This window comes from Berghia stephanieae, chromosome 7 (genome assembly GCF_034508935.2).
Source record: "Berghia stephanieae isolate SIO BIC M18660-M18661 chromosome 7, UCSD_Bste_1.3, whole genome shotgun sequence".
NCBI lineage: Eukaryota > Metazoa > Mollusca > Gastropoda > Nudibranchia > Aeolidiidae > Berghia > Berghia stephanieae.
This window is the reverse complement of record NC_088366.1, coordinates 5,988,576-6,060,664: the sequence shown is the minus strand read 5'-3', so window position 1 is coordinate 6,060,664 and position 72,089 is coordinate 5,988,576. Positions and strand designations below refer to the sequence as shown.

Here is a 72,089-nt window from a genome sequence, read left to right as displayed (position 1 = left end):
GTATTTTACAAAACACCATCCTAATTTGCTCTTCAAGTTTCAATCTTTTAATCCACTTATTACGCAAGATACAACCAAAGGTCGAAAAAAAATGCCGAAAAAGCGTCCCATATTTTCGCGTTTTTTTCCTCTTTGCGGGTCATCCAAATAAATGACACCTTTGAAACTGCATAACTTGTTTATTTATGAATGGATTTTCAAAATTCAAAAACATTTTTACTCAGTGGAGATAGGGCTTTGATTTTAGACAAAAATTTTCCTCAAAAAGAGAAAAAAACATTTTTCATAGTCATTGCTACTTTAACATTTATAATATGATAAAGAAAATTGTGTTATAACTAGCCATCAATTTGGCGCTATAAATACAATAGCAATGATCAGAGAGAGGTCGATTTCAATCACGTTATTGTTTTTAAACAGCCAACTATTAGTCAACTATGTTTGTCTGAGCTCAGTCGAAGGTGTGTTACAAATTCCATATCAAAAATCTACCGATTAATTCTTTGGATGGAGTCCTTTTCCATCAGGGAGGCAGTCAGATGTGAGCATGTGTTTGTGTGTGCGTGCATGGGGTGGGGGGGGGGGGGAGATTATATGTTTTTCCTATAAAACAAGTCTACATATGACTGTTTCATTAGTTTTCTAAACCATTTGAGTCTCTCTCTCTCTCTCTCTGTGAGACTTTGATAGTGAACTAAGGACAGGCATGGGGATAGACTACTAATGTGAATTTTAGACGCGAGAGACAGGCAGGCACTGAACTCTAAATCTGTTTTAAAATTGTTTTGTGTCATGTGCCATCTTTCCTTTGTTTAGGCTGTGGTATGACCTAGAATTGTCGGAATGGCTGTTAAAACATCTAAAATTAAACAACAGTTGACTCCAGATACGTCAACATCGCTTAAGTGGATTTTCATCCAAGTTGATCTTTTTTTGTCTAGATCCCTCCCCCTCCTTCCTATATATAATACTAGTAAAAAAAAGAAATTCTCCACATGTCGGTGAAGTCGATGTTATTATCACTCATACTCACGATAGAATCACAAATAAACATGCATTTTCATTGAATAAAAAAGCTACTGGTAATTTTTTTTCATTGGATAAGAACACCTACAAACTATTGGCTTAGGCTGATGTGACAAAGGTGCTTTCCTTGACATTCCAAGCATTTTTCCTTGTCCTATTTGACCTTTCGGGTACAAAGCAAAGACCGTACCACTGAGCCACCCTGTCTTTGAAAATAAGGCTGTAAATCATCTAATGTCTTGTCATATGTGTTGTTGTGTTGTCCACCAAGAGAAAATAAACAGTAAAGAAATATTATAAAGCGATTAGATTGATAATCACTATATAAAAAACAATATTTATGTCATAATACTAATGCTGTGTCACTGAGTGTGTAGTACTATTGTTCATCATCTGCAAGCAGCACATGCACACAACATCGATCATTATGTTTGTATTGCATACAATGGAGAGAAAGATAAAGGGAGTAAATGTGACTCGTATATAAGGGAACAACACAAAACAAACGATGTTTCGGCCTTTGGCCTTTTTCAAGTAAACACGAAATATATATATATATATATATATATATATCTGCTGAAGCAGATATAAATATAAAATTATCATAATATACAATACTGTACGAGGTCATTGACCTTGTATTAATTTATCCCTCTCATCCCTAAGGCTAGTTATCAAAGCCTAGAATGTACAGTCATTTTGATGAATTCTACTTAAGTTGATTATCCATCAGCATAAGTCAATTTTTTTTCTTTGGCCCCCTGGACACTCTGACTTATCCGGAGTCAACTGTGTGAATAATGGGCAGATGTTAAGAAATATTAAATCCAAAATACTTAATTTTATAATTTGGATCTTTAATTATTTTATTTTCTAAAAATAAAACCCAGTGGTATTAATTTTTGATTGTTGTTTTATGTGTGTCTTGTCATCCACTTTGGTGAATTCTTTTTAAACAAGAAACAAACGAGTCTGGATACTTAAAGAATCATCGTTTTGATTAAACATCTTCTGCTGCTATGCAGTCTAATAGTATGACACTCGCTTTCGGATCGGAAGGTCCTGGGTTCGAGCCTTGCTCAGCGCATAGTTGAGTCCTTGGAGAAGGCTCTTTACTCACATTCTCTCACTGTACTCAGGTGTAAAATAAGTACCTGCCCGTTAACAGCATTGTCTCTGTCCGAAAAAAAAAAAGTAATATTGCCTAACAGGCGTCATGTCCCATCCTACATGTTAAATGTTGCTGTTGGTCAGAGACCCCTTGTTAAGTGCTTTGAGCATGTTTAGTGGATATTGCGCTATATAAGAGCTAAAGTTCTTAAATTTTATTTTCATCCTAATTTGCCATTTCACTGTCATCGGTAGTCTTCATCCAAATCTTGAATGCCCTGAATGGCTACCATATTTAAAGTTTATATTAATCATCTTCATAACCGCAAACATCACTTATGTAACCACTGACATGGCCACCATGATCACTTACACTTACACAATTTTATAAAAGTATTACAACACTTTCCTTTAATCTGCCAATCATTTTGAATTTCCTCTGTAATTTTTTTATTTTTTTTGTTCGCTTATTAAGGGTTCACTACTCATTGCAACTGACCTCAAGGCAAAAGTGCCCCCACAACAAAACCAGAAGCCACTTCCAGAGCAACAGCAACAGATTCTATCACTTCAGCAACAGGCTCAACCGCTTCAACAACTGCGACTCCGACAAGAGAAACAACTAAACCAGCTACAGCAAATACGCCAGCTTCAGCAGTTGCAGAGACAGGAAAACAATAAAATACAAGTTTAGTGTCTCTGACTCATGAGTCGGAGGTCTGATAGGATCTCAGCCAGAACTTTTTCATTTCAATGGGTCTAACTAAGCCTGCACGATGATAATTGTTGCTTTTCAAGCAAAATTAATTATGATACACGAAAACAATAAAAAACCGAAAAATAAAAATACTTAACTGAAGAATGCATTACACTTGGGTATGATTTCCTTGAATTTGTTTTCTTCGAAGTCATTCGCTTGTCCCAAATGTTTTCCTTATACTTTTTATAAATAACAATGTGAAATTGAATGTAAGCTTCAATTTATTATATGAAAACAGATAAAATGGATGTTTCAGGTTTCCCCTTTATCAACAAAACAGCATGAATAACACTACAGACGAATGAGATAATGTGGTAGTGGCGTTGTTAAGATTCATTTTACCCCATCTAGATGAATCTTAACAACGCCACTACCACATTATCTCATTCGTCTGTAGTGTTTCATTCATCCTCTTTTGTTGATAAAGGGGAAACCTGAAACATCCATTTTATCTGTTTTCATATATTAAATTGAGGCTTACATTCAATTTCGCATTGTTATTTATTTCTTCGAGCTTCGAGCAGCAACATTTACACTTATACTTTTTACAATGTTTTCTGGAATTACAGTCTCCTGTAACTTGTTTTGCAAGTCCTGATAGTTTAGAGGACACTGTCCGTGCTCGAGTGTATAATATTATCTGACCTTTGGATTGCCAGATCTTTATGTCACATCCCAAGTATAAATACATCATTGTCAGCTGAAGCCTTTTGTTATATTTACTGGTTTGCCTTTTCTTTTTTTTTCTTTTTTTTTGAGTCATATACACTTGCAGCTATAAGCATTATATTCAGATTTTGAACTTTTTAAATATTTGTTTCATTTATTTGCTTTTTCTTTTTCTTTTAATTTTCTTTCTCACTGTTAATCCTTTACTTTTTTCCAAGTCAGGAATACATGAGACCAAGTCAGGAATACATGAGATCCTCTTTACATACTAAAGTGATTAATAAACTAAGAATTTATAAATATTAAAATGTTTGTGATATAAACATAAGAGGGGAGGGAGGGGGGGGGGGGGGTCTGTTTTGATTCTTGCACAAGATTTGTCTTTCAAACCTTTTCAATGCTATAATTATGTATAATAGATGTCATGTTCTTTATAATTGTGTGTCATTAAAGAAACGAAAAGAAATGTTAAAGGATTCATGAATGGAAGTCTTGTCTGATATCGCTATGTCTTATGAGATGTGTTGAGTTATAGTTATATCCTCCTTGTCGGATGTTGAGATTTATGACTTAACTCACTCAACCCTAACACTGACTATATCCGTAATTTACCAGGGTTACTTTAACCCCATGCCTATTTATTACATTTCTCTGCGACTTATTATAGGCGTAGTATCAAAGCTAATGTTTTTAGTTTTTACATGTTAATGGTAGTTGAGTAAAACTATCTATGTACATGCTCATTTTTAATACATTTTTCTCCAATTTTGAAAAGTGGCAAAAAGCGGGTGGTTGGATGGGAGCATCACCCTTGAATCATATACCTATGATGTTCGCATGGGTGTACGATCCGATAGTGATGTCGTTTCTTCTTCTCTTTACTAGCCTATCCTGCTTCTTTGGTTTGTGATTGTATTTTTGACAGGGGATATTTTTTTTTTCTGTAAATCTTCTGCCTGTTTGTTCTTGGTTATTTATAATTTAGCTTATGATATCTTTAGGTTATGATTTTGATTTACATTTGTACTATTTTTGTTAGATTGTTTGTTTTTTTGTTTCAGCGGTCTCTCATATAACCGCAATTGTGTTGGAAGAGACCTAAAGCAACAAACAAACAAAAAAAAAAAGTGGCAAAAATCTCTAGGGTTGAGTGAGTTAATGAAAGTTAACGGGGAACAAAATTTTCATCAATTTGACAGAAGTTTCATAACTGACTAACAACTCTTTATTCTTTTCTTTTCAATGCATTCAAACCATGTTAAAAAACAGATAAGATTATTACATTAAGCATAATAAGAATTGTAATATCCCTCACATATCATTATCATCTTTTTACGATGAGAGTTTTACGAATGAAATCATGATCATTTGTTATTTTATGAATAATTTTTGTTGAAGCAAGTCAGTTGATTTTAATCTAGTATAATTTCCGACAATCTGAATTTTTAATAAATAATAATATTTTAATGAGTAAAGTTCTTGTATAAATAACTATTTACAACTCGACGAAGATATTCCATTTTACAATTTTATGATAAAATTGTGCCTTAATGAATGCGTCTTCCAAACAACTGGTGACTTGTCTTGTCACATGAATCGGGTACAGCACTCGATGGATTCTACATGCCAAATTCCAGCACGCACTGCAATATGGCACGCTGGGGCTGGTGACTGAATTTTATGTGGAATATGCACTTTCTCAGGATCCTAAAAGCATGCTATAATCTGAGAATACCGAAATCCAATGCCCATGGGAGGTAACGACTTATTATGTAAAATAAATAAATAAATAATAAATTAAATAAATAAAATTTCCTGTATACATCCCATATGGGGAAATTTCCCAAATTTTTCTCTAGGGTCTATTCCTAGGGAAGACTGGAATAACCCAGACATCAGCCGCAGTGCAGCACTGCAAATAGAGGGCAAAGTGACTTGTTCAAGACCAATAGTGCAGCAGCGAGTGATCGAACTCGGTACCTTCCGGGTAAGAATCAAAGACCATTCCGCTGAGCCACGCCTGTAGATAAATTTCGGTCACCCAGATTTAGCGTGCCATACTACAGAGCATGCTGGAATTCAATGTGAATCTAGTGTGTAATGTATTCTGATTCACCAGGTTACCATATATGTCACTTTTAAGGAAAATTATACACTGCTGAAATATTTTGCTGAGGTGATGTATAGAAATCAAGAGAGCATGAAGAGATTTTTAGGAACTAGGAAAAGTAAAAACAGGATCATAAATGTGCTTTCACTATTTATTATTCATTATTTATTTTCAAAGATTCTATTTCTCTTATCTTTGAACTTCATGAAATTGAATGAATTTTTTTACTTCACAGATCTTGCGCCCTTGCTTTAACCCTCTCCTTACCACCTACAGCAAAATCGTCACACGTGTTATGACACAATATAATACATTTTTTTCTTATTCATATTTATTTTGTACATCACAATGTTCTTTAATTGATTAATAAGAACATAAAGTTGTTTTGTAGAGAGATTGTTTGAGTTTAAAAAATAAATTTTTCTGCTGGGTAAGCCTGCTTTTTTGGGAAAATACTGAAAATGGTCGGTAAGGAGAGGGTTAATATGCAACTATCTACATCTGTCGACGTGAAAATCTCTCTATCATGATGCATTATGTACATCACATCATTCAGTTCAATAGTTTATCCCCTTTTTCATTTAACTATTTTTTATTTTAATGGCTGCCTCGACAGTAAATATTCCAACACATGTTACACTGTTTATCTTTCATACATTCCATTCAGGTGTCCAAAGTTTATGCATGTAATTTTTATTGTGTTCCACAAAGATTCTATAATTTTTATTTCCTACAGAATCCTAATACTCCTACCATTGTGTGAATACATGTAAATTTAGAGATAAACCTCTCCTTACCACCCTGACATTCTATTAAAAGAATACTTATTTACATTAAGAATCTACCAGTTCATCACAAAACTTTAATATTATAAAACATGTAACCAAAGATTCCATATTATTGAGTTACAACCATGCTTTATAATCATTGTGATTTTCGAATTTCATCTTTCCGAGCCACGTCATGCTATCTCTAGCTATCTTATGAACTGATGAAAATGAAATTCAGGGGGGATTTGCTCCTCCCGTGAATGGGAATCCACTCGGTTATCCAGCAATCGTCATCTATACTAAACGTTTTAAATTCTTGTAAGTATTCAATTCAATCAAGGCAAAGGTTACTTCCTGAAATACATTTTATTATTAACCTATCGATCGGGATCGATCTTGGTCCCTTTGTAAAGTGCTTTGAGCACGTTTAGTGGATATTGCACTATATAAAAAGCTCTATTTTCATTTTTTTTTTAATATCCAGGAAATAATTCTCACCACGTGACATTTTGACCCATTATTGCTACCGTCAACTGGGGTGACTTTGCCTCAAGGGGAAACTTTGCTCTATGAATTTGTGATCATTTTGAATCATCTCAGCTTAGTTGCAGTTATTGTACCCGTTAAAAGACTTTAAATCTTTAATCTTTAACAAAGGAAATAATTGCCACAAAACTTAACAATCTCTTATTGGTCCAAAATTCAAGAGGCAAAGTTTCCCCTTTAGGCAAAGTTTCCCCAGTTGACAATACCAGTATTATCTTACTTATATCGCTAATGCTAATACAGCAAATGTGTATTTTTTTAAAAACTCAATGCATGTGATCACCTTATTAATTTTTCAATAAACTGTATGATAATATACACTGTAGTCACAATTAATTGTCTTGGTCTTGATCATTTTCTTCCTAAAATTTGGGTGGGGTCCGTGACCTCCCTGAGTGGGCGGAGATGCCGCTATTGCTGTGGTTTCTATCCCTTTACTTTATATCTGTTATCCAAAAGTGTTGTTGTTGGCTTGGGACACCTTGTTTTTAAGGGTTTTACGGCGCTTGATACACATTTAGGTCATATCAGCGCCAGTAAAAAGAAAGAAAATTGGATATTAAAAACATTGAGATGTACAATTACACGGACTTGAGGAAAAAGTAAGACAAAGGGGAATGATTCGAATAGGGAACAGATGCAGATTCCAAGAGCACACCATCAGTGTACTTAGTTTGAGATCACCTAAAAGTCTCACCCAGACATCAGCACAAGACCCCACTAAGAGGAATACACTCAAATGTTTAAAATCATATGTTAAAAATAACAATAACAGTACATAACAGAGAGATGATTTGCAAGGAAAAAAAATATCATCTCCCAAAACTATAACTACATTTGACTGTTTTCCTCCCAGCCAAGGTCTCCGATCAGGGTCAGGATAAAACCAAGACAAAGACAGAAAGCAATTGGAAAACATGTATAGGGGTATAGAAGACGCAGCAAATACCTCCCTGCCCACTATGGGAGGTCAGTTTGTTGTTTTTTGTTTTTAAGGGTTTTACGGCGCTTGCAACACATTAAGGTTATATCAGCGCCAGTAAAAAGGAAGAAAATGGAATAGTAAAAAGTTCTAGAATTACAATTAAGGCACCCAAGAAAAAGTAAGACATAGGGGAACTAGGAACAAATAGGGATCAGATGTAGATTCCAAGAGCATACCATCAATGTACTTGATATCACCAATAAGTCTCACCCAGACACAAGCACAAGATCCAACAAAGAGGAATACACTCAAATGCTTAACTTTCATTATACATTAAAAATAACAAATTTAATAATACATAACCGAGAGATGATTTACAAGCAAAAAAATATCAGGACTCCGGCCAGGGTCGGGACAAAACCAAGCAATCTCATACCAAGACAAAAACAGAAAGCAATTGGAAAACATGTATAGGGGTATAGAAGACAAGTACCTCCCTGCCCACTACGGGAGGTCAGGAAACCCACCCAGGGGACACCTTGTAAAGCACTCTGAGCACACTTAGTGAATATTGCGATATATTAAAATACCTTTTTTAATTTTCTAGTTGCTTACCTAAAACAAGCTTCTAACCAGTTCTATACCCTGCAAACAACACGTCATGTTGAAAAGTAAAATGTGTTCATATTTATTTTGAGTCCTAGAAAAATTCATTCACTTTCTCTCATCATACTCGGGTGTAAAATGAGTACCTAGCTGTAAACAGCATTGTCTCCGTCGAAAAATCAAACAAAAAATACAATTATAATATCGCACTCATATCAAATGCTTAGATTATAAATTCAAAGCAACAAATATAATAATACATGACAGAGATGATTTATAAGGCAAAAAGTATCATTTCTTTCCACCATGGGAGGTCAAAAGACTCCACCCAATAGGAGCATGATTAGTGGATATTGCAACTGGCATTTTTTTTAATGCAAATTTTTGGAGGTATTTTTTCACCAATGACAAGACAGACTATGCATTAACACCACCATCCCCCCCCCCCCCCCCCCATCCTCCAATTCACGAGCAACATAAAATTGATAAATTGACGTGACTTTCAATTTTTTTAAAAATATCTTCAACTAGAGCATAGCAACACGTAACATAGAATGAGACATGATGCCTGTTAGGCGATATAACGTTTTTTTTTTTTTGGACAGAGACAACACTGTTACCGGCCAGATACTCATTTTACACCCGAGTACGGTGAGAAAATGTGAGTAAAGAGCCTTTCCAAGGGCTTAACTATGCGCTGAGCAAGGCTCGACCCCAGGACCTTCCAATCCGAAAGCGAGTGCCATACCACAAGACCACAAAGCCTCTCTTCAGCACAGAAAATCGATACGATTTCTGAAACTGAAAGGTGAGATTTTATATTCGCTTCAATATACAATAAATGCGCTTTAAGCACTTTTTTGTTTGTTTGTTTGTTGCTTTAGGTCTCTTCCAACACAATTGAGGTTATATGAGAGACCGCTGAAACAAAAAAACAAGCAATCTAACAAAAAATAGTACAAATGTAAATCAAAATCATAACCTAAAGATATCATAACTAAATTATAAATAACCAAGAACAAACAGGCAGAAGATTTACAGAAAAAAAAAATATCCCCTGTCAAAAATACAATCACAAACCAAAGAAGCAGGATAGGCTAGTAAAGAGAAGAAGAAACGACATCACTATCGGATCGTACACCCATGCGAACATCATAGGTATATGATTCAAGGGTGATGCTCCCATCCAACCACCCGCTTAAGCACTTTCAAAGTAGTCCCAAATAGACAGAAACACGAATGAGTAGATGATTTTCAAAACGTACTAACTCCAATTTTCGTCATTCAAAGAAAACTGCAATTTTTTTTCATTTATTTATTGACATAAAGAGGAAAATACTTGTCTTGTGTGCCTCATAGAACAATACCCGAGTATTTTGGAACTCAAATTTTTATCTGGTGATTCTATGGAGTCCAAAAGATAGCTTGAGATTGTTAACTCATTTTCTATCTGGATGTGACTTAGGACGTTTTGAAAGTCACCTACTCACTTATTATTCTTCAGAAAAAAAGGAGGGAGGAAGACAAAATAGAAAATAAATGAAATTTTTAAAATACTAGAATACACTTTCAAAATATTTATTTTGAATCAATGAACAACATTCAACATTTTATGTATCAAAGTGATGAATTTAAAAAAATAAAATTTCAGTCATAACTGCAAATTGTCATACACATTTGTATAAAGACAACAAAACAAAAAATGCATCACTTTTTGAAGTCACAACTCATACAAAAATGAAAATATGAGTAATTTTTTGCAGAGGAAGTATTCATTTCTAAGTAAATTCAGAAATATACGAGTATGTAACATTTACTGATAAAAACCTCAAAACTTCAAGCACATGTGTACGGCTATGTGGTCTTATGGTAAGACGCTCACTTTCGGATCAGAAGGTCCTGGGTTTGAGCCTCGCTCAGCGCATAGTTGAGTCCTTGGAAAAGGCTCTTTACTCACATTCTCTCACTGTAGTCAGGTGTAAAATGAGTACTTGGCCGTTAACAGTGTTGTCTCTGTTGAAAAAAATTGTAATCTCGCTTAAAAGGCATCATGTCTCGTTCTACATGCTAATTGTTGCTCTTGGTCAGGGACCCTTTGTAAAGAGCTTTGAACTTGGAACACGTTTAATGGATATTGCACTATATAAACTTTAATTTTTTGTGGGGATTTTTTTTTTTACTTCTATACCAATTTGTATTTTATTTATAATGGAACATGTGTGCCGTCTAGTCATCTCCTGAGGAATTCTTTATACTCACACCAGAGAGAGAGAGAGAGGTCTTCAACTAGTTCCCCTTTTCTGTAGACAGGTCTAATTGTTTGTAGCAGACGACAAGTTCCTCAAAACGGCCATGTGACAGCGTAAAAACATCACAAGAAGTCTGGGAATGCTAATTGTCAGTACTTCCTTTAAACCGTGTAAACAACAACATTCCGTATTGAGTCGCCTCAACGGGTCAGATAAGATTTTGTAACGAAATTAAGTTCTGAAATGTATCTTAGAAAGTTGAAAGATGCTAGTTTTTGAAACAGAGGTAGGTTTTTTCAAAAACATTTGTCTTTAACGTGAAGGCATGCTCAAGGTGAAGTGGGTTTTAGAAGGCGTTGACTCTTAGAAGACTCGACTCTCTACATGTTTTTCCAGAGTATGGCAGTTGACAGTCAACTCACTCAACCCTAACACCGACTATATCCGTAGTTTACCCAGGTTACTTTTACCCCATGCCTATTTATTACAATTTTTCTGAGACAAATTATAGGCGTAGTATCAAAGCTAATGTTTTTAGGTTTTGTATGTTAAATATAGTTGAATAAAACTATCTATGTACTAGGCGTAGTATCAAAGCTAATGTTTTTTAGGTTTTGTATGTTAAATATAGTTGAATAAAACTATCTATGTACATGCTCATTTTTAATACATTTTTTTTCCAATTTTGAAAAATAGCAAAAATCTCTAGGATTGAGTGAGTTAAAGACATAATGGTTTTCCTCAGAATCTCATACTCCAGCGTTTCAGGACAGAACCACATTAATCCTTATGACGATACAAATTTTTCCTAAAAACCTCAACCCTTTTAGTACCAGGAGAAAGAAACGTGTTGGAATGGTCAGAAATTACAGATCAGAATTGAACTTAACTTTATTGAAACCTGCGCTTACAAGCACAATAAATGAGCAAAAATAATAGAGGATAATGCTGTTTTGTTTTTTAAGGCTTTACAGCACTTGCGACACATTTAGGTCAAATCAGTGCCCATAAAAAAAGAAGATGATTGGATTCAATATTCAAAAGTTAACATAATAAACGTTCCCTTTAAATTGAATAGAAGAATGCACCTCATCGCCCAATAACACATTCACTCTCAATGGAGGATAAGGACAGAAATCTTCAGGGAATGGGACAAATGACATCATGGGACAGAACAGACAGTAAGAGTTGACCTTCTAGGCCCATACAGGAAGGTCAAGGTCAAGTGAGAATTACAAGACATTATTTATACATAAGATGTCAATAATATCAGTTGCTCCTGTTAATCTGGCAAGACACCAGATGGAATGCATGATTTAAATTTAACACATTTTCGCGCCAAACAATGAACAGATTGGTGAACGCTGGATTTTGTCAAGAAAATTTTTGAGTAGCCATTGCCAATAATCGACAGATTACGAATTAAAAAAACAGATAGAAAGCAGAATATCCGATCAGTTTTTGTTTTTAATGTTTGTTTTTTAAGGGTTTTACGGCGCTTGCAACTGCAACACATTTAGGTTATATCAGCGCCAGTAAAAAGGAAGAAAATGGGATAGTAAAAAGTTTTAGAATTACAATTAAAGCATCCAAGAAAAAGTAAGACAAAGGGGAACTGGGAACAAATAGGGATCAGATGTAGATTTCAAGAGCATACCATCAATGTACTTAGTTTGAGATCACCTATAAGTCTCATCCGGACACAAGCACAAAATCCAACAAAGAGGAACACACTCAAATGCTTACATTATATATTTAAAATAACATATATAAGAATACATAACAGAGAGATGATTTACAAGGAAAAAAATATCATTTCCCAAAACAATAACTATGCATTTGACTGCTTCCCTCCCAGCCAGGACTCCGACCAGGGCCAGGACAAAACCAAGTAATCTCAATCCAAGACAAAGACAGAAAGCAAGTTGGAAAACAGATATAAGGGGATAGAAGACACAGTATGTACCTCCCTGCCCACTATGGGAGGTCAGGATCCCCACCCAAACCGATCAGTTGTAAGCAAACAAGTACAAGTTGCCCCATCCCCAACATTTAAATATTGTCAGGGGAGACTTCATAAAATACATTTAAATTTAAGTCTCAAAAAAAAAAAAAATGTAATTAAAAAGTACACATTTTAAATTTTGATAAAATGCAATTTGCAAATATTTATCTTTGGTTAGGTTAATAACAAGTTATAACGAAAAAATGGCATGTCATGTGATACAATTGAAAAGAAATGACTGAACAATGCAAATTAAATCCTTCTTAAAGGGAACACAAATATTGTAATTTCAAATCTCATCTCCCTCACTTCCGATTCTTAACCAGCGGTGCCAACCCTCGCCCATGTAAATGTGTACAATGGATCCTAAATGAGTAAGATTTGGAAAAGTTGCAAACAATACTTCAGAAACAATAATATGCACTGAACCTGAGAACGGGCAATTAGACCATACTAGCAACAATATGTTACAGTGAATGACATAATCAGTCGGATGGTGAAAAGATTTGAACAGAGATATTGCCGTTTAGTTAGAAGGTAACATTTTATCTAAATGAGTTCTTGTCATAAATGATTAAATCAACCCTTATGTCCACCTTCGGGAAATATCAAAGCTTAATTTCATTTCTAAATATTTTTTACAGCTAGTCAAGATGAAAAGTATGAAATTTGAGAATAGTTGCTGGATACCTTTCCCATACATCTGACCATAGCTTCATGAAAAATCACCCAATTTACTTCAAATAAAGATTAAATAAATGCTCTGGGGAGCATATTCTTTTAGAAAACGAAAAAAAACATTTTTTTTAATAAATTAAAAATGCAAATCCAAAACTTTCACCGTCCGACTGATTATGTCATGCACTGACACATATAATCAACATTTAAATTAATGAAAAAGCTTACACTTTATAGATGTTAAATAGATTCAACTTCCAGATCCATATATAAATCTGATATGACCCAGCCAGATAATATTATATTGAACTCATTTCATGAACTTCTGGGCCAAGAAACAGATATTGATATAGTGTTTAAGGACACCAAAAAAGTGTATGAATGCTAAAAATGCTTAAATAATAGATATTTAATTATGTGTACAATCCTCATCAAAATGTGTACAATGAATGAAAATGCATAAAAATATGCATTTTTTTACATAAGGTTGACGCACCACTGCTGAACTCCTTTTTTCAACTGTGTTGTTTGTTTTTGTTTTTAAGGGTTTTACGGCGCTTGCAACACATTTAGGTTATATCAGCGCCAGTAAAAAGGAAGAAACTGGGAAAGTAAAAGGTTCTAGAATTACAATTAAAACACAAAAGAAAAGGTAAGACAAAGGGGAATTGGTTCAAATGTGGAACAGATGTAGATTCCAAGAGCACACCGCCAAAGTACTTAGTTTGAGATCACCTAAAAGTCTCATCCAGACACAAGCACAGGTCCCAACGAAGAGGAATACACTCAAATGTTTACCAATCATATAATATAATATGTAAACTAAACATAATACAATGGATAACAGAGATGATTTACAAGAAAAAAAATATCATCTCCCAAAACTATAACTATACATTCGACTGTTTCCCTCCCAGCAAAGGAACTCCGGCCAAGGCCAGGACAAAACTAAGTAATCTCATTCCAAGACAATGACAGGAAACAATTGGAAAACGGGTATGGGGGGATAGAAGACACAGCATGTACCTCCCTGCCCACTATGGGAGGTCAGGATCCCCACCCAGGAACTGTGTTGTTCTATAATGGTATAAACTTCTCATAACATGATGTCATCATATGACCCGATATTATGTGATTCTCCGTTATGGACGCATTTTTTTAGCTCAATCAAGTACCTCATGGGGCCAATTTTGAAACCACCAATATTTTAAGAATGCCATCGTTGAATAAGGAGTTTAGACACGGACTAGGGAGAATGTGATCACATTACTAGTTTTCCCTATTGGGAATTTTGGGATTTTGAGTAATATAGTGGCAGTGTGGAGCTTAACAAGAACAAGAGATAATTAAAATAAAGGAAAAAAAAAGAAAAAAAATTAAATCTTTAAATAATAATAGTAAAATAAAATAGTTTTTAAAAAATAAGCAACATTTTAAAAATTGGATATTTGACATAAAAACGTTATGTAAAAATAACAAGTGAATGAAATTCTGAGTATATTCTGAAAACAAGAATAACATAAATTGGTTCCATTAGAGAGCAACTTAACAAAATAATTAATAATTCAAGTTAATATGGTTTTAAATCCAACATAAAAATGTTACAAAATTCGAAATTTTTAACAAATAATTTTTAAATTTCAAACGGTTAACAAACATAAATTTGAATCTGAGGCCTTCACTCTCCAGTTCACAAAGATTGAAAAATCGAACAAATTTGTTAGATTTTCCATTAAAATGAACTCGAGAGTCAAGAAGTGTCACCAGACTTCATGAAAACATGCAGATCTGTAGATTCTCTTTCTTGAACAGTCAAGAAAGTGGTGGCAAAACTATTCCTAATAATCAAATGTGACCATCCCTTCATGTCAAGATCCGAATATGAGAAATAGTCTATAAAGAAATGGATGACAAACAAAAATTTAATACAAGCTATCCATCATACCCTTCAAGTGATCAGATCATAAAGGCATTTCTCAATAGTCGTATTCTTCAACAAAAAAAAATGTATATGAGTAATTCTGTGATCACAAACCTGCTATTTCACAAATACTCGGATCAAAGATGCATAAACACACATTTACACACACAACACTCACACACAAATATATTTTCTTGGCAAAAATCGGAAATTCAAATTTCAGAGGAATAACAAAAAAGTCAATCTCTCTGTTAGATTTCTAACTTTTCGCTAACATATTCTTAAAAATAATATTCAAGAGCAGTTACATGGTTCTAGATTGTGTGGCTCAGCAGCAAAGTACTATTATTCATCTGTCAAGCAATATAATGCATGCTCAAAGGCCACATGGGTGACAGTAATCATGTAAAATTTTGATTCCGATGTCGTGTTTTTGTTTTTAAGGGTTTTACGGCGCTTGTAACACATTTAGGTTATATCAGCGCCAGTAAAAAGTAAGAGAATGGGATAGTAAAAAGTTCTAGAATTACAATTAAAACAGCCAAGAGAAAGTAAGACAAAGGGGAACTGGGAACAAATAGGGATCAGATGTAGATTCCAAGAGCATACCAGCAATGTACTTAGTTTGAGATCACCTATAAGTCTCATCCGGACACAAACACAAAATCCAACAAAGAGGAATACACTCAAATGCTTACATTATACATTCAAAATAAAAATAAGAATATATAACAGAGAGATGATTTACAAGGAAAAAAATATCATCTCCCAAAACAATAACTATGCATTTGACTGCTTCCCTCCCAGCTAGGACTCCGGCCAGTGCCTGGACAAAACCTAGTAATCTCATTCCGAGACAAAGACAGAAAGCATGTTGGAAAACATATACGGGGATAGAAGACACAGTATGTACCTCCCTGCCCGCTACGGGAGTCCGATGTCGTGTCCTTGGGTAAGATAAAGATCTGAAAAAGTGTGTATGAAACGTTACCGAACAAAGCAGAACGAAAATTTAAAGGAAGAAAAATAAAAACCATACCAAAAAAATTATCCTGCTTGCTCTGACACCTTGTGCCTGATCCATTATTTGTCACCTTTGACATTTTCAAACATCCTCTCATGTTTTGTGTTTTGCAATGCAAAGAAGGGTTCAGAGCAGAAATGTGAAGAATTATAGGCAGTAAATTGTCCCAACTGTCGTGTAATCTCTGTGGTGTAAATAGTCGCATATCTGACTGGTAAGTAGGAGGTCTGAAGTTTGTTCTCAAATCAAGACAAGCTGATTTTTAAGGATATTTAAATTCATTTTATTTTTCTTTCTCCTCTGTCTAGCACGGTTCCATATACACTTTTCATATCTTTACCTTATACCAGTGCCTGCTCCCAAATTTGTTATTATGAATACACAACGTTATCATGATTGTCAAGATGAGGGTTGAGCAATGTCCATCTACCTTCAACATTAACTATAAATCATATGGATTCTTTGAGGATACTTTCCTTCAAGCATTCATAAAATTATTTAATACCTCATGTAGAGGTCATGCGGCTATGTGGTCTAGTGGTATAACACTCGCTTTCGGATCGGAAGGTCCTGAGTTCGAGCCTTGCTCAGCGCATAGTTGAGTCCTTGGAAAATGCTCTTTACTCACATTCTCTCACCGTACTCAGATGTAAAATGAGTACCTGGCCGTTAACAGCGTTGTCTCTGTCGGAAAAAAAAAATGTATTATCGAGTCGTTCTACATGTTAAATGTTGCTGTTGGTAAGGGACCCCTTGTAAAGCACTTTGATCACATTAAGTGGATATTGCGCGATATAAAAGCTTGTTTTTTTGTGTGTTTTTTTTAAAGACTATAAACCTAAACGTTGTTGTAAAAAATCCAAAGACGTGAATGAAAGTAACTGAGAAATCTACTAATCAAGTCCGAGTGTCACCATCCATAGAGCTCGCCTGACTCTCTATGTCACCACAACTACTGGATGCATCATTTCCTTCTAGATCCATCACCTGTGAATTATAAAATAAAAATGATGATGATGACGATGATGATGATGAGGAGGATAATGTTGATGGTGACAGTAATGAAAAATGATCATAACATCAATTTTTTTTTTAACTGCATAATAATAAATAATAATAATAATAATAATAATATAATAATAATAATAATAATAATAATAATAATAATAATAATAATAATAATAATAATAATAATAGTAATAATAATAATAATAGTAGTAATAATAATAATAATAATAATAATAATAATAATAATAATAATAATAATAATAATAATAATAATAATAATAATAATAATAATAATAATAATAATAATAATAAAAATAATAATAATATTAAGCATATTTCTATAGCGCCTTTCGTTGAATCCTCAAAGCACTTAAAAGTGCATCAACCAAAAATGTATCGTTCCCCTTATCATTGCATGATTTCCATCCTGATAATAAAGACACTTTAAAATGCTTTAGACCAGCTGGGGTGTCATTCAAATTGGTCACAGCCCAATTTCTGAACAACTTTTAGTTTCGTAAAAATATGGATGAAAAATCTGAACCTTAAGGAAAAATCCTAATTTGGCTCTCTAATAAATCTTCAACAATTGAAGATAATGTCAGGATCAAGACAAAGGCTTAACGGGATATCAAAAGTTTTAGATAATATCAAGAGTTAAGATGTGCTGAGAAGAATTTCATAACTAAGTCAGCTGCAAAAAAAGATAATAATAATAACAATGTATTTTATTTATATAGTGCCTGTCCCCTACGTAACATAAAGAAAGAAACATGACGCCTGTCCCCTATGTAACATAAAGAAAGAAACATGACGCCTGTTAGGCGAAAAAACAATTTTTTTCAAACAGAGACAATGCTGTTAGCGGCCAGGTATTCATTTTACACCCGAGTACAGTGAGATAATGTGAGTAAAGAGTCTTTTCCAAGGACTCAACTCTTATACTGCAAAAGACTTATATTTCATAATTCTAATTGTTGTGACTTTTTAAAAAGTCATTAAAATAATTGTATCTGGCTCACAGAAAATGAAAAGGTTGGAAGGGGGGGGGGGAGGAGAAGAGAAGCAGTGTGGAATCGTGGATACTGACCTTTTTTTCCCCCAATCCACTTTCCTATCTTTTGTGAAGTTCATATAATCAATGCTTATCATTTTGTTGACAAGGTTGGAGGTTTACATCTACTACAAACTAATATTTTTAGTTAATCGTTACTGTCCATCGTAAAAGGAAATATTTACCTTGAATAACTTTGTACTTTTGGCTTTTCCTTTCGACGATTTCTTGGATTTCTTTGTAGAAACAGGTTTATCAGTTTGAGGTGTATCTTGAGTTGTTTGTTTCTTTTTGCCTAATTAGTATTAAATAAAATTTTTAAAAATTACAGGTTGCCAATGGAATCCAAGCGAAGTTCAAAGTGAAAAAAAAAAAAGAGATAAATCAGGGGCGTTAAGCATTGAGATCACTGCCTCAAATTTGTGCTTGTCAAAGAAAAAATATTTGTGACCGTCTTAAAATAAAATCATCAAGATCATACACATTGATTACTGTGGGAAATTTTGTAAGAAATTAGGACAGTCCAAAAAATCGGCAAACTTTACCAAAAGAAAAAGTGAGGTGCAACAGGCATTATAACTTATTTTTAAGGGTTTTACATCACTTTCAACACTTGAAGAATGTTTCAGTGCAGCTTTGTGGTAAGACATTTCTTCAGACTGGTAGGTCCCAAGATCGAGTCCCACTCTGAGTGGCGCAAAGTTGTGTCCTTGGCTCTACTCACATTTTCACACCATACTAAGGTGCCAAATGATGTTCCAAGCCAGCTATAGCTTTGTCTCGGTCGAAAAATATTGTAATATTGTCTGGGCATTATGTCTTGGCCATCATATTACTGTTTGCTAGGGACCCTTTTGAGCAGGTTTAGAGGTACTGCTCTATACAAATACTCACATTTCGTTAAAAAGGAAATTGATACAATATTGAAAAGATTCAGATTTAATTAACAAATGGCAAAGAAAATGTAAGAAAAAGGGGACTAGTCCAACAGAGATCAGTAGATCTAAGACCAACAGAAATCCTGTAGCAGTGTCAATGTAGGACTTTGAAAACAAGTAAGTTCTGCACTAGGATCTATTTGTCATCTCTAATGAACTGGTCCTCTTAGTCTTACAATTTCTTATTAATTTTTTTTTTTTTTTTTTTTTTTTTTAAAGTTAATTCCATGTCAGGTTTTTAATTACAATGCTTATTTTGTAACCATCTTAGTTTTAAATAATGAATGAAATTGTGGATCATTCCTCACAAGTGCTTTTGTTACCAAGCCAACGTAAATTGTTTACATTTCAGGGGTTTGAGCCCAAAACATTCTGTGTTCAGCATTTTGTTCTTTTTCACAGCCGTTTTATACTCATTTTTGTTCAATCCTTTGATCTCAAACCCACAATTTTAAATTAATGATCACCTGGTATAAATAGAACAAGGCAGTGATTTTGTACAAAGAAAATGGTGCAGAAGCAGAAATTTAGTAATATAATACAGGTCATTAAAACCAAAGCAAACAATAAGAGAACCTGATGTTATTGTCAATTTCATGTTTGAGAAAAAGACGACTCTTCCACATTTTCAAAGTATAAATATAAATAACTAAATTATAGCAATCTACCAACAAACTTACTTTTTTCCCACAAGTCATAGAGGTCAGATCTATCCAAAAGAGCATCCAGCTCCTGTTTGCTGATGACAAATTTGTCATTTTTCACCTCAGAGGCATGATCTTTGGATTGCAATAAGTCTCTTAACTCTTCAGGGCTGATGGGTTTTTGACGATTTATGAAATTTCCCGACTTGAAGTTACCTACAGGAAAATTGATACAACTTATAATGTTTGTAGTCCAGAATTCTGTAATTCAAACAAATTGCCCGTCAGATTAAGGGGATATATCTGTATTTTACTGAGTGAAAACAAAATAAGTGGTACGAGCCAGAAAATTTTGAAATGTTTGAATTTGAAAAGAACAATCAAACCAAAACTCCATCCCATCACCAAAAATAAATAAAATAAAAAATTCAACCACACAATTGGTTTGCCGACAATCATAAATAAAATATAGGATGAAGAATTTTAAGATTTAATGATCATCTCCGACTAACTGATCCCTAAAAGGTTCCAAATAGTTTTCTGATAGGTCTTTTTCTCATGTTGCCATTTCTGTTTGGAACTCTCTTCCAAGAAAATGCAATAAAGAAACCACTTAAAAGACAATATTAAGACCTAATTCATAAGTAAATAAGACTAAAACCGATTTCCATTATACAGTTAGTTTTTCTTGGTATAAATGTCCCGGGTATGTTTTTTGTGTGTTCCTTTTTGTAATTCTGATATTGATATTGTATTGAAAAGGCGCCTAGAGCTGTTTGTACATGGAATGGGCATGGAATAAATAATTTTCATTATTATTATTATTATTATTATTATTATTATTATTATTATTATTATTATTATCATTATTATTATTATCATCATTATTATTATTATTATTATTACATTAAGAAAGAATTTCTTTTTTTAATGCACAGTAAAAAAGATTTCATTTAACAATAATACTGGTCATTTTGTATGTGTCAAATACCAAACCAATTGCCTCTATTAATTCATATTCACAATTCGAAACATACATTGAAAAGAAAAATAAATAGAAACAAATAGAATCCTCATACCTTTGTGTATTATCATTTTCTCTAACTTCCTCTTATTGGCAGCTCTTTCTATTATCTTCTGGTCAATCGTATTTGCAGTCACAAACCGATATACAATGACTGGTTTAGTTTGGCCAATACGATGACAACGATCCTGGGCTTGGAGGTCACATTGAGGGTTCTGGGTAAAATTTAAATAATTGGATGAACAAAACTACAATTCATCAAAATGCAGAGCTGGCAGATATTTCTTGAAACAGGTGGCACTGAGCCATAAGCAAGGAGCTCCACATATAGAGCATATGTTGCGATGGTTGATGTAAAAAAGATGAATTAAGGTGAGATATTATGACATTTTGGCAGAAGCCATGGAAAGAGTTTTTACAACTACTTTAAAAAGCATGAGTTTATATCCTATTTTAGTTTTAGAAAGTAATGATATAAATCAAAAAGTTGAATTTCTAATTTTTAAAACCCATTTATCAGCAAAAGTTCCTATCGCATAAATTTTGTGGTATGAAAGATTTCTATATGTGCCTATTACTGTGTGTTTGGTGATCGGATTTTGGGCATCTTTTTTTTTTTTTTTAATTGTCTCTTCTTGAAACTGAAAAGATTTTCAGTGGGTGTAAAGTAAAGTGGAAACAATTTTGATTAAATGCAATGGACTTCTTAGAAATACCTTAAGTTTCTAGTGTGGATCACCAATGTCCACATTAATTATCAATATATGGAAACATAGGCTGGTGTGTAGGCATAGGGCCAGTTAGGGCAGTCACAACTCACCCAATCACTGTCATAGATGATGACTGTGTCGGCCCCAGTCAAATTAATACCAAGACCACCGGCCCTTGTACTCAATAGGAAGACAAATTTGTCTGATGCTTTCTCATTGAATGTGTGCATCTAAAAGAAGGAAATATTAGATGAAATAAAGACTAAATTGATGAAGTAAATCAAAGGGATGAATGCACATTTACAACATTGGTTGAGAGAGAGAGAGAGAGAGAGAGAGAGAGAGAGAGAAAGAGAGAGAGAGAGAGAGAGAGAGAGAGAGAGAGAGAGAGAGAGAGAGAGAGAGAGAGAGAGAGAGAAAGAGAGAGAGAGAGAGAGAGAGAGAGAGAGAGAGAGAGAGAGAGAGAGAGAGAACTCCATCCCCAACAAACAAAAGACAAAACAACAACAATAAAATAATACATTTTTAAATACTCTTTAAAGTGGTTGACTGAAAACACAGCTGTGTATTCAGTCCACCGGAACTAAAAATATTAAAAAAGGACCAAATATCGTCGATACTTACCTCAATATTGACCACATTGATACTGAGCATATTATAGGTTAGGCATCATCAAAAATGGGCAGGCATAAAATTTATGGCAATTTGACGGCTTAATAATATCATTTACAGTGTTTAATTTACTCTCGGAAAGTCTTCATGAGAGTTGCTCGAAATCGGGAGCCCGAGATTCTTACCGTGGCTGCTAGATAGCCATTGGCCTGACCGATTTGGCCAAAATTGGCCACACAGAGAATAATGTTGCTATAATTAATTTAAATTTAACATTTATATCTATTTTTCCTAGTCAGTTAGAATTTTTTTTTGTGATTATCAAAACCGATGATTTTTTTCCAAGGAGATCAGAGTTTTGGTATTGTTTGCCCAAGGAAGGTTCTATTTGGCCACTTTTCACATCAATCACTGGCCTCAAGCTAATAATATTAAAGTGAGTAAAAGTAAATAAATAAGAAAAATGTTAAATGTCGTTCAAACTTCTTAAGTCACCAGGAATGGTGTCAACGTGTTGAAGTTGAAAATTAAGACTTTTTTGACTCGTATCCCATTTCTTCCTTTCTACTAGCCCTATCTCTCTCTCTCTCTCTAATCTCTCCCACACCACCCCCACCCTCTCTCTCTTTCTCCCTCTCTCTCTGATGATCCCTCAAACATATCCAAGACCCTATAACTATAAAGTTGTTCTCTTAACATTTTTTTGTTTTATTTTCTTGCTTTTTACTTTTTTATTTTTTAAAAATTTTGTTTGTTTGTTTTTGTTTCGTTTTTCAACCGACTCGTATTGTTACGTACAAGGAAAGCACAAGGCAATAAATTTTGACGTCTCACTGTGTTCTAAATCAAAATAATAATATTAAAAGTGAGTAAAAGTAAATAAATATCAAATATAAAAAATGTTAAATGTCATTCAAACTTTTCAAGTCACTAGGAATGGTGTCAACGTGTTGAAGTTGAAAATTAAGAATTTGTTTGCCAAGGGAGTACCAAAAAAAAATAAAAATAAATGAAAAAAAAAAGGAAAAAAAGAAAATATTATGCCTAGAAAGGAGCTTGAACACCTAACCCACCCCACCCCGGTTAGTTACGCTATGCTAAATCAGCCGGCCACCTCGCCTTCTCGCGCTTAGTCAAACAGTTTAGCCCTTCCGGTGGACTGAATACACAGCTGTGTATTCAGTCCACTGGTGGACTGAAAATTACAGTTCCCTCTTTAAAATAATCTCGACGAGATAGACCCAATTTTAGACCAGTTGGTCCAATAATATATACAGTTTTTCTTGGGCTCTATCCGAGTATTACTGAAAATGTGAATATACAAAAGAAACAGAAATTATTTCATTATGGTATTTTCCTGATAGCCTTAATAGCATCTTTATCTTTCAATGTCTCAAATTGCTCAGAATAGAAGCTTGATATCAGCAAAAAAAAGATTATTCTATGAGATGAATGTAATATAATACCCAGATTGCATAGTTTGATAGCTTTTTTTAAACACGACTTCAATCAGTACTTGTATAAAGGTTATAAAATCCTTGCTGTAGAAATGTGATTTTAACCCTGGCCTGTACTTCATGATGAGGTCCTTCTTGTTTCATCTTTGTGCAACTGTTTACCCAAGTATGAATGGGTAGTCATTTGTGATATATCTCAATGCATTCTTCTGAACTTTTTCATTACTTTAAGTTTAGTTTTTAAGTTCTGAACAACCACGGTCGAGTATTAATCGAACTGAAGTTTTATGACATTTCTCTTTATTGGAATTTACGAGATTGATGTGTTGCATTTGTGAAATTCTAAGAACAGAATCTGTCTTCTTAAACAAATTTATTTTGTATTATCCATTGAAGTTTTGTATTGGGAATAACTATTTTGCATATTAATTTTTTTAAAGACTTTTGTAAACTTATTAGATTTTATACATTTAGTTTTATTTGTGATTCTCAAAATTTAGTAATCTGAATAAAAATTTATTTTCCACATCTTTTCCCATCGTTTTATTCCAACCTTGTTCCTTGGATCTGATGGGAAGTTATTTGATACAGAAATTGGGACAAATGCAAGTTTTGTAGGCCATATGCTCTAAAAGAAGAAAATTGACTTCCCACCAAATCCAAGCACCAGTACTGTATAGTCACCTGGAACAACTACAAAAGACATTTAACTTCTATGTCATGGTACAAGACCGAAGGACTAGAGCTCAGGGGGTCACTGGTTCGGATAAGTAAGTAAGTAAAAGAAAATTGAATAAATAATTTAAAAACCAAAATACTTACATGGTCCCTGCGATCATCCACTGAGGTTGTTCCATCCAAACGGCAAAATTCATACTCTCTGATTTGACAGAAATCTTCAATGAGATCAAGCATTCTTGTCATTTGGCTGAAGATGAGAACCTGGAATGAATAAGAAAATTCTTTTAATATAATGTATTATCATTTGCATGAGTTGACAGCCAAATATCATGCAGCCCGGAAAATCAAAAATATACAAAACCCTGACTTTATTTTGCAGACTACTTAACATCCTTAGGGTACTATGGGCTCTAGATGATTTCATTAACTTGGTTTCACTTGAAGAGAAAACAAAATAAAACAAAAAGAAAAAGGAGAACATAGCTGAATAGAAATGGCACTTAAAATATCGATATGACCTCCACCAATATAATTTGTGATTAGAACAAAATTAAGACATATAAAAGCAAATCACCTTATGCCCTCCCTTCTTGAGTGCCTTTAGCATCTGGTCCAACACTAACATCTTGCCAGATGTTTTCACCACATCTTCAGTGAGGGCCAAATCTCCGGTCTTAGGATCCAGTGGATGCTCCAACAAGTATGGGTGGTTGCAGCACTTCCTCAACTGCATCATCACATTCCGCATCTTGATGGTAACCTGGGATGTTTTTTTCCTGTCATCTGTTATAGACTTCCTGTTTAATGGATCAGAGATGATGATTGTGGGTGTTTTTTAATCAACCAAAAATATGATAGTTAAAAACTGTGTGAATCTAATATTGCGTTTCAATGTTTTGTTTTGTTTGTTTTTAAGGGTTTTACGGCGCTTGCAACACATTAGGGTCATATCAGTGCCCGTAAAAAGGAAGAAAATGGGACAGTTAAATGTTGTAGAATTACAATTAAAGCATCCAAGAATAGGGCAGACAAAGGGGAATTGGTTCAAATATTTTTTTTGTTTGTTTTTTGCTTTAGGTCTCTTCCAACACAATTGAGGTTATATGAGAGACCGCTGAAACAAAAAAACAAGCAATCTAACAAAAATAGTACAAATGTAAATCAAAATCATAACCTAAAGATATCATAAGCTAAATTATAAATAACCAAGAACAAACAGGCAGAAGATTTACAGAAAAAAAAATATCCCCTGTCAAAAATACAATCACAAACCAAAGAAGCAGGATAGGCTAATAAAGAGAAGAAGAAACGACATCACTATCGGATCGTACACCCATGCGAACATCATAGGTATATGATTCAAGGGTGATGCTCCAATCCAACCACCCGCAATTGGTTCAAATAGGGAACAGACGTAGATTCCAAGAGTACACAATCAGCGTACTTAGTTTGAGATCACCTAAAAGTCTCATCCAGACACAAGCACAGGTCCCCACTAAGAGGAATACACTCAAATGTTTACAAATCATATATAATACATAAACAAAACATAATACAGTGCATAACAGAGAGATGATTTACAAGGAAAAAATATCATCTCCCAAAACTAACTATATATTTGACTGTTTCCCTTCCAGCCCGGGTTTCCGGCCAGGGCCAGGACAAAACCAAGTAATCTCATTCCAAGACAAAGACAGAAAGCATGTTGGAAAACAGACATAGGGGGATAGACGACAGTATGTACATCCCTGCACGCTATGGGAGGTCAAGAATGCGTTTCAATGTCTTGCTCTAAAAACACAATGAAAGAGAAGAAATGGATCAAATGGGAGTCAAAGAGTGAAACGATTCTCCCAATATGACTTTTCTTATAACATGAAATATCATTTTTACAGACGTGCATCAAGAAAACCCTTCACTTTACATACATATTTTATATAAAATCTAAAAGTTTAAAAAGAAAAATTGGTTTTAATCTATTTCCTTTGGAAAAAAAAAAAAAAGCCCCTTTAAAAGGCTGTCAAATAAACGAGGTATAAATGATTTAGACAAAGACCCAATGGTGATTGTGTTTTTCTAAAAACATTTCCTCAGATCTGTATAAAACTAATTTTTTGTTTGTAAGAAATACAAAGAGCACTTCAAAGTTAACGTCAACACATGCCAAAAATAACAAAGGTCAAATAGAATGTAAGCTTCAATCTAATTTTTTTTAAAACAGGCAATACAGACGCTTCAGAATTACTCATTGTCAACAAAACATGATCAACATTCACATTATGTCTTGTTAACATGATCAACATTCACATTATGTCTTGTTAACATGATCAACATTCACATTATGTCTTGTTAACATGATCAACATTCACATTATGTCTTGTTAACATGATCAACATTCACATTATGTCTTGTTAACATGATCAACATTCACATTATGTCTTGTTAACATGATCAACATTCACATTATGTCTTGTTAACATGATCAACATTCACATTATGTCTTGTTAACATGATCAACATTCACATTATGTCTTGTTAACATGATCAACATTCACATTATGTCTTGTTAACATGATCAACATTCACATTATGTCTTGTTAACATGATCAACATTCACATTATGTCTTGTTAACATGATCAACATTCACATTATGTCTTGTTAACATGATCAACATTCACATTATGTCTTGTTAACATGATCAACATTCACATTATGTCTTGTTAACATGATCAACATTCACATTATGTCTTGTTAACATGATCAACATTCACATTATGTCTTGTTAACATGATCAACATTCACATTATGTCTTGTTAACATGATCAACATTCACATTATGTCTTGTTAACATGATCAACATTCACATTATGTCTTGTTAACATGATCAACATTCACATTATGTCTTGTTAACATGATCAACATTCACATTATGTCTTGTTAACATGATCAACATTCACATTATGTCTTGTTAACACGATCAACATTCACATTATGTCTTGTTAACATGATCAACATTCACAATATGTCTTGTTAACATGATCAACATTCACATTATGCCTTGTTAACATGATCAACATTCACATTATGTCTTGTTAACATGATCAACATTCACATTATGTCTTGTTAACATGATCAACATTCACATTATGTCTTGTTAACATGATCAACATTCACATTATGTCTTGTTAACATGATCAACATTCACATTATGTCTTGTTAACATGATCAACATTCACATTATGTCTTGTTAACATGATCAACATTCACATTATGTCTTGTTAACATGATCAACATTCACATTATGTCTTGTTAACATGATCAACATTCACATTATGTCTTGTTAACATGATCAACATTCACATTATGTCTTGTTAACATTAGTGCCGCGCTGAGGACCGGACCGAGGACCGGTCCCACGGTCTTTTAGCTGTGAACCGTGGTCCAGTCCCAAAGAGGAAGACCGCCGGCGGTCCTCACTTCTTATCACCTTTCAACGGCCTCGCGCCATACTACTTCCCCAGCGATTCGTTGCCTCGGTCCTTTGCCTATCTTCCACCAATCACCACCCATCCCACTTAATTAATCGCACCCACCCCCCTTTGCCATACACTAAACGACACAGACGACCATAGAGGCAGACGACCACCTCCCTCCACTCCGCAAACCGCCCTTTCGTGTGTGAGATGGGGGGAACAGGAGGCGCACGCCTTGGACGATTCCATTATACGGGGTAAATTTCAAAATTTACTACACCATAATGATCGCAATGACAATGATCTATGATGAAGGCATGACCCCTCTTCTCTAATGGGTTATTGTTTGAAATGTATGTGACTACTAAAGATGTGTGTGTGTGTGTGTGTGTGTGTGTGTGTGTGTCGAACCTAGCAAGTTGCAAGTCTGATTTTTTGTTTTCTTTTGTCCATCTCTTGTCGCCACTCCTTTCTATCGCATTGTTGTCATTTAAAATAATACAATAATATTAAAATTTCGTTTGGTGTTTTAACTAATCAAGTAATATGAGTTTCATTAGTTTCTTCCATCCAAAAAAACCAGTTATAACGTCTGTATTTTTAAAAGGTCCAATAGAATATTTGGGGACCCCGGTAGCTCAGTTGATAGAGCACTCTCTTTATACGCAAAGGGCCAGAGATCGATCCCGGGTGCAGTCGATTTTTTTCTGAATCCCTGTCTACTCAGCAATGAATGGGTAGCTGAGTTTGTTAGATCTGGCGAAAAGTCACCATCGACCCCTCTTATCACCTCATCCACCCCCTCTTATTATAACTTCACGTCTCTCTCTTACTCTTCAATGCTCGCTGCCCTCTAATGTGTGTGTGTGGGGGGGGGGGGGGGGGGGGGGGGTAGGAGTTGCGTGTGTGTATCAACGCCACGAACAACTCGATCAACGCCTTGGGCGATGCCATTATCTCCGTTAATGGGGATAAATTTCAAATTTTATTAAATTATCGAAGTAACAATGAAGTACGGTGAGCAAATAAAGAAGGCATCACCCCTCTTCTCTAATTAGGTTACAATTTGAAATGAGTGTGACTACTCCGTGTGTTTTACTCCTGTAGGCCACGGTTTTCATCGTGTAGCGGTCTTTAACGGTTCAAGAATGAACGGACCGGTCTAGAGACCGGTCCTTGCGGTCTTCATTTCCCAAGGACCGTAGGACCGTGGTCCTTAAGCTTGCCAAGGACCGCCCCGCACTAGTTAACATGATCAACATTCACATTATGTCTTGTTAACATGATCAACATTCACATTATGTCTTGTTAACATGATCAACATTCACATTATGTCTTGTTAACATGATCAACATTCACATTATGTCTTGTTAACATGATCAACATTCACATTATGTCTTGTTAACATGATCAACATTCACATTATGTCTTGTTAACATGATCAACATTCACATTATGTCTTGTTAACATGATCAACATTCACATTATGTCTTGTTAATCAATAAAGCTTCGATTCCATTTGACTATTTTCATTTATTTCTTGGAGCATCAAGCAGCAACGCATTCACATAAGTCAAAAGAAAGATACGATTGTCAAAAGAGAATATGTCTTTAAGCCACCTGCATTGGTAAATGCCCAAGAATAGTAAAATAAGGCAAGTAGTTTAAAATGGAAAAAAAATAGATCCAAAAACAATATATTCATGTGTCTAGTTTTCATATATGCCACAAACACCAAACAAACAACAAAACACACTTTATGAGAATAAAAATCTAGATTTCAAAGGAGAAAAAAAAATTGTAACCCAGAATTGCTTTAAGATACTTAATAGATGTAGTGCAGTTTAATTTGGTCCGACATTAATGATCTCTTTTCAAAAAAAATTTGGTTTATAAATCTGTGTCCCTCAATTCGGACAAGATTTTATAAATCTGAATCTTCCAATTTCCACTAAGATTTGAGTTTATATATCTGAATCTGGAAGAAAAATATTGCAGTAGTAGCTCATCAAAGTGTCTAAAAAGTGTGGACAAAGTCGCTACTTTAACAAAAATTTTAATATGTCTGCCCTCTAATTTAGCAGGAAACAACTGAATAACAGAAAATTGGTTCAAAAGAAAAATGAAAAAAAAAGGAAAAAGGAAAAACCTTTCCCTACCTGGAAGCATTGTTGTCACTCACAGCCATGAACCAACTCTCCAGCTCTTTCTCCTCCTCCTCTACCTTTCTCATTGTGATCCTCTCACTTCCTGTACTCTTCCTCACCCTTTCCTCCTCTCCACTCTCCATCATGGAGCTATAATTAATGATTCGGGATGCTGAACGTCTCTTTGGATGTCCAGCAGCATTCAACTCTACTTTCTCTTCTGGCTTCTCCTTATGACCAGCAAAAAAAAAACAAAAAAAAAAAAACAAAAAAACCAAAACATGATCATCTGATATAGTCATTGTAGGCCAACTATTTGGGTAGCAGGGAAAGAAAATGACAATGCTGATGACTACAATTCTATATTTATCATTAAAGCTGCTCCTCTATGATATTCATCGATGATATTGGCAATTTGTCAAAAAGGAGGAAAGTTTATCGATCCATCAGGCAAACTCAAACAAAGCTATAACATAAAATATTGCATCGAATATGACATTAGTACATCAATTCTTAATAGTGAAGATAAATATATATATTAATTTTTTTTTTTTTTTTTTTAAATTGGAGATGCGACATTGACATTGATACTGGGTCCAAGTCAATCGGTTCCTATAAGAAGAAAACTATTTACATTCTTTCCATCCAGAAAGTTGAAGATGGAGCGATCCACAAGAGCTGAGTAAAAGTCCTTCTGTTCTTTGGTGAGTGGGGCGTACACAAGGACTTCTTTCTTGGGAGGAATGCATAAATCCACATCTGATTTCAGACGGCGAAGCATAAAGGGAGACAAAATCTGGAAATGGGAGGATAGAGACAAAAGATAAATTGTGGGCTGTCGTCATCAAAAATCAACAAGCGGTTCATGTAGTCATTTCTAAACATTAAAATTAACATAACATAACAAGATTAAAGGCTCAATTTAAGATTTTATCCTTTAAATGCCTTTGATATAAAGACTACAAATTGATTTTTCAATAATATGGTCAATAAATCATTATATAAATGAGTAAGAAAACATTACTGGTCATATTGAAATCTTAGATAATACAACTCTCTGTCGATAAAATCTTTAAAATCATCTAGAGGACATACATTCTTTGTTTTGATCCTAATATTATTCCACAAGTGAATATTTCTTATCTGAATAAAAAACTTTTACTATTGGTTACATGGAACAAAAGTATTGCTGATTAATGGAAGGTAGTCGATGCAATTTTAACACCCATTTGAATCTTGATTATAAGAATTTTTCATCAATAACTTTTTGCTTTCATGCTAAATAGCTTACAATGCTTCTTTAATTCACTGAACAGGAAATATCTTTTGTGTTTTATGTGGAATATAACCGACCAAAAATCAAAATAAAACAAATAACATCCAACCTCACATAATTAAATCAGCATGAACATGTCTGCAAAAGTCTATAAAACAATGTCACACAAACTGACTCTCTGGTCTATATCTTCCTCTTATCTTTGGCATTAGCATCAGAAATCCGATAATAGTCTGGAAATTTTATTTATAGAAAATGGTAATTTCATTCTTGAGTCATACCTGATGTAGCATGCTAAGGATGTTCTTTCCTTGTTCCTGCTTGACTATTTGTTCTTCTGATGTCTCACCATCCATACAGTTGGCATCGAACCACATCTCAAAGCTTGAAACAAAGAAAAGACGTTACATTTCTAGTAAAATTTCTAACAAACCTAACATTTCTAGTTATCTAGTGAAGCCATTAACAACATTTACAAGTCAAGTTTTAAATTTTATCCAACTCAAGGATTGCCTCCCTTCTCTTCCCTTTTTTCTTTATCCATCACTTTGCTCCAACATACCAGAATCTTAGGCACAGATTGCTATGTTCACTGAAAGAATTGTATTCACTAGAAATAAGGAACTGCATAAAATTTGATAAAATATGCTGTATTCACTAAAAGAAAATGGTTGTATACATTACAAAGAACTGCATAAAACACAAAGTTTCTGCCTGCTTCTGTACAATTAAAAATAATATATTACCTTCCCCTATCATCAAATATCTCTGGCAACAGGAAATTAAGGAGAGACCACAATTCTGCCATATTGTTTTGGAGGGGTGTGCCAGTTAAAAGCAAACGGTGGGTGGAGTGATACATCCGCAATTCTCTGTGAGAAAATACAGAAATTACAAGAGAAAAATATGATTAATTAAACGTGATGGGCCACACATAAAATTTTATTCCATTTAAATTTTACCCGATCAAGAGAAAGTTCTGTGGAAAAAATTATAACAAAAATAAAACCAAAACAATTCTCCTGTCAACCAACAAGACATTCAGAACTTAAAAGGGATGGGGGTTGGGTGAAGGGAAACAAATGTTTTTGTTTCATTAACTAAAAAACATTAAGAACAGTTTGATCAAATCATGATTTTTGCACTGTAATTATCATCAGAAGCAGATGAGATATTTTTATAATACTATTCAACACAAGTACTGTCACAGGTATTTTTTCAAAAAACTTTTATAATAAAATTAGCAAATCAACAACAACAACAAAAAAAACTACCTGATCAGACGACAGTGTGTGTTTTTGATTCGGTGACCCTCGTCAACAATCAAATATTTCCAATCATTATATGCCAGGTAGCGTCTGTCGATCATGGCAATTTCATACGAAGTGATAACCACAGGCTTCACAAAAACCCCGTCTTGAACTTTGTGCCTGCGGCGAATTTTCTTGGCCAGGAGAGCTCGTTCATCCTTGACACCATGGTAGAGAATGGTAGGTACCTAAGTCAATGCAATTAAAATTGAAACATATGCTTACATTTCTTCATAACTCAAATAAACAAGATATTAAAAAAGGAATAGAATTATTTCTAACCAACATAATAAAAAGAAAGAATTTCTACTATCCATATAATTCAATAAGCTACAATGCCAGAGAGAGAGAGAGAGAGAGAGAGAGAGAGAGAGAGAGAGAGAAAGAGAGAGAGAGAGAGAGAGAGACAGAGAGAGAGAGAGAGAGAGAGAGAGAGAGAGAGAGAGAGAGAGAAAGAGAGAAAGAGAGAGAGAGAAAAAGAGTAAATGAGACCCACCTGATAAGAGCTGAATGAACTCCCCAAAATTGATATGAAGAAAAATACCATTTCAGTTTGTCATGAAACAATCTCCTATCACATTTCAACAAAAATCATTCATAAAAATCAAGTATGGGGAGTATGCTTTAGCATCGAAATCTACTTTTTTTCTTTTCTTTTAAGTTTAGTACATTTGACGAGTTGAATTTTTTATTTTTTAGTGTTGTACATTTTAAGAGTTGGATCACTTAATATCAGATAAAATATCAATAAATTGAAATGATCCTCCTACCTTGGGGGCAAACCTTTGTAATTCAGCCAACCAATTCGGGATTGTAGACAGTGGAGCACATACTAGAAAAGGTCCAGGAATGCCCATTTGAACAAGATGAGCCAACATGGCAACACACTGAACAGTTTTACCCAGCCCCATTTCATCCGCAAGGATTCCGTTTACACCATTCTCGTACAAAATCTGTAAGAAATGATTTAATTTTCATGAGAAACTCTGTTTAAGAGTCACTTGAAATCAGAGGCAAGATTAACTCTCTAGAGTTCACTATGATTGAAATTCGAACAAATTTGTTCAATAATCCATTCAACAGTGCTGATGGTAACAAAAAAGTGAAAAGGAGGAAAATTTGGAACTATTGCCAATTGAAATGATAAATTATCATTGATACTCTAGCTACCTTCTGAAGAGTGAGAAACTGCACCTGTATGTTCCACCTCACATCAACTTTCTCACAGCCAATATATTTTTTTTTTAATTCCAAAATAGTGAATTTCCATGGATCTGAAGAAAACCATCACCACTGATTCATATGAACTCAAGAGAATTCTTGTACCAAATTAAGTGTCCAGTGACAATTTTCAAACCAAAAGCTAAGATGTCATGAAAAATTATTTTTTTTTATAATTTTTTTTTTTTTTTTAAAGTTGCTTCCACACCACAATAATTTGATTTGTGTTTCAAGTGGTTATAAAGTGCTTGTGACTGTTTAGTCATTTCATCACAAGGGAAAACGAACAGTCCTTTGATATAGATTGAGCTTCAAATGCCTGAAGGCATATCAGGGCATATCTTAGTAAGCAGACAAGCAGTCTTGAATTTATGTTCACAGCTCAAGACCTATTCTGGTACTTAAAATATATAATATCTCATCACTTGACCATGCCAAAATACAAGAAAAACCAACAATTCCGAAAGCCATTGTTACTTTTTAGATTAGTTTTAAATTAAAGTTTCACGTCCATGTAAACCGTTGTGTATTTTAGAAAAAAAATATTAAATTTAATCAGGGTTGCCAGTTCAGGAGGCAAAAATTTACTGAACTTTTATGCAAACAAACACACACATAGAACGACCCCATACTGAGTGTTGAACTCCAGTAAAAAAAATACATGACGTACTCACTTTTTTTCTATTTAGCAGGTGATTGAAAATATACTGAGGGTTTATAATATACTGAATTCCGTAAGTATACGGAAAATTGACAACCTTGTATAATGAACGTAAAATGTTATATTAATTGTCCATCCTGCAGTACCTTTAACCAACTGTATCCTTCAACTTGATATGGTCTCAAGACACCACCTTCCATCAGTTTGGGTTGAAGGAGGGGAACTTCCTCACCATTTATGTACCTAGGACCATTGTTATTCTGTTATTTAAACAAAACAAATAAATAAATAAATACATAAATATGAAAATAAATAAAATAAAACGATGTTGGGAAAAAGCATACAAATACTTCCTTCTATAAGCACGCATTACTGACAGTTTAAGAAAAGCAATGATAGAACGTGCTGACCAAGCCAAAAATGTCTTAAAACAATAAATAACGAATTTAAGCAAAACAAAGAATTCAATTGGTAAAATTTTCAGAAGTAGTTTATGGTTAGTCTCCTTCTGTTGACCACTTATCCACCCTTTCTGCAATGGGACTCCTCTCACATGTTTCTAGAACAACCCAAAAGCTGAAGTGTGTGTAAATTTACTGACACATCATTCATGTACTATTTTTGTCTGAAGCTAGCTAATTTCCCTTTAAGCTGTAAATGTTCATACAATTGAATATGAACCTTTACAAATTCCTTTTTTACCAAAAACAAGGCACCTTCCACACCTCATATCACATAGCTTATGCCACAAAGATCTCAAGATAAAACTTTTACCTCATCCAAACCAAAAGTCACAGCTTTTTCCAATAATTCAGGCTCTTCATTTTCACTATCCTCGCAATCTGTCTCAGATTTTTGGGGTTTCATTTCCTCTTCGGACTGAAAAATAATAAAACCGTCTATCAAATCGCCACTAGCTTTAACATGTCGCTTCACAGTTTCTAGAATTTGACATGAAACACTGTTTGCTATCTAAATAAATTCATTAACAAGTTGTGTAAATCGAGGCACCAAGAATCTCAATCCCCTTCCATTGTTTGAAATTGTCTTAAATTTATCTCAATACAATATTGGTATTTCGGCCCAACTGCCCATCACTTTAGTCAATAAACATATTCATTTCAGAGCAGCCCAATTATAGCCCAAATAAAATGTATCATTTCCAACCAATGAAATCCTGTACTCATAGCCAATGAAAACGTTTGATTGGCTAAACCCACTGGGGGTCCTTTTAACTGTTTCCTTCTCTGCAAAATACTCCAAGCAGAAGCCAGTCAAAAGCAAATGGTTCCATTCTTGAACATGAACACAAAGCCAAGGACAAATAATATAAGGGCAAGGGGGGATTAGCAGAGACAGAAGAACCATGGAGCGAGGAGTGGCAAACTTCACCTATGCGGAATTCCAACGAACACATAATTCAATCATCAATCCGGTAGAGTATAAATAAATTTAAGTTTCAATATTTCTGCTTGAAAGAACATGATAATTTTTTTGTGAAATTAAAACCTCGTCTTAAGACATTAAGTCAAGCTTAAAAAAGGTTGTATTATAATATCAGCAGCAAAATTCTCAATTTTCAAGGTTATTACTGAATTATCAAAAACTTACATCACTCTTGACATCACTCTTGCTATCTTCACAAACTGGATTTTCATCAGACAAGAGAGAAGACTTTATTTCCCTCTTTGACCTTTTGGACTGAAGACAGAGATATTTTACATAAATTAGCTATCATAGTCAAAACAGTGGAGTGAGATATATAAGAAAAGACTTCTTTCTACTACCTTGAGCCAAGACTGATGTACACTTATTATGTTATGATTCACAAATTCAAGCTATGATGAGTTAAGGAGAAAGTTCTAAATCCCAAATAAAATTATTTGTTTATTCACCCAATTCTTCTTACCAGTATTAGCAATCCCGTTTTAGGATTCTTCAAAATTGCAGGTCACAAGCGATTTTAAAATTAATATATTATTATTATATATATGCAAAATCAGAATATATCAATTTTTTAAATTTAACAATTCTCCCCCTTTGCAAAAATCAAGCAGACGACCGAGTCAATATTGAACACAGGCATTTTAAACAGATGGTCACAAGCAGCAGTTGGTAAGATTACAAATATCATATAAGTGTCATCATCACTTTCAATTGATGCAAATGTTTTTAAAAAATTTGTTGACAACAATTACTGGATTCGCAATTGACAACTTGTATGATTTAAACTGCCAAAATGGTAGAAAGATCTCAAAATTGGTTACTTTTTATCACTTTGGTCATAAAAAAATAATGAACTGGCGATTTAGTATATTAGAAACAATGAGGAATAATACTAAACAACAATTTATTTTTTTGAATTGTGGCATAACTAAATAAATAAGTTTCTATCATATTTTAATAGAGTTTTGACATTTCCACCCTTGGTAAAACTAAAATCACTAATAAATCCCATCTTAGACAATTTGTATGGTTCTCCTCCATCTTTCTCTTTCTCGTTTGTTGTGAGCCCTGGAATCAATTAAATGAAATTAATTCATTTTGCTGGCAAAGCAATACTCAATTAATGGCCTTAATATTATATGAGTTTGAGCTAAAAATACAATAGTGCCATATTTATAATTGGAACTTGAAACATTGAAACATTATATCATACTACTTTTTAAATTTAATTTAATTTATAAATCAAGCCACAATTTTTTTCAAAGATCTCCTCTGAATCTGGTGATTTGAATTCTAAAAAGGCCCCTGAGTGTACCTCACTGCAACTTTTTTATTCAAAATAATCCAGGGGTAGAATGGTACCATTGTATGATCTATAAATCTTCCACATTGGGTAAGGAGTCTGATATCCACAACCATTACACTGGGTGGCCTAAAGTAAGTCCACTCACTACACCTGATGCCCAAGTTATTACAATATTTGCTAAATTATTACAATCTTGGCTTGGAAAAAACTGTAAAGAGAAATTTCCCCTTTTGAAAAAAATAAGGAGACTTTAATAAATTTTTAAAAAATTCATTTTGTCATGCAAATTGACTAAATTTGATATATTATATAACTTAAAATTATAATTTTAAAGGGAGATAAGCTTAGATACATTATCAGAAAATGGTTCAACTACCAGCAATGAGGAAAAGAAGTCTAATATTACTGATACTAATGAAGGTATTTACAGCAACTGTAACGGTACTTATGCAAATTATTTTCTTTTTTAAAACAACCACCAAGAAAAAAACAAAAAACAATCACAATTCATTATTGTTGTTTATATTTTTAAGGATTTTACGGCGCTTGCAACACATTTAGATAATATCATTGCCAGTAAAAAGGAAGATAACGGGATAGTAATAAGTTCTAGAATTACAATTAAAGCACCTAAGAAAAGGTAAGACTAAGGGGAATGGTTCAAATAGAAAACATGTAGATTCCAGGTGCACACTATCAAATTACTTAGTTTGAGATCACCTAAAAGTCTCATCCAGACACAGGTACAGGTCCCCACTAATAGAAATACACACAAATGTTTACAAATCATAAATATATGTAAACAAAACATAATACAGTGCATAACAGAGAGAAGATTTACAATGAAAAAAATATCATCTCCCAAAACTATAACTATACATTCGACTGTTACCATTACAGCCAAAGATCCCCAGCCAGGGTCAGGACAAAACCAAGTAAAATCATTCCAAGACAATTACAGAAAGCAACTGGAATGGAAAACAGATAAGGGGGATAGCAGACGCAACAAGTACCTCCCTGTCCACTATGGGAGACAGTTCTTTATTAATAATCTATTAAGGGGGGGAGCGACATTAAAAATGATGAATTTTGACCCTGTTTGCTAAAATTAGATTTTGGTGGGATGTTGTCAAGTGACCATTTGTCTGCATAAAAAATTGCATGAGAACTTCATCTTCAGTTTTTTTCGACTCAAAATAACGTATTTTGTGACCCATAGTATGATTAAATCCTGCCCATTTTTAGTTTCAGTGGACTGATTTCGTGAAAGAATATCAAAGAGTCTTTATAACTAAATAAAGGTAAAAACATATCAATGAAAAGTAGAAACTCTCCTCTATCTTCAACAACCAATCACTTTGTTCTTAATTATGTCATGTGGTCACAATCCAATCAGAGAGCGAGAGGAGAGTTTTTCCCTAAACTCATTTACTTTGACTTTTAAATGCGGTTTTCTCAAAACTGCAACTTTCGTCACTGAAAACCTATCCCCTCCCTCAGTTTTTAACCAATCTTCTTCAAACTTTCTACAAATGAGTGTCATACAAATACGCAGGTCCTCTAGGAGCCAGATATTTTTTAAAAGATTTTTTTTTGGAGTAATTTGAAATTATGTAACTTTTTTCAAGGGGAATAATCGAGTAATAACTTTGAACTTAATCTTTAAAGTTTCTAATTTAAAAAAAATCGGGCTTCTAGAGCCTCTTTATTTTCCTTTTTTCTATCTCTGAACAAAATATTATGGCAATCGCTTGATAAACAAAAAAACCTTTGACTTTTTAAGATTTGTTTATTTTCCAATATGGCGTCGTTTCCATAGCAACGGGCAACTTTTTTTTAAAAAAATTATATTCAATCATCCTTCCCAAACATATACATTATGACTGTGCATAGAAGTTTAGGATATTTCATCAAATAAAAAAAAATGACCCTTTAGTGTTGCTCCCCCCCCCCCCCCCCCCCCCCCCCTTAATCCATTGAATGGACAAACAAACAAAAAAGTGTAATAAATGTGCATTAGAATATTCAGGAGGATAAAAAAAAACCCCAACAATTTTACACAAGCCTTTATTCATACCTGTGGTTTTTCAACATCCTTCATTTCCTCCATCTTTGCCTTCCTTTTCACCACTCTTTCCTTCCTCTTCTCCTGTTCTTCCTTCTGCTTTTTCATCCTGTCCACCAGATACTCAGTGTAGAGGGTGCTTTTACTGAGCAGATATTTGAGTCTTTCATATCTCATTTCTGTAGTTTCGTCCACTTCATCAAGCAACTGAAGAAAGTCAATGAAAATGCAATTTTTAAAAAAAGAAAGAAACCTCTGTCTGATACATAACAATAACAATAATAAAAATGAATATTGGAAAATGAGGCACCACACATATACCATATAATATTAAAAACAATCTCTGTGGTGATCGAATCATATTACCATGTTTCTCCATCACTGTCATTTATCAATTTTATTAAAATTCCCTTATAACAATAAAATTTGAAGCTCTTATTGTGAATTTCTGTTATCGGAAATTAGCAACAGACCAACTGGATCAGGAATTTCCCAATGAAATCTGGGAAAATGACAGGGCTGGTGATGGAAAATATCTTTGAATCCCGAATGAGCATAAAATGCTTCAAATTCAATGGCATAAAACTCCATAATTTTCAACTTTTACTGGTGAACCTTTCAAAGGGTGGAAGTTCCTAATCATATCAAGTGAAGTTGTTCAATACATTTCTCAAAAAGAAAAGCATCACATATAAAGTAAACCTACCAACTGATTTTGCTTTTGTCTCTCTTCCTCCTGTATTGTTCCTTCAACCTGCAGCCGTTCTTCTTCTTCCATCATCGTCTTGGTGATAATATTGGCTTGATGAACCTCTGCCAACTCCTTTTAAAATAAATAGATTTACATTAAAATAACTATTTTTAAAACTGACTCTCCTTTTTCCTCTTTACACAAGAAGAATAAAAAATCTTTTGGTTGATATGGATATGGTAATAGGGGCCTATAACTCTATTAATTGACAACAATTGGGCTTTTATATAGCGCAATATCTACTAAACGTGCTCAAAGCACTTTACAAGGGGTCCCTGGCCAACAGCACCATTTCACATATTTAGTATTTAGGATGGGACATGACGTCTGTTAGGCAATATTACAATTTTTTCGGACAGAGGTAATGTTGTTAAGGGTCAGGTACTCATTTTACACCCGAGTACGGTATGAGAATGTAAGTAAAGAGCTTTCTCCAAGGATTCAACTACAAGAGGAGCGAGGCCTACTGATCCGAAAGCGAGTGTCATACCACTAGACCACATGGCCGCTCAGGAAAGTGTTCCTTCAGAACTTGATGCCAAAGATGTATTATAGACATATTTGGAGCTTGCTTTGAGACAAACTATCTTTTGACCTGTATCTCACCACTGTGCCATAACTAATAAAGTAAAAATCCACTTTTATATAATACTATACATTTTTATGTATTCAATGTGCTGTATGCGCTTCAATTTGTATCATTTTATCCTCCCAGCAACTTTGGAAACATTCACATTTCATGGGACCTAGAGTAAAACTTCTATGCCAGGTCTTTTCACATTCCAGCAACCAATATTGTCCAATAATGAATTATGCAACCAGAGTCTGCATATATAGCGGGATAAGCTTAACAAATATGCATTTATATTTTATTATTACTTTCAATAGTGTCATTATTATCATCGTTATAATTATATGAGTCAAAAATCATCGGTTATTCACCTCACCAACTTACTGGAGGAATAAAAAAAATTGAAATGTTTATAAGTATAAGTATAAGTAATATTGTTGGAGAAAGTCGAATGGACTATACCCATTTGTTGCATGTCCAGTTCAACACCCTTTGGTGATGGAGAATGATCAATTATTTATATTATGTAAAACTAAAGAGATTGGAGACTGGCTCACCTTTCGAATTGCTGCACCGAGACATGGCGAAGCTGGTCTGCTACTTGCCGTGTCTGATTCTGTGAGATATACAAATAAAAAGCAAGGCATTACTTCATTGTCAGTCGTTGTGGTTATAACTGGATCAGATTCATAACAAGCACTAATCAGAAACTGACAAGCTACTTTATGCATGAAACTCTGACAACGTGTACCATAGCATGAGTGAAAGCTCAACAAAAATATTAGTTTAGTAAGTTTACTAAAAAGATAAATTCAAATGAAGTTGGGAAAAATGGCTGAAACTTAATTGATCGAAGCTTACAGATGAACAGTTATAGCTGTCTGTCAAGAAAGTATTTATATGTTGACCACACAATATTTACATTGAGCTTGCTTCTGTTCAGGAGAATCCTGATAGCTCAGTTGGTAGAACGCTGGCTTCACACACAAAGGGACCAAGATCGATCCCGGGTGAAGTGGAATTATTTCTGACTCCCCTGTCAAAGCAGCTGGGTCTGTTAGATCTGGCAGAAAGAACTTTGAGACAAACTAGCATTCTATCCAAAGGGTAGCAAGCAAGAGTTTCACGCTATAGAAACCAGGATAAACTCTGGCTCCTTGGCCCAATCGTACTTCTTCATCATCACCAGTCAGTTCTCGACTCATAAACCTTCTAGTGTTCATATTATTTTTGGAGTAGATAATGAAGTCCCTATATGGCCATGTCAATCATGTAGACATCCTTTGAGGATATAAGCCTACCCTTTGATGTCTGCCGTCGCATTTTCGATTTCTATGGTCACTCATGACTCAACTCCGCCCAGATACAATTTCATAGGTCCGTCCATCACCAAATTTCAAACTTTTGTCCTCATGAGTTCTTAAGTTTTTTGATCGAAGAACGATTGGCTATTGATCATCTTGACCCTTCAACAATTGGTCGTTCTAACAACTCACCAACATGAAAAATCAGTTACGCATTTTTAAAACTTTTTTTTTGTGGTCAAAACATGATGGGTGGGAAAAAAAGCGGTTTTCCATATTACGACAGGGTACTCAAAAAGGAGGAAAAATCGGAGCGAATCCGATTTTATTGGGATACTTGGTAGGTATGCAGTACCTACAGCCACCTGCAACCTACTCTGGAAAGATGGAACTATAGCACGTAACAGTACTGCCAGTCCCTTGATCGCCCTTATCGTGGCCAGATAAATCAGTTCCTCCTGGCAAGTAGTGTAGGAGGAGACACAAAGAGATCCAAATGCCCCACGCCCCAAACATCTAGTTGCACGGATGCTGAGTACCTCTCAGTAGACCCCGCCCATCAGTAGTGCCGCGCTGAAGACCGGTCCGGACCGCGGTCCGACGGTCTTTTAGCTGTGAACCGAAGACCGGTCCCAGAGGGGAAGATCGGCGGCGGTCCTCACTTCTTATCACCTTTCAACTAGTGCGGGGCGGTCCTTGCAAGGACCACGGTCCTACGGTCTCGCGCCATAGCCTACTACTTCCCCAGCGATTCGTTGCTTCGGTTGCCTATCTTCCACCAATCACCACCCATCCCACTTAATTAATCGCACCCACCCCCCTTTGCCATACACTAAACGACACAGACGACCATACAGGCAGACGACCACCAACCTCCACTTCCCAAACCGCCCTTTCGTGTGTGAGATGGGGGGAACAGGAGGCGCACGCCTTGGACAATTCCATTATACGGGGTAAATTTCAAAATTTACTACACCATAATGATCGCAATGACAATGATCTATGGTGAAGGCATGACCCCTCTTCTCTAATGGGTTATTGTTTGAAATGTATGTGACTACAAAAGATGTGTGTGTGTGTGTGTGTGTGTGTCGAACCTAGCAAGTAGCAAATCCGATTTTTTGTTTTCTTTTGTCCATCTCTTGTCACCACTCCTTTCTATCGCAGTGTTGTCATTTAAAATAATACAATAATATTAAAATTTCGTTTGGTGTTTTTACTAATCAAATAATATGAGTTTCATTAGTTTCTTCCTTCCAAAAAACCCAGTTATAACGTCTGAATTTTAAAAAAGTCCAATAGAATATTTGGGGACCCCGATAGCTCAGTTGATAGAGCACTCTCTTTATACGCAAAGGGCCAGAGATCGATCCCGGGTGCAGTCGATTTTTTTCTGAATCCCTGTCTACTCAGCAATGAATGGGTAGCTGAGTTTGTTAGATCTGGCGAAAAGTCACCATCGACCCCTCTTATCACCTCATCCACCCCCTCTTATTATAACTTCACGTCTCTCTCTTACTCTTAAATGCTCGCTGCCCTCTAATGTATGTGTGTGTGGGGGGGGGGGGGGGGGGGGGTAGGAGTTGCGTGTGTGTATCAACGCCACGAACAACTCGATCAACGCCTTGGGCGATGCCATTATCTCCGTTAATGGGGATAAATTTCAAATTTTATTAAATTATCGAACTAACAAGGAAGTACGGTGAGCAAATAAAGAAGGCATCACCCCTCTTCTCTAATTAGGTTACAATTTGAAATGAGTGTGACTACTCCGTGTGTTTTACTCCTGTAGGCCACGGTTTTCATCGTGTAGCGGTCTTTAACGGTTCAAGAATGAACGATCCCACGCTCTCAAAGGTCAAACCGGTTCGAATTTCCAACAGTCTCTCAGGAATGTTCAATGTCGAAAAGGACCGGTCCTAGAGGACCGGTCCTTGCGGTCTTCATTTCCCAAGGACCGTAGGACCGTGGTCCTTAAGCTTGCCAAGGACCGCCCCGCACTACCCATCAGTGAGACAGATGGTTTGAGTTGAAGATAAAAAATATGACCAACCCTGTGCCAAAGCCATAGCAGCAAAGGTACAGACACTTTCCCTGGCCTTGTGTTATGTAGTTGTAATGTAAGAGACCACTCCACTTATTCTGCCTTGGTACCAAAGATGTCGGTTGTGCCAAGATTGCAGAGGATTTTCCTTCCTAGTGTAGGGATCGGCTTGGCAGTGTGTTAGTGTTATCCAGCGGTCAGGTCTGTTGGTCTTTCTTACTTTCTTGTAACCAGACCAGGGTAATAGTAATAGAACCGTTTGACTCAAGCAGATTTAATAATATAAGTTGCATCCTACTAATCCTACAACTACAACCATCGAAGTAGTTCATTGGTAGTTGCATGAAAATTTGAGATTGCAGCAATTGTTTTCAAAATAGTCTCATGCTATTCTGCAAGAAATACACTTTTCAATGGTACCAAAATTATGACAATGTGACAATTAGAACCAAAGTTACGGGATTATTAGTCCGCAAAAGTGGACCAAAATACTTAATATAATTTAAGAGGAAAAAAGAAACTAAAACTGTGACCAGAGAGCAACCGAAAAGCGGGGGAAATGGAAAATCACGGTTATTTGGGGTGGAATACATATAAAACCATATATCAAAATGATCGCAAAGGAAAGACGAAGCAAATTTAAAAAAAATTAAATGATTATTATGCAATATTATGCAACGTCATGCAATTACATAACCCTAGAAAATGAAAAAAAAGACGCGAGGAACGGATAATAACTTTAAAAACAGATTTGAGGGTGGTCTTCTTCCAGAGCATGCTTACAATACTATGGCTATGATTAATTTTGAACACAAAAATTGTTAAAACAAGAGGAAAGGAGCGTAAACGTATGAATTTAGACACTAAAGTTGTGTCCTTGGGGAAGGCACTTAATATTTGGCATTGGCAAATGAGCAACAGACGAAAGATGACTGGTATTCGGAGAGAAGAAAAAAAAAACAAAAAAACAATGAACAGGGCTAGAAATAAAGTTGAACAAGTGTCAGTAAATGCAACTTGCAAATGTACTGCCCAATGTTTTTGCATCCTTGGACAAGACATTTGGGCACCAACAGTACTCGGGAGAAACAAGCTTGCCGCTTTAGATATGCAAACATGGTCAGTGATAAAAATGCAAAATTAAAAACAAGAACTACATAAGAGTGGTAGAGAAAACTTAACCTGAAAATGCAAAATTGAATATTACGTAACATATTACATAATAACAAACAATAAGCCGATAAATACCGACACTTTGCAAACTTTCTGCAACATAGGCATGTCATATATCAAACTGAACATCTCGAAGAGATGTATCATATGAATAACTATTAAACTACATTAAAATTGAAATGAACTTTAGAAAATTTGATAATTGCTTTGCATTCAACATCACTAAGAGAACAGATTAAAGGGTACTCACGTACTGACTCGCTTAAATCCATAAGATGGCTGATATGTGGCAAAAGACAGAAGACAAACAAAATCTAGGCACTCTGGGTTGTTGGCTGCATGGAATGTAGACACAGGCAATATCCAGGTAATGATACTGAATAAATACATCGAAGTCCAAGCAATGATACAGAAGTAGTTGGGGGAGACTGACGATCGAATTCATGTTGTTACTTCAATTTCATATTTAAAATACAAGGCAGATTATTGGAGCTGGAGGAGGCAGTCGACGGGAGTTGGAGGTGGCAGACAATCAAATTCATGTCGTTATTTCAGTCTCATATTTAAAAATACAAGACAGACGACTGGAGTTAGAGGCGGCAGACGACTGGAGTTGGAGGTGGCAGACAATCAAATTCATGTTGTTATTTCAATTTCATATTTAAAAATACAAGGCGGATTATTGGAGCTGGAGGAGGCAGATGACGGGAGTTGGAGGTGGCAGACAATCAAATTCATGTTGTTATTTCAATCTCATATTTAGAAATACAAGGCAGATTATTGGAGCTGGAGGCGGCAGACGACGGGAGTTGGAGGTGGCAGACAATCAAATTCATGTTGTTATTACAATTTCATATATTCAAAAATACAAGGCAGATTATAGGAGCTGGAGGTGACAGACAATCAAATTCATGTTGTTATTTCAATCTCATATTTAGAAATACAAGACAGACGACTGGAGTTCGAGACGGCAGACGACTGGAGTTGGAGGTGGCAGACAATCAAATTCATGTTGTTATTTCAATCTCATATTTAAAAATACAAGACAGACGACTGGAGTTCGAGGCGGCAGACGACTGGAGTTGGAGGTGACAGACAATCAAATTCATGTTGTTATGTCAATTTCATATTTAAAAATAAAGGCAGATTATTGGAGCTGGAGGAGGCAGACAATCAAATTCATGTTGTTATTTCAATCTCATATTTAAAAATACAAGACAGACGACAGGAGTTAGAGGCGGCAGACGACTGGAGTTGGAGGTGGCAGACAATCAAATTCATGTTGTTATTTCAATTTCATATATAAAAATACAAGGCAGATTATTGGAGCTGGAGGAGGCAGACGACTGGAGTTGGAGGTGGCAGACAATCAAATTCATGTTGTTATTTCAATCTCATATTTAAAAATACAAGACAGACGACTGGAGTTCGAGGCGGCAGACGACGGGAGTTGGAGGTGGCAGACAATCAAATTCATATTGTTATTTCAATTTCATATTTAAAAATACAAGGCAGGAAATGAAACATGAAAATGTGGTGTCATAATGAACGTCTGACTCTGAAAACAAAAAAAGTACTTCGATTATGATTAAATCAACAAAATTAAAAGTTATATAATAATTTTTGTTGTGGTAAAGAGTAAAGTAATGAATGAAATATACTTGAATTGGCTCTATCATGCTATTCTGTATTATTTGTATTGAAATTAACCACATTAAATTAAACCAACACACTTAACCTGCAGAACAAACAAAAATAAAAGATAAAAAATAATATCAGTGGAACATAATTTTTAGTTGTCCGGTATCATCCCAGTTAAAAAGTCATTTCAGTTTCAACATTCATTCATAAAATAAAACTAAAATTATGGATGGGACTATTTTCAGTCTTTTTACAGCAATTATTTAGCTTGAAATTATTTATACAAGTCACAAAAGCAAACGCAGTCGATAGTTTACAGACTGCACTGTACACAGGAGACTCGGGGATACATCGAGAGGCAATCCTGGTTGGCCGTCGCCAACTTCATGAACACGCATCGTATTTAAAGTCACTAAAAGACGCTTTCGCCAGCATCAATCACCACCAAAATTCACACAAATAGAGAAAAATGGTTGGCGAATAATATAACATTAATTAAAAATAGGTAATATAATGAAAAATGTATTTAAAATGAAGTTAAAACTTACCAAATTTTCAAACAGCTGGCATCTGAACAAAGAATGAACGGATTAAAAATCTGAAAACGCCGCCTGATGCGCTGGCTTCTCCTCTTTAAAATGAGACCGGAAGTGACGAAATTAGTGCACAGGAAGCGATTCCACGGCAATGGAAGTAAAACTATGTTCACCGGTAAACACAATTTTCACTCCAGAGCCGTAACATCGATATCGGGGCTCGATCAGCGGCTCAGCCACGGGCGATGCGACTACCTAAGTTCATTACTCAAAACTACTCTTTGCAACGGTAGGATCCCAAGCCTAGGCACAACACTACTAAATATTATTAATAATATAATATAGTCTACTCTCTCAGTCCAAGTCCAATCCCAAGTCAGTTTATTTAAGATGTCAGCTGGTTGATAAAGGGAAGCAGAGGCAGAATGACGAACAAGAGTTCAAAAGAAGTATGTTTGTTTGTTTTTAAGGGTTTTACGGCGCTTGCAACACATTTAGGTTATATCAGCGCCAGTAAAAAGGAAGAAAATGGGATAGTAAAAAGTTATAGAATTACAATAAAAGCACCCAAGAAAAAGTAAGACATAGGGGAACTGGGAACAAATAGGGATCAGATGTAGATTCCAAGAGCAGACCACCAATGCACTTAGTTTGAGATCACCTAAAAGTCTCATCCAGACACAAGCACAGGTCCCATCTAAGAGGAATACACTCAAATGTTTAGTTTACCAATCATTTAATATAATATGTAAACTCAACATAATACAATGCATAACAGAGAGATGATTTACAAGGAAAAAAATATCATCTCCCAAAACTATAACTATACATTCGACTGTTTCCCTCCCAGCCAAGGAGCTCCGGCAAGGATCAGGACAAAACTAAGTAATCTCATTCCAAGACAATGACAGGAAACAATTGGGAAACGGGTATGGGGGGATAGAAGACACAGCATGTACGCAAAAGAAGTAGGGCGTAGGGGCACAGGCAAGCTAAGACTGGGTCAGAAATAAATGACAGCTGAACAATAATATAGTGATGATAAAATAAGCATTAAATGTCCTGATAAAGATTTTAATTAAGTAGATGCAAATATATCGCATACCTGATAACGAGCTGTCGATGAACTGGGCGCAGATAGCCTCCTCTATTACCATTGGTATTTCTGCCTCATCACTAGACGCTGGCAATGTAGGAGACTCTCCACGCTTTTCCTTTTCTTCTTTATTCATATTTAGGTGTTAAAAGTTCAATTCCAAAGATTTAGAATTTTAAATTGTATAGTTGAAAGTCCCCTAATGAGCCACGAATGTAGTAAGCGTGTTTCTGTATAATCGAGCAGCGCAAGAGCGTTGAGAGAGCGAAAGTTGTAAACGCCTGTTGCGTGTTGCGTTTACGTAAAATTTCTCTGCTGGAACCGCGGGAAAATCCGGAAATTTTTCCGGGAACTTTTTATACTGGTTTGGAAAAAAAATTATGTTGGCCTTGTTGATGGATTTACTTTTTTTTTTCTGTTTTGTTTTGTGCTGTTTTGTTTGCTTTGTCTTTTGTTGTTGTTTTTTTTTTGTTTTTGTTTGTATTTGTTTACTTTTGTTTTTATGTTTTTTTGTTTGTTTGTTTATTTTGTTTTTGCTTTTTTTTTTTTTTTGGGGGTTTTTTGTTGTTGTTTTTTTTTTTTTTTTTTTTTTGGGGGGGGGGGGGGGGGGAGTTGGTTTTTTTTTTTTTTTTTTTTTTTTTTTTTTTTTTTTTTTTTTTTTTTTGAACACATCACAACATCCGCCAGCCGACGTACCGAAACAAACAACTATGTGTAAACTTAAACTTTTATAGACGGAACGATATTGACATCACTCAGCTCTTTGTTATTGGTTTTACCCAGCCGTTTCTCGTATCAGTAGTAGTAGTAGTAGTAGTAGTAGTAGTAGTAGTAGTAGTAGTAGTAGTCGTAGTAGTAGTAGTAGTAGTAGTAGTAGTAGTAGTAGTAGTAGTAGTAGTAGTAGTAGTAGTAGTAGTTCTCGTGATATGACTATAACACTCGCATTCGGACGGTCCAGGGTTGGGGCCCCGCCCTGATCGGTGGCGCATAGTTGAGTCCTTGGAAAAGGCTCTTGACTCACCTTCTCTCACCGTATTCATGAGTAAAATGAGTACCTACCTGGCCGCTGACAGCTTTGTCTCAGTTGAAAAAAAAATGTAATACCACATTAGTGTTGCTGTTGGTTAGGGCCATTGAGGTCACGCTGGTTAAGGCGGAGCCACTGAGGTCTTACATGTTGGGCGGAACCCTTTGTAAAGCGCCTTGAGTACGTTTAATGGATATTGGGTTATATTTATATAGGTGCTCAATTCTGAAAGCATCATCTATTACCGTAACTGTTATGGTGTATTATTATTATTGAGTTATTGCCCTTTGCAATTGTATTACTAAAATATTAGTAGTAATACAATTCCAAAGGGTAATAACTCAATAATAATAATACACCATAACAGTAACAAAGATGCAATTCGAGCGTTTCAATAAAGAGCCAGGTTTGTTGTAGACATCGGCGATCCAGCCTCTCTAATCTTTTCAGTCATCAGGCATCTTCAAGAAATTCACGTCTCATTTGCTCGACTGTTATCCACTTATATGATGTTTCTTAGGTAGCATCTCGTTCTTCGTCGTCTGCTACTTCTTTATTCTATTTTTTATTTGTGATTTTATTTTTCATGAGCTTTTATATAGCGCAAATCCACTAAACGTGCTCAAAGCGCTTTACAAGGGGTCCCTGACCAACAGCAACATGTAACATGTAGAACGAGACATGACGCCTGTTAGGCGATATTATACTTTTTTTTTCGACATAGACAACGCTGTTAACGGCCAGGTACTCATTTTACACCTGAGTATGGTGAGAGAATGTGACTAATGAGCCTTTTCCTAGGACTCGACTATACGCCGAGCGAGGCTCGAACCCAGGACCTCCCGATCCGAAAGCGAGTGTCATACCACAAGACCACATAGCCGCACTATCATTATTTCTTGGTGATGGGGGTCCCGATAGCTCAGCTGCTAGAACATTCGCTTCATGCGCCAAGGAACAGAAATCGATAGCAAGTACAGTTGAATAGTTTGTATTGTTTTGGGGTTTTTTCTGACCCCCCCCCCCCCTCCTCCTTCCTATCCTCCCTACAATGATTGGGTAGCTGTCTTTTAGTCATGACGGGAAGTACTTAGCGTCCTATCGAAAGGACAGCAAGCAATTACTATTGTCCTTTTCACGCGATAGAAACCGGGATAAACTCCGGCTCCACGGCCCTAAGGACTCTGAAGGACTGCTTTCTTTCTTGGTGAAAGCATTTTGGTCCGCGGTTATGGCCTCACAAGTAGTGAGAGAAATTAATATTTGATTATAAAGAAATTAATACACTCCAGGCAATTAAACATGTCAATGGAAATCAAATGATTAATCTAGTAATACTGTTTTGTTTTTGTTTTGTTTTTTTTTAATATTTCTTTTTTACAACGCGTAAAAGGGAGCATACCAATGTAAACGATCAGGAACTTGAAGATACAGATACTTTCTGCTAACTCGGGAGTATAGTAAACAAAGATGGAGGCACAGAAGCAGAGGTGAAAGCACAGGCTGCATTCACATCTTTGAACAGAAATTGGAGAACTAAAGATATCTCCCTTCGACTAAAGCTAAGACTTTTCAACTCAAATGTGAAGTCTGTCCTACTGTATGGATGTGAAACTTGGAATGCATCGTAGGCATGTATAAAGAGGGTATAGATTTTCATAAACAGGTGCATGCGTAAGCTACTCTCAGAATAAAATAGATGGACAGGATTAAGAACGAAGAAATATAGAAAAGAACACAGCAGAAACCGGTGGGAGAGGAAAATAGGAAGAAGACGATGGAGGTGGATTGGACACATCCTTAGAAAGAATGACTCCACTATAACAAAAAAAAAAGTATTGGACTGGAGCCCTCAGGGTGTAAGAGTCAAAGAGCAAGGGGAAGGCCACGGGGAACATGGAGAAGAGTTAAAGAAGCTGAATATGCATAGAAGTGATAATACATGGAACGAGTTAGCTCAAGATAAAGAAGGATGGAAACTGTAGATGGCCTACACACTGACCAAGGGTGAAAAAGACAATGATGATGATTGTCACAGTATATATTGTTATTGTAAGGAATCACGTCAATATCATATCACCCCTATTAATGTTACGTTTAGAAACACTATTATAGCCTAGTTGTTATTAATTTGGTTTGACTTCGGTTTCCCACTTTGGAAGGTTATCCCTGAAAGTCAATAAAGCTTCTTAAAACTTATCAACTCAATCTTGTTGTTTGCTGATGTCATAAATAAATAATATTACAATGATGATGATGATAGGTGTTATTTTACAATGAAAGCGAAGGAATAGACAATTGACCCAAGTTCTAATCAACGTTCAATAATCATTAAAAAAAGAAAAACATTGGAGGAGAAATATCATCCCTGTTTTATAACATCCACATTGTTTGCATGTCTTTGTGCGGTTATGTGGTCTAGTGGTATGAAACTCGCTTTCGGATCGGAAGGTCCTGGTTTTGCATAGTTGAGTCCTTGGGGAAGGGTCTTTACTCACATTCTCTCGCCGTACTCAGGTGTAAAATGAATACCTGGCCGTTGACAGCGTTGTCTCTATCGGGGAAAAAATTGTAATATCGCCTAACAGTAACAGGCGTCATGCCCCGTTCTATAATATGTTACGTATTGCTGTTGATCAGTGACCCTTTGCAAAGCGCTTTGAGCACGTTTAGTGGATATTGCGCCATATATAAAAGCTCAAGAAAGGAGGGTTGAGCTCAATAATATTATGGCCTGTATAATTTGTATGTATTTATGGCTTAGCACCACAAAAGTTAATGTGATTGATATGGGAGTACAGGCCCTCTCGGGATCTCCTCTCATCACGATATACCACTACCACTTTAGAAAGAAAAATGTATAAATGTCTCGAAACGTCAATTTTACATTGAATCTTGAATTCTCTCTCGGCCTTTACCAGAAGTAGAAGTGCTCATACTATTAAATTATTGAAGTCTAGACTGAAGACAAAATATTTTATATTAATAGCTATATCAAAACCACGTTCATTATAATATTATTGTATTGGTACCAGAATAACTTAATAGATTATATTCTTTCTTTTTTATATCTTATGGAATTCGGACCCACGATTTGGAACGATCTCCCTCAATCTGTGAGATTTTCGAACTCTATAGATATATATTTTTTTAAAATATGAAAATATATCTTTTCAGAAAATATTTACTTAATTGAATTTTAAATGTATTGTATGTGACTTATGTATTGATGATGTTTTTTGATGCCCATTTTATACTCTCAACGTTTTGATATTGGTTGATTTGGTCTTGCAATGTTATCGTTACCTGATATTTTCCTTTTTTCTTAAAAAGCACTTTGAGGTTTCGACGAAAGCGTTATAGAAATATTATTATTATTATTATTATTATTATTATTATTATTATTATTATTATTATTATTATTATTATTATTATTATTATTATTATTATTATCATTATCATTATCATTATCATTATTATTATTATTATTATTATATTATTATTATTATTATTATTATTATTATTATTATTATATTATTATTTTCTTTCTTCTTCTTCTTCTTCTTCTTCTTCTTCTTCTTCTTCTTCTTCTTATTATTATTATATTATTATTATTATTATTATTATTATTATTATTATTATTATTATTATTATTATTATTATTATTATTATCCATAAGCCTATTTGGAGAAAACAGTAAACTGGCAATGCGACAGTAAACGTTAGATGTCTCTCATTCCTGGGGTTAAGAAGGGGGGGGGGGGGGGCAAGAAAAAAACAAAACAAAACAAAACAGCTTTGTGGATCATTTTCAATTGTAACGTTTAATTTTTTTATAACTGTAACATTTAATTTTCTTAAAATTGTAAACGCTGGTCAATAAGTTCGGTGGAGATGGGCGCTCTATAAAGTGAATATTAAATAAAACCAAGAACGTTATAAGCTGATCTGCACATCAGTTATACTTCAGTAATGACCAATGATGACAATACAATATCACGAACCGTCACAGAGATTTAATTTTTCAGTTGTACAACTGTGCTTGCGACATGGTAGGTCATATCAATCTCCAGCTAAAGAAATAAAATGCTAAAAACAAAACAAAAATATACCAAAATATAAATTACACAACACGCGCGGTAAGAGATGGTTTCGTCACCGTCTGTCTGCGACGGCGACTTCTTCCTTAAACTTAATCTTTGATCACGTGTTGTCGCTATACTATAAAACATTATGACACAGGGATAGATTTGAATAAAACACATCATGAGCGAGAAGAAGAAGAAGAAGAAGAAGAAGAAGAAGAAGAAGAAGAAGAAGAAGAAGAAGAAGAAGGAGGAGGAGGAGGAGGAGGAGGAGGAGGAGGAGGAAGGAGGAGAAAAAGAAGAAGAAGAAGAAGATGATGATAATAATAATAATAATAATAATAATAATAATAATAATAATAATAATAATAATAATAATAATAATAATAATAATAATGATGAATGATATGATGATGATGATGCTGATAATAATAATAATAACAACTATAACGATTATTATTATTATTATTATCATCATCATCATCATCATCATCATCATCATCATCATCATCATCATCATCATCATCATCATCTTCATCGTCATTAATATTATTATTATTATTATTATTATTATTATTATTATTATTATTATTATTATTATTATTATTATTATTATTATTATTATTATTATTATTTATTCATCATCATCTCATTCATCCTCATCATCATCATCATCCTCATCATCATCATCATCATCATCATCATCATCATCATCATCATCATCATCATTATATTATTATTATAGCTAACTTACGAGCTAACAAAATAACTATGTAAATGTAACAAGTTAGATGAATTAAACATTTTTAAAAAATGTATGACATTTGCATTCTCAAATCTTAGTCACACGTCATGGCCATGTGCTCTTTCCTCTCTTACAACTGAGTCAAGTGGGGTAACGAATGTAAAACGTCTTATCAAAAGACACAATGCCAGAGACACGATTTGAATGTTCCTCCGTGGCAAAGCCCATAAGTTCTGTCAAACGATTTGAATGTCCCCTCGTGGCATAGTCAATAAGTTCAGTCACTATTTGAATTTCTCCATTGGCATAGATAATAATAAGTTCTGTCTCTGGCTCAGTCAATAAGTTCTATCACTATCACTCGATTTGAATATTCTTCCATGACTTAGTCAATAAGTTTTGTTACACTGTTTGAATGTTCTTCCATGGCATAGTCAATTCGATTTGTCTCGTGATTTTAATGTCCCTCTATGACTTAGGCAAGAAGTTCTAGCATACTATTTGAATGTTCCTCCTTCGTATAGTCTCTAAGTTATGACACACGATTCAAATGTTCCTCCTTGGCATAGTCAGTAAGTTCTATCACACTATTTGGAGTTCCTCCTTCGTATAGTCTCTAATTATGACACACGATTCGAATGTTCCTCCTTGGCATAGTCAGTAAGTTCTATCACACTATTTGGATGTTCCTCCTTGGCATAGTCAATAAGTTCTATCACACACTTTGAATGTTCCTCCTTGGCATAGTCAATAAGTTCTATCACACTATTTGGATGTTCCTCCTTGGCACAGTCAATAAGTTCTGTCACACGTTTGAATTTCCCTTTATGGCAGGTCACATGTTCTGTCACGCGATTTAAATGCCCCCTCACGACATAGTCATGTTCTATAACACAATCACAACGTCAATCACACAATCTAAACATCATTTTGTGAAATGTTGCTGTGTTCTATTACACGGTCTAAACGTCCCTCTATGACAACGACTCTCGATTCCATTAATTAACTAGCGGTCTTCTACGACAGCGTTGATGTCTCAGTCAGAACTCTCTTTAACGACTGTCGCTCATTGACACTTGAATCCGTTATCGTATGGCCTGAACAATTGTCCAGGCTGGAATCTCTCTTCAAACATGCTAAGATACATTTACCGCGTGTACTCGGCGGACTGTCCTTAGACTTTTGAATGTTTTTATTTTCGGATGATGATTTGAAGCCGAAACAACCATGATTCTTTCGATCAGCTTCGTCACGAATTGCTCCAACAGCCTCGTGGTGGCTTTGAGAGAGACCTTGATCATTTGTGAAAGAAGTTTCCACACTAAAATGAGGAACTTTTTTATGTGGGATTTTGCGTCTAAAACAACAGAGCCTCCTTGTTTTTTTACTTTTATGATATTTTGGTGGTTGGATCACATCGACGCTGGTTCCTTTTTGATCATCATTTTCGTCAACACCTGATTGTGGAATTCCATGGGCACGTATGTCAAGCCATCTCTTCACAAACCTGCTGCTATACGGGTGTGAAGTTCTTGAAATCTGGTTGTCAAGAAAGAAAAAATCAACACGTCCTGTTCCTTTATAACTATAATCGGGTATCGAGCTTGAACCCGTACTGATTCTAGGGTCTATATAAGGCTCAACACTGAGCAGAGACCCGAGGAGGTTCCCCCAACTGTATATTCTAAAATCGTTCTTGGCCATTTCGTGATTTTCTATTTCCACCGGAAATTATGATATCATGCTGCACTAGTATGTTATTGATCCTTTTCTGTCAGTGAAAAAGGCGACACTGTCGGTTTCTGGAACTTTAAGGTGAACACGAAACTAGAGTAGAATAAACTCCATTGATAGTCTCCAACATCAAAGATTAACGGTTGACTCCAGATAGAATATCTTTCAATTACTGGGGTGTTATGAAGCTGCTTGCATCTATCACGGATTTTCGAAAGATTTGTATCTGGACATAAATTATGTAATGTAAACGTCACTTTCTCACGCGTCTCATACTCACAGAATTCAATAGTTCTGATTTCTTCATTTTAGTCGAAAGCATCTAATTGTTAATTGCCGTCAATATATGTGTGATTTCTTGGTTTCAAGATAGTACAAATGAAAAAAAAAAACAAAAAAAAAAAACCCTCAATAAATACAACTCGCAAACTCGCTCCGAACGTTAAAAACAATAGTGGGAAAGCGCGACCCTTTTTGCTTATGATTATGATTTAGCCAAGTGAATTCCATCACACTAATCCACTGTCTGGACAAAAGAGAAAGGATAGTTTTCTTCAATAAGCCAATTCTTCTATTTTTTTTTAAACCCTCTTGATTCAAGTTTAATTTGAAAACACCTAAAATCACCTTACTGACTTGAACACTGGTGGTGAAGACTTCCACTTTTGATATAGATAGATGTTAATCATTCATCCGCCATTTTGAAAGACCTACGCACAGCACCTAAAAGCATCAAAATGAATACTAAAATTGATTTTTTTTTTAAATTGAAAGAAATTCGACGTGGACCGTCTTAAGTTAGATCTAGACCATCTAATTAGAAACTGTGGACTGTAAAAAGTAATAAACAAAAATAAATATAACCACTTAAAAAGAAAAAAAGGACAAAATACCAAACACGGAACGTTTCGGGCCAAAAACCCTCTTCAGTCAACAATTAAAAAAAAAAACCCAACTCAACCAACCAACAAACAAAACAATTAAAGCATAAACACGTCCTTTCTTACTGTCATAAGATCTTGGTGTGCAAACAAAAGGATGCGTTCGCTTTGTAACTAAGGGCGTGCAGAATAGAGCGGAATATTAGACTATGCATAAAGAAATATTTCGAAGAAGAGATGTCAAAAACGCGTAAAAAGAGATTTAAAAAAAAAGATGGCTAGGAAATAATACTTTACTTACTTACGTTGGCTTTTTGTCCTTACTGGACCATAGGCCATCAACGAGAGTCCTCTACTTTTTTTCTTCTGTCCTGTGCCATCACTTCCAGGCCTCTCCAAGTCTGTCCCGAATTCTGGGTGTCCGCTTCTACATCTTCTCCATGTGTCCTTAGGTCGGCCCTTCTTTCGTTTGCCGTCTAATCTTGCCGTTGATGCTTGTTGTCCGGTTGCTAAAAATAATAACATACATATTTAACTTGTATTCATAAGGTCGTCCGCCATTGTTCCGATAGTTTAGAACAAGTTACAAGTTATTATGCGTCATTACGAGGGAAGTGACGTCACGACTGTTGAAGCCTATTGGTGTGTGGCAGACTCCCACTAGCTCATGGTGAGTTAGTGAAGGCCCTTGCAAAACGCATGGCATTTAGTGTTAAAGTAACTAAAAGGCGAAAAAGTTGGTCAAGAACGCTTCTAAAGCGCCGTGAGCACATTAAATGTATATTGCGCTATATAAAACAAAAGTTATATGGCAAAGCTACGCTTAATAGAATTAATAATACCATTGCTAGGGCCCAAACATTACAATTATGCCATTATTAACCAATTTTCCTTGAAGACGAAGTGCACAGAAGTGAGTTTTTTTTTCCTATTTACGGGTTAGATGATGTGTCTTCTGGTAAGCATAAACATAAAATAAAATGGCTCATGTATGCATGAAGCTTGATCTTGCAAAATGTGGAACTTTGCTGAAAATCACCAAAATTCCACCGATATGGAATTCCACCGGCTATGTGGTCAAGTGGTATGACACTCGCTTTCGGATAGGAAGGTCCTGGGTTCGAGCCTCGCGCTCGGCGCATAGTTGAGTCCTTGGAAAAGGTTCTTTACTCACATTCTCTCACTGTACTCAGGTGTAAAATGAGTACCTGGCCGTTAACAGCGTTGTTTGTCCGAAAAATTGTAATATCGCCTAACAGGCGTCATGTCCCGTCCTACATGTTAAATGTTGCTGTTGACCAGGGACCCCTTGTAAAGCGCTTTGAGCACGTTTAGTGGATAATGCGCTATATAAAGCTCAATTTTTAAATATAAAGCTCAATGATAAGCAACTAATTGCCTTTTGTTTTTAGAGTATTGCATTCATAAAAGCCTATAGTTTGCTTTCATTTCTCTTTAGAATGCTTTTTATTATCCTATGTAAAGCAAAACTACAGTGGAATCTCGATAAAGCCAACAACACCACCAGACCAGAAAGATTGATTGACTTTAAGCAAGGTTGACTCTATCCATTATCAATGGAACACACATAAAGAACAGAAGACCAACAAGACGTGTTGACTTTAAGCAGAAGTTGACTTTAAAGAGTGTTGATTTAATGCAGATTCCAATTTATTTATGTATTCTTTTCATAGTTTTGTTGTGTTAAGAGCCAAGAATTTTCTGAATAATTTTCAGATTCTGTAATAAGGGTGATCTGCACTTATTTCAAATTGTTCATTACTTTCCCGCCAACCTTTACACCTCCCGTGTATATTTTAGAGTTGTTCCACTGTCAAATTGAAAAGACCTGTGGATAGAAAACATGTTTTTCCTTCTGAGGAACCAGAAAGCCATTCTGGGTAGTGTCTCTTGTCTCCTCCCATAGTCAAGGAGGTACACATTTTGTCTTCTATTATATACCCCTATATCTGTTATCTGGGTTGCTATCTATCTTTGTTTTGAAATGGTATTGCTTGGTTTTGTCCTGACCCTGGCCGGAGTCCTTGGCTGAGGGAAACAGTCAAATGTATAGAATGAGTTTTGGGAGATGATTTGTTCTTCCTTGTAAATCATCTCTCTATTACTGGGTGGGGTCTTTTGACCTCCTATTGTGGCCACGAGGTCACTAGCTGTGTCTTCTTTCCCCTTATAATATCTGTTTTCCGAGATGCTTTCTGTCTTTATCTTGGAATGAGGTTTTGTCCTGGTCCTTGTCAAAAGCCATAGCTAGGAGGGAAACAGTCAAATAGGGGTATAGAATAGAAGACAAAATGTGTACCTCCTTGTTGATTGTGGGAGGAGACAAGAATGACATTCTGATTCCTCATCTCTGATACACCGGGAAATGGAAATGCCCAAACCTATACCTAAGAAAAAAGTAAGACAAACAGGAATAGTTCCTTAGGATACCTTAGCGCAATCTGCCCCTACGACTAATCTTAGTCTCACAAAATACCAGTAGTGGATGCCCCACTCCCTCCCCCCCCCCCCCCCCCCCCCCACCCACACACAAAGACAGTGAAAGAATCAGATAAGTGTACAAAAATTACTCAAGTTTGCAGAAAAAAATTCTCTTAAAAACACACAAGCTCGAGTCATCGCCACAGAAAAGGACTTCAGTCAGGATCTTAGGGGAACAAATTCGTCTCCAGAACCTTTGCAGGGAACCCCAGATGGCCCTACCAGCAACCTCCACAAACTGCCAAATTGTTGTACATCACCAAACATGATTTAGCCATGAAACAAATAAATTACGAGGAAATAACACAATTGCGGAGCGAAATAAATATTTTCACTTTTATTACAAATATAAAAGTACCATGCAATACTAAAATTAAATTGTTACAAAAGAGTAGATATTAAATGGTTTTACAAATATAATTTACATGAAATAATAAAATTGAAAGCACCTTTATAAATAATTTTTTTTAAAAAGATTACGTGAGGCACAGGGTAATGAATTGTTTTTGTTTTAAGAGTCTTACTTTTTACGGGGCTTGCGACACACTTAGGTCATTTCAGCGCCAGTAAAAAAGAAGAAAATGGGGTATTAAAAAAGTTATAGATATAGAATTGAAGGCACACACACAAAAAGGGGTATTGTTCAACTACGGAATAGATGTAGATTCCAAGAGCGCACCATCAGTGTTCTTAGTAAGAGATCACCTAAATGTTCCACCTAGACACAAGCACAGGTCCCCACTAAGAGGAATACACTCAAATGTTTACAAACCATTATATGATTAAAACCACATAAAAGAGAGATGATTTACAAGGAAAAAAACCATCTCCCAAAACTATTCAAGGACTCCGGCCAGGGCTAGGACAAAACTAAGATATGTTTATGTTTTTAAGGGTTTTACGGTGCTTGCAACACATTACGGCCATATCAGCGCCAGTAAAAAGTTCTAGAATTACAAATAAAGCACTCAAGAATAGGGACGACATAAGGGGAATTGGTTCAAATAGGAAACAGATGTAGATTCCAAGAGCACACTATCAATGTACTTAGTTTGAGATCACCTAAAAGTCTCATCCACACACAAGCACAGGTCCCCACTAAGAGGAACACACTCAAATGTTTACAAACCATTATATGATTAAAACCACATAAAAGAGAGATGATTTACAAGGAAAAAAACCATCTCCCAAAACTATTCAAGGACTCCGGCCAGGGCTAGGACAAAACTAAGATATGTTTATGTTTTTAAGGGTTTTACGGTGCTTGCAACACATTACGGCCATATCAGCGCCAGTAAAAGTTCTAGAATTACAAATAAAGCACTCAAGAATAGGGACGACATAAGGGGAATTGGTTCAAATAGGAAACAGATGTAGATTCCAAGAGCACACTATCAATGTACTTAGTTTGAGATCACCTAAAAGTCTCACAAAACCAAGTAATCTCATTCCAAGACAAAGACAGAAAGCATGTTGGAAAACAGACACAGGGGGATAGAAGACACAGTAAGTCCCTCCCTGCCCACTATGGGAGGTCAGGAACCCCACCCAGACAAAAACTAACTAATCCCATTCCAAGACAAAGGCAGAACGCAACTGGAAAAACACATACAGGGGATAGAAGTTACAGCGCAACAACCTCCTGCCCACCATGGGTGGTCAAAGACCCCACCAAGGGGCAACTAATTCTTGGACAGGTACGACAATGGTGTCCAAGCATCCTTGCCACCCATCCAATCACCACTCTTCTCTTAACCCTCTACTGACCGACCATAGGAAATTTGTCACATTCATTGCGATGCAACCAACAATTTTCTCAGTCTGATATCTTTTGAACATCACATTTAATGATTTTTTTTGGTTATAGCTATAAAAATTTGAAACTATTGCAGAGATTATTCTTTTTGTTTTTTGTTTGTTTTTAAGGGTTTTACCGCGCTTGCGACACATTTAGGTCGTATCATTGCCAGAAAAAAGGAAGAAAATTGGATAGAAAAAAATATTCTAGATGTACAATAAAAAGGATGTGAGGAAAAGGTCCTCATCCTTACACCGGCACAAGATCCCACTAAGAGAAATACACTCAAATGTTTACAAATCATATGTTAAAAATATTTTTAAAATAACAGGTATAAGAGAGGTGATTTACAGAGAAAAAAAAGAATATCATCTGCCAAAAATATAACTATACATTCAACTGTCTCCCTTCCAGCCAAGGACTCAGCCAGGGTCAGGACAAAACCAAGTAATCTCATTCCAAAACAAAGACAAAAAGCAATTGGAAAACAGATACAGGGGGAAAGAAGACACAGCATGTATCTCCCTGTCCACTATGAGAGGTCGGGAAACCCGCCCAGGTTTTATCATGGAATTTAGTTTGTAAATTTAAGAAGAAGACATGGGTTCATTCATAACCATGGCAACAAACACACACACACACACACAAACACACACACACACACACACACACACACAAACACAGATGCTCGTGCTAACGCGCATGCGCATACACACGTGGGAGAAAAAGAAAGGTAATATTTTTTCATCACCCTTTACAGTTTCTTAATACAATCATCTCAAAAATCTTATACGTGCACATTGATAGATTTATAAAAAATCATCTTTTTAGGTAACTTATCAATATGACATGTTATCTATATTATATAGGTACACTATGGCAAAGTGATAAGTAAGACATACAAGAGTTATTGGTTTAATGGAGGATTGACAGAACCTAGATATAATTAATACAGGCATACATATAAGATACTTTGTAGATGTTACAGAATTAACATCCGAATTCCATTTATTTAAGTGCAATAAGGGCACAGATGGTATAAAACTGTTTAGAAATAAAAAAATAAAATAAACTATTATAAAGAGACGAAAAAAAAACCAAAAAAACAAAAAAAACAAAACAAAACAAAAACATACCAAAAAAAAAATAAAAATTAACAAAAGAACTCAAAAATATTCTTTAAAAAAAATCAGTCCCTTTACAGCATTCAACAGATTTTATAAAATTTCTTTGGTGTCATAAAATAATATCTTCAAAGAATTAGATACTTCCCATTATTCTAAGTTGGTTGAAGTTATAACCTCTACATTAAAAAAAATACAATTCCCGGTGTCTAACCTACAGAACAATTACGACTTAAATGTAGGAAGGGATGACTCTCAGGCATAATATGATTAATACATTGATGAAATTCTGTATGACCAGATGAAGTTCCATTCATATGAAAATACAGATCAGGAACTAATTAGTGTGTACATAAAACTATATTAAAAGATTGTCAATAACTTTGAAAAAAAACCCCCAGAAACCACTCACTCAAACCCGATGACATAACTAAAAAAAAATGAAAAGAAGTGTTTTTATACTGCGCGCTCTCCAATAAATTTGCTCTCAGCTCTTTACTAGGGATCCCAACCAACATTAACCCTTTCTTTTTGGACAAAGCCAATGCTTTTATCAGCCAAGTAGGTATTCATCTTATACCTGTGTATGGTGAGAGAATGTCAGTAAACGGTCTTTTCCACTCAAATTTGCACTACCCTTAGTGGGATTCAAATCCGACACCTTAGTCCAATTCATCATAGGCCGAGACTCTTAGGTAATCAATGCAATTGGATAATTTGCAGACATCTTCCTTCCCCTGCCCCACCCCTTTCCCCCTTAGTGAAAGTCCATGACGGTACTTTGGTATTGAACAGAAAACTTCCCTACAAAATTGATATAATTGTAATATTCAAATATCATTATATAACATTAATTGAACAGGATAACTTTAAACTTTATAAGCACAGGAATGATAAACTCAAATTCCTGAAATACATTTGACAACAAAAATAAAATAATTGGCTAATTGGAATGTATGACAACAATTTCACAACAATAATCATTCATCGTTAGAAAAAAAAAAACAAAAAAAAAAAAAAACCACCCCCCCCCCCCCCCCCCCCCCCCGCCTCCCCCAAAGTGAATACAAAAATATAAAAAAACTTTAAACAAAAACAAAATACAATAACCTCCAAAAAATCATAATGAATGATTTAAAAGGTAAAAATAAAAAGAGAGTGAAGGTACACAACTCAACATATTCTACAAAACCGTAGTTAACAACATTTAAATGAGCTTACAATAAATACAATTAAAAAAAAAACACAAAAAAACCCCAGAAAAAGCAAATGCAAGTTTCTTTAAGTATCTAAAGGTTGTTTGTTTTTTTAAAAGTAATTAGAAATACAAAATAAAAACAAAATACAAAAGTGCGCAAACATATATTCACAGCACTTATTCAAGTGGTTATTAGCAAATATAAACAAACGATGATGTCATAAAAAAATTTTAAAAAAGAAGAAAATGTCTTTATTCAATGTTGAAATATCCTGTGTAGAGTTTTTGAATAGAAAATCCCTCAGCGATACAGCTTCAATCTGTAAATATTATACTGCACTGGCACTACGACACGCATACAATTTGAGAATGCTTTGGTATCTGATTATTAATATTTATGAACTCAGACTTTACACAATGGGACCACATGTCTTAGTCTTGGATATTGACTACTTTAACAAATGACCCAGGAATACTGACAACTTTGACAAAATGACCCAGGAATACAGCTGGTATAGATGTGAAACTAAGGACTACCCTCAATTATAAAAAATGAGGGATAAAATTATTATGAGATAACAAAACGGGGTATTTGAGGGAACAATAGAAACGTATTGTTCTTGAGTTAAGCAAACTATGTGAACTATGTCACTGAGGAATGTTAGCAAGACAATATGATTATCTGCACTAGAAACACATTACTTCAAAGTAAAGATGCTCTAATTTTCTTGTCAAAAAAATAACTAAGTTTGAGTAACCCCCTCTACATCATAAAAAAACAAAACAAATAAAAATAAATTAACAAAATAAAAAACAAAAAACTTGTTCACTGTAATGGAATGGCATTTCTATATATAAATATTAATAGATAAAAAGCCCTAATAATATCAACTGATATAATATATAGATTATCATATCCAAGGGAAAATTCATAGCGAGATATAATAACTCTAGCAAATTGGCGTGTCATGTTGACCTGAGCAATGGCAAAATCTTTCTGCTATGAAGTAATTTTCCTGTTTGCTTATCAAGCTTTCCAAAAATGTATAACGTTCCTGAATATATTCAAGCAGGTTGCTCAGTGATGACCGCTTCCTTTTCTGACTTGGATGAAGCAATGGGCTCACGTTCTCCAGACAAATGGTTATAGAGTGGGAACTCACAACAGAACAAGCACTTAAACACCGATGGGAAGCATGCATAGCAGGGAGGAGGCAAGAGCAGGAGAGGACTGGTTCTATTCTTGTAAACCAGGTAAAGCTCGTTCCTGAAAAGTTAGAAAAAAAAAGTATGAACATAAAAAAAAAATATATATTCAGTAGAAATTTGTAACACGTCTTTAACAATTTGTTTTATAGGGCAGTGTTAAATTCACAGAATTGGAGAACATAAAAATAAAATTAAAAAAAATTAAAATGTGTCCCTTATTCCGAGCATGATTAAGTAATTAAAGTGACAGATTTTGTTTCATGGAGTCAAATTTTAATATGTTTTGTATGTCTTCTACAATTATTGCCTCTAGAATTACCTAGATTTAGATGGAACTTAATCAATAAAAAATCATCATCAAAATTACAGAATAAATTTTGAAAGCTGCTCTCCTACCTTCCTCACCATAATCTATGACTATGAGTGTATGTTCATGTTGTTGATACTTCGTTTAGCATAAAAGAATTAAAAATTTAAAAAAAAGACTATTCGAATGAGAGAAGAATTCACAATGATAATGATTCACCATTGCCTTCAATCGGTATTATGCTTAGGTAAAATATATGCCGCAAATTTAATTTAATTTAAGGCAGGTCTTATTGAGGTAAAATCCGACTATAGATAGTTCGAAGTTGAGGTCACTCAGGTCTTTGTTATTGTTTTTATGCCACCCGCGTTTATGAGTAATTCTCACTAAACTGTATTATCCAGACTATAAACGTTCATGGTTACACACAGTTTTGTGTGTTGGTCCATTATACTACGGGATAGCAATGTTGTGAGCTTCCTAGCCAAGCGCATACTATCTATATAATACTGATCTCAATTGACAGTTTTTACGTGGAAGGTTTTTTGGGTTTTTTTCCACCTCAGCATTGAGTATGTGAGGTGGTCAAGTGATGGAAACACTAATTTAAATTTCATATCATTTGCCTGATAGAGAGGAAACCAGTTATACACCATTTCAGGAGTCCTGATAGCTCAGTTGGTAAGTTACTCAGTTCAGAAGCAAAAAGACACTCATTGGTCTCACTTTAGTTTTTTTGCTTCAGCCTTTCACCCTCTAGGTAGAAATTGAGCAGCTGGAGTGGGTCAATAGAAACAAGCATGAACTTCGGATCCTTTGGCAGTTTGCTTTAAAGCAGGAATCAAATAAAAATGCCCATGCACCAGTTAATATAATGTTGCCAGTAGTACTGGATCTCTACGGGACACAAACACCCATATACACTTCATATCGTTTTTCAGAAATCAACAAAATCAATAAGCTAAAAAAAATAATTCTGTCTTTTAAATTAATTCACCCTTGAAATAGTTTTGACTCACGTTCGATATCTTTCATCCGATTTCTTTTCAAGTAGAGGAATGCCACTTAGGAACAAGAGAATACTGATAGTAAAGACAGGACTCAGCACAGCAGCCCACTGGCCATACTGTAGGATACTGGTGCTAATGATGAACACTCCGAGCCATATATATATTTCACCAAGGTAATTTGGGTGGCGAGAAAAGCGCCACAAACCTGAAAACCAAGAGTTCACAAAAAAAATAATTTAAAAAAAATAATTACAGATTCACCAGCTTCTTTTGCTAATAAATTAAATCAAAACTGAAAGACTAATCAGCATTGCATCTTCATGACGCAAAACTTTCAGATTCTGCAAAATTGCTAAACTATGGGACAAAATGGAATGAATTCAAACAACACATGGAGTAATAGTATAAATGAACTTCAAGCCGCAATGGTTGAACAATGATCACAGTCTAAAAACTTACTCGATAATAGTCCACTTCTCTTAATTGCTACTCTCATGTAACAAATTTTTTTTTCAATACATAATAATACCGATTATCATTCCGCTAATTTGGCTATTTTAGCCTGGTATTTTAAACAAATCATAAAACAGAAACATAATTTTTTTAAATCAATGCATGAGAAATTTACTATTAATTACTATTAATTTTGGTGGCCACCAAATTCAAAGTTTGGTTCAAAGAAATTCATTAATATTGATACAAAAATCACATAGCGGGCAAATGCATTTTCCGTACACACACTAAAAGAGAATGCTTTAAAGCAGATTCATTCACATCTCTGGACATAGTACCTCGCAACCGTCATATGGCGGAAAACACAATAATGACAGGAAAAGCGTTTTCTGCATGGGCCACACAATAAATCAAAATCTAATTGGGATTTGGTGATTATAGTTGCTGTTTTTGATAGATCAACTCTTCCTGGAGCTGTGGTAGCAAAATGGTTGCGAAATTTTGCTCATTTATATTTTTAAAGGATTTTTTACCGAGCGAACGTGGCGTTTTGAAGACACGAAGGTTTTACTTTCGTTTTTAGAATGGATCAATTGAGGTAAGTGAATGAACAGTTTCCATTTAAAGTTAACTTTATGTTTTGTTTTTAACAAAAGTTAGATGTATTAACTACAATTTGTATGATTTAAAAATTTTAAAAATTATTTCCATCTTTGTTTATAAGTTATTTCCTGCATATTATGTAATCACGTTATTTTCGTGTCTCTGATGTGACAAAGGAAACTTAATTCTATATACCAGGCAAGCTTTGAAATTTTTAACTACAAATTTGTTCAAGTGACTAAAATTAGGTCTAGGAAACTTGTAAAATTAACAAAACAAAAAAAATTAACATTTTTAGTTGTTTTTAGAGTGAATAGTTGGGTGTGGGAGATTTCGTGTCTTCAATTTTCTGCCCGTGCACCAAATTTCAATATCCCATATTATTATTAATTATGAAAGAAAGTGTTTGAAAATTGATTGGAGACATTAATCTTGCTCTGATTTTGTGTTTTAAACTTTGATTTTTGGCTTGACATTTTTGAAAAAGTTTTTATGAGCAAAATAAAGTTTGGTGTCACCTGCGTGGGCACCATCTGCATGGGCACCAGGAATTCTGAAATGTGTGAACTTGGACATTGTTGATGAATATACAGTTAATAAATGTAAACTTTGGTAACCTATGCTGAATATTTCAATGTGTAAGTACAAATCTGAACATTTCTAGCTGTTTAAGAACACAAATTGCTGATCAATTGAATTTGTAAAAATTTAATATTAAATATATTGATTCGCTCTCTTATCTCAGAATTTTTGTGTCACTACAACATTCACTCTGCTTTCCGGGAGGATGCAGCGTTGGGATCTGGACATATGATCTAAAAGCATTTTATCCAGTATGAAAATTTTGATTAGCTACAATAAAAGATACACAGGCTTGAGAGATATTACTCCACCACGGTGAATTTGCTAACTGATATGGATAAAATCCGTAATAGCAACTAAGTAATGAATTACATGTTGAAATGAGAAAATGCTGTACGACTTGCCAAAATGTTCCAGAAAAAAAATTTGTTATCAGATTTTAGACTTATTTATATATATCATTTTATTAGATTCATATGCTAAATCATTTCATATCCTCACACTTGAACCTCTGTGGTGTAGCAAACAACAGTTATAAGTGTGAGTATTTGTTCTTAAAAACACCTTTCGTATGCGCAATTATAAGCCTTATTTTCTCAAGAAGAGAGTAATCATGTTTAAAGCAGTGGAAATCAAATATGATTAAAGCGCTGCTTTTGTCATCAATTATGTCTTTATATATTGCTTTTACTTTTATACCAGATACTGGAGGAGAGGGAGTTTCACCGTGCAGTTCTCCCAAGGAATAGCGGGCAAATTTATTTATGCGCATGTGCAGAGCAGAGTGTGTGATTGGTAAAAGAGGATCCTCCAGACACCTATTCCTGGGTTGTTGTCACCCGTTTTGACAATACAATTGAAAACAAGGACCCATTTTTTTTTCAAAGTTGAAATGAAAATATTTTTTCGTTATTTGTCTCATGTAATTATCCCCCTTGTTGTATAATAAAGTTAGTTAAGTACAAAATATATTCTGTTTGTTATTTATTTTTTAAAAGTGGACCTGTGTACGTGTATTTTGAGTCATTTTTCACTTCAGGTTGTTAACATTTCTTTTCATTTTGCATTTCCGTGTAAATCAGGGTCACCGTTGATTGACCTACTTTTTAAAGTTACATAATCGTCTCCTGCTCATAATTTTTACAAATTCTGAATCCTCATATTTCAAGCTTTAAAATGATATATGACACTTATTTGTAGATAAAAGATGAAAATTGACAAAAATGGGCCTGTCAAAGTAGATGATTTCAGATCTAGTCTGTTTTCCGCCATATACATTACAATAGAGTGAGATGCAATTTGCATTGATTGATGCCAATGGCAGTGTTATACTTATACATGAATGAGTCAATGGCAGACGAAATAAGAGAAATTTTTACCATAACTGTCTTGCATACAATTAGCTTTCACAGAATGGCTAATGAGTGTCTTATTTGATTTTATCCTTACCTTTATCACACCATTTCCCCTTGTTAGCAGGATTATTCCGGAAGTTAAATTTTTGTATATCCGCCACAGCTTCAATAGTAAGTCCAAACGCAAAAAGAACAATTCCAACGATATCTTGTGGAGTGACATAATCGTAGCGGTCAGCACTATCAGGAGCATTTATAAATATCACAGGGAGGCTGACAGTAAAAACCCAAAAAGCCTGTAGAAGAGGCATAAAATACAAATAATTATTAAGATAAGCAGATAAGGTTGCAACTTGGTCCTTGTATGTCTATGAAAAAGTGGATTTAACAGACGAATCCATATAAAAACAAAATATACCAATCAGGAATATATTTCCCAACCTGTCATATTTCAAAGAAAAAAAAAATGACTCAATAATACAATATCATTAAATATAAAACTTTAGATATTTAATCATCAACTACAGGAAAAAGCCCACAATTAACAATTTACAAAAAAAGAAACACAATTTTTCGACAATTGAAAACATTGTATATATTATTTTTTTAAAACAAAGTAAAAACGAATAAAAGAAAGACATGAAAAGCAAGAAAAAAAAAAGAAGATTGAACTTGCTTGAAAGGTCCAAAATCCAGCGAAGGCCAAGCAGTTTTCCCTCTTGTCGTCAAATCTTTTGTCTTCGCCAATTTTGATAATTCTGTACAGAAGATAGCCAGACAATCGAGAACCCCATACCACAATAAATATTGTCACCAATATTTGACGGTAACTAAAGCTCTGAAATGGAAGATTTAAAGGATTCACACTTCATGGACAAATTTCATTTGATGTGTTTGAACTCAGATACAAAACTAAAATCAGCAAGCAAATAACTTTTCAACTACTTTCACAATATGAGAAGATCTCAGCTTTTTTATATAGCGTAATATTCACTAAACATGCTCAAAGCGTTTTACAAGGGGTCCCTGGCCAACAGCAACACAACATGTTGAATGTGATATGATGCCTGTTAGGCGATACTACAATCTCTTCAGAAAGAGAGAACGCTGTTAACTCATTTTAGACCCGAGTATGGTGAGAGTATGTGAGTAAAGAGCCTTTTCCGCAGACTCAAGTATTTAGCTGTACATAATTTATAATAATAATAATTCTGTCATAATTTGTTGAGAAATGTCATGTATTATCAATACAGCATCAATGTGAGTATTTAGGGAAAATTAGTCATATCAATCTTAAAAATAGCCTCACTTTAAATTGTTATTTTAACTGTGGATCTTTTGTCAGATGTTTGTTTATTCCATTTGTCAATTTTTAGCAGTATTTTTAAAGCTGTGGAACAAACCTTGATTGATTGGTAAAAGTTTTAAATTTCCGAATATGACCATTATTTTGGTTCTCCGCTGCCATTTTGCGTTTAAGTATTGAAAGGTAGCGCAAAGCAGTCCTAGGGTTTGTTTGTTTTGTTTTTTTCTAATAGGGTTAGCTTAAGGTCTGAGGATTTTTTAAAATCGGGTTAGTTAGAGGTCTTAGTAAAGGTCCTAGGGTGTTTGTGTTTCCTATTAGGGTTAGTTAAAGATAATAGGTTTCGAATTGGCAATTTGGACTCGAGTCTGAATAGTCTCCCATGGCTATTCAGACTCAAATTCCAAAGTGTGTGCGCAGTGAAACAGTGTAGCAGTGGGCAGAACGTGGAACTAATAAAGAAGCAGAAGAAGAGTTCAGAAGAAATTTTGTTTTGCTCATATCAGACTGACTCAGCTCATAACCCATGTTTCGGACTGCAGAAGGATTGGTGCCTGTCTAACACTATCAGAATATGTCAATTTAAAAAAATAAATTATCCTAACGTCGCATTGACATCTAACTGGACTTCCAATTGATCAATGGTTTTGTCTGTCTTATCAAATAAAGCGGATTTAGACTACCTGTTCATAGTTACTACTGTTGTTATTTTGATTTGCATTTAATTTTCATATTCAAAATATATTTTAGAAAAACAAAAACAAAACTATACTGCCATGGAATAGTATGCCCCCTGTTGATTGCACACTCACATTGGAATTTGAGTCCGAATAGCCACGGGAGACTATTCAGACTCGAGTCCGATTAGTCGCAGCCACAAGGGGTTATTCTTTCTTAAGGTTAGTTAAATCAATACTTGGAGACGCCTTCCGAAAGCTCCTACAGCCCCAGAATTCTTTGTTTTTTTAAATAATGTTCTAGTTGGGGGCTTGGGAGGGGGGGGGGGGGGCTATTTTTTTAAAGTCTCCCCCTTCCCAAACCCCCTACTTGAACATTATAAAAAAAATATTAAAAAATACTGGGGATTAGGAGCTTTCGGAAGGCCTCCCCTACATTACAAACTTACCCATGCAAGTAGAAATGTCAAAACAGCAAGCACAACGAAGTTGGTACCGCCAGCAAAATCCGTTACTTTATCAAACTTACAAGTAGCAGCAACAATGAAAAATGAGAACTGCATGAAAACTGTGACAATGGCACAAATGGCCAAATTGTTTTCGTCGAGAATCCACATTCTACCCTATTTAGCTAATGAGAAGGAAGGAAAGAATGAATGTCTGCGTCGACTCTCTCCTCCTTTAGGCATTAACTCGGAAAAAAATTTTACACACGTGATTAAACGCCTGATTTTTACATAACAACAAACTTGACATTAATTTTACAAGAAAAATCGATATAACAGGGTGTGTTCAGTGTTTGTTATGAAATTAATATGCTGTAAGGTCAAGGTCACACTGCTTATCAGCGGATGAACTTGCTGGGTTCACGCGTGGCCTTCGTGACTATCGAATTGGCCACTCCCACGCCTCGTTCTGAAAAAAGTCCGCGAAATTAAAGGGGAGGC

The 72,089-nt window shown here is 34.9% G+C and overlaps 3 protein-coding genes and 1 long non-coding RNA gene across 7 annotated transcripts in view; 1 reads left to right on the top strand and 3 right to left on the bottom strand.

Moving 5' to 3' along the window:
* The window catches only part of LOC144976412 (bactericidal permeability-increasing protein-like), a 22,414-nt gene extending 19,427 nt beyond the window's left edge, over positions 1 to 2,987 (top strand). Inside the window, exon 16 of one of the 2 annotated variants that reach the window (XM_078920697.1) lies at positions 2,612 to 2,987. In XM_078920697.1, coding sequence (XP_078776823.1) covers positions 2,612 to 2,830 — 219 coding nt within the window. In that variant the 3' untranslated portion in view covers positions 2,831 to 2,987. The remainder of the gene's footprint in view (positions 1 to 2,611) is intronic. The other variant, XM_078920696.1, reaches the window with a different exon arrangement.
* A 13,693-nt stretch (positions 2,988 to 16,680) lies between these two features.
* On the bottom strand, positions 16,681 to 48,863 carry LOC144976411 (lymphocyte-specific helicase-like). Of its 3 annotated transcripts, none has more exons than XM_078920693.1 (20): positions 48,559 to 48,863; positions 41,313 to 41,371; positions 40,140 to 40,256; positions 39,446 to 39,640; positions 36,228 to 36,317; positions 35,391 to 35,495; positions 34,763 to 34,876; positions 33,505 to 33,687; positions 32,699 to 32,922; positions 32,171 to 32,296; positions 31,706 to 31,808; positions 30,783 to 30,944; positions 30,161 to 30,378; positions 25,102 to 25,324; positions 24,669 to 24,788; positions 21,888 to 22,007; positions 21,123 to 21,282; positions 20,080 to 20,259; positions 18,647 to 18,756; positions 16,681 to 17,386 (listed from the first exon to the last, which is right to left on the bottom strand). In XM_078920693.1, exons 1-20 carry the CDS (start codon positions 48,683 to 48,685, stop codon positions 17,297 to 17,299), a joined length of 2,826 nt encoding a protein of 941 aa, XP_078776819.1. In that variant the 5' UTR covers positions 48,686 to 48,863; the 3' UTR covers positions 16,681 to 17,296. The 3 variants fall into 3 exon arrangements, with proteins under 3 accessions (XP_078776819.1, XP_078776818.1, XP_078776821.1); XM_078920692.1 differs by lacking the exon at positions 48,559 to 48,863 and adding an exon at positions 45,531 to 45,796; XM_078920695.1 differs by lacking the exon at positions 48,559 to 48,863 and adding an exon at positions 45,527 to 45,638.
* A 5,483-nt stretch (positions 48,864 to 54,346) lies between these two features.
* Positions 54,347 to 57,661, bottom strand: LOC144976103 (uncharacterized). The gene is made up of 2 exons (XR_013646045.1): positions 57,327 to 57,661; positions 54,347 to 55,945 (listed from the first exon to the last, which is right to left on the bottom strand). It is a non-coding gene; the product is annotated as an uncharacterized LOC144976103 (long non-coding RNA).
* A 2,171-nt stretch (positions 57,662 to 59,832) lies between these two features.
* Positions 59,833 to 71,948, bottom strand: LOC144976410 (uncharacterized). Its single transcript, XM_078920691.1, has 5 exons — positions 71,592 to 71,948; positions 69,839 to 70,000; positions 69,257 to 69,458; positions 66,179 to 66,374; positions 59,833 to 64,910 (listed from the first exon to the last, which is right to left on the bottom strand). The coding sequence occupies exons 1-5, from the start codon at positions 71,757 to 71,759 to the stop codon at positions 64,709 to 64,711; spliced, it is 930 nt and encodes a 309-aa protein (XP_078776817.1). The 5' UTR covers positions 71,760 to 71,948; the 3' UTR covers positions 59,833 to 64,708.
* Between the last annotated feature and the right edge of the window lie 141 nt (positions 71,949 to 72,089).

Coding starts and splice junctions, on each gene's coding strand:
- LOC144976410 (XM_078920691.1), bottom strand. CDS start 71,759: ATGTGGATTCTCGACGAAAACAATTTGGCCATTTGTGCCATTGTCACA. Junction 66,375..69,256: donor GGGGAAATGGTGTGATAAAG/GTAAGGATAAAA, acceptor CTTGGTTTTCAG/GTTTGTGGCGCTTTTCTCGC. Junction 64,911..66,178: donor TCGGATGAAAGATATCGAAC/GTGAGTCAAAAC, acceptor CTAACTTTTCAG/GAACGAGCTTTACCTGGTTT.
- LOC144976411 (XM_078920692.1), bottom strand. CDS start 45,666: ATGTATTTATTCAGTATCATTACCTGGATATTGCCTGTGTCTACATTC. Junction 34,877..35,390: donor TGACTTTTGGTTTGGATGAG/GTAAAAGTTTTA, acceptor TTTAAATAACAG/AATAACAATGGTCCTAGGTA. Junction 33,688..34,762: donor AAGGATACAGTTGGTTAAAG/GTACTGCAGGAT, acceptor CATTTCTTACAG/ATTTTGTACGAGAATGGTGT.